At 33.2% G+C, this 72,089-nt stretch overlaps 3 protein-coding genes and 2 long non-coding RNA genes across 8 annotated transcripts; 3 read left to right on the top strand and 2 right to left on the bottom strand.

The window, feature by feature from the left end:
- Window positions 1-1,221: 1,221 nt before the first annotated feature.
- Window positions 1,222-2,298, bottom strand: LOC120077518 (mavicyanin-like). The gene is made up of 2 exons (XM_039031429.2): window positions 1,825-2,298; window positions 1,222-1,737 (listed from the first exon to the last, which is right to left on the bottom strand). Exons 1-2 carry the CDS (start codon window positions 1,985-1,987, stop codon window positions 1,361-1,363), a joined length of 540 nt encoding a protein of 179 aa, XP_038887357.1. The 5' UTR covers window positions 1,988-2,298; the 3' UTR covers window positions 1,222-1,360.
- A 20,615-nt stretch (window positions 2,299-22,913) lies between these two features.
- RRF (ribosome recycling factor, chloroplast precursor) lies at window positions 22,914-27,984 on the top strand. Of its 2 annotated transcripts, none has more exons than XM_039032295.2 (11): window positions 22,914-23,169; window positions 23,270-23,420; window positions 23,657-23,726; window positions 23,829-23,924; window positions 24,078-24,175; window positions 24,763-24,874; window positions 26,506-26,547; window positions 26,723-26,779; window positions 26,930-26,980; window positions 27,317-27,373; window positions 27,627-27,984. In XM_039032295.2, exons 1-11 carry the CDS (start codon window positions 23,076-23,078, stop codon window positions 27,642-27,644), a joined length of 846 nt encoding a protein of 281 aa, XP_038888223.1. In that variant the 5' UTR covers window positions 22,914-23,075; the 3' UTR covers window positions 27,645-27,984. The 2 variants fall into 2 exon arrangements, with proteins under 2 accessions (XP_038888223.1, XP_038888224.1); XM_039032296.2 differs by having other exon boundaries at window positions 22,915-23,169; window positions 23,660-23,726.
- Window positions 27,985-36,623: 8,639 nt separating this feature from the next.
- Window positions 36,624-43,458, top strand: GA1 (Terpenoid cyclases/Protein prenyltransferases superfamily protein). 2 transcript variants are annotated; one of them, XM_039031347.2, is made up of 14 exons: window positions 36,624-36,776; window positions 37,317-37,406; window positions 37,518-37,606; window positions 38,592-39,076; window positions 39,371-39,594; window positions 39,708-39,828; window positions 39,915-40,027; window positions 40,098-40,327; window positions 40,559-40,674; window positions 40,764-40,862; window positions 40,949-41,197; window positions 42,082-42,211; window positions 42,588-42,782; window positions 43,024-43,458. In XM_039031347.2, the coding sequence occupies exons 1-14, from the start codon at window positions 36,686-36,688 to the stop codon at window positions 43,261-43,263; spliced, it is 2,472 nt and encodes an 823-aa protein (XP_038887275.2). In that variant the 5' UTR covers window positions 36,624-36,685; the 3' UTR covers window positions 43,264-43,458. The 2 variants fall into 2 exon arrangements, with proteins under 2 accessions (XP_038887275.2, XP_038887276.2); XM_039031348.2 differs by having other exon boundaries at window positions 36,666-36,776; window positions 37,337-37,406.
- Window positions 41,381-46,024, bottom strand: LOC120077470 (uncharacterized). 2 transcript variants are annotated; one of them, XR_005481754.2, is made up of 3 exons: window positions 45,626-46,024; window positions 43,820-43,892; window positions 41,381-41,604 (listed from the first exon to the last, which is right to left on the bottom strand). It is a non-coding gene; the product is annotated as an uncharacterized LOC120077470 (long non-coding RNA). The 2 variants fall into 2 exon arrangements; XR_016529479.1 differs by lacking the exon at window positions 41,381-41,604 and having other exon boundaries at window positions 43,567-43,892; window positions 45,626-45,998.
- Window positions 46,025-46,961: 937 nt separating this feature from the next.
- On the top strand, window positions 46,962-49,797 carry LOC120077656 (uncharacterized). Its single transcript, XR_016529643.1, has 2 exons — window positions 46,962-48,954; window positions 49,638-49,797. It is a non-coding gene; the product is annotated as an uncharacterized LOC120077656 (long non-coding RNA).
- Window positions 49,798-72,089: the final 22,292 nt, after the last annotated feature.

Below are 72,089 nucleotides of genomic sequence, written 5' to 3'. Positions count from 1 at the left end.
GGATTATGTCATATATGTCTTTGAATATATTAGAAAACATTAATTTTTTACCAATAGATCTCTTACATATTGAATTTTGAGTTGGCTCGACCTAAGCCCAAATATTACTTTGCGCCTATTGGGCTTGAGTCTTTATTTTTTAGGGTTGGATTAACCCAACCCAATTTGATGATAAAGTAAATCAAAACTAAAATTTAAATCTTATTTTAGTTCCCAGACTTTTATATTTATTTCGTTTTAAAAACCTTTCAAAATGTTTATTCTGGCCATACATTTTTAACAAACTATTATGTTTCAATTTTCATAATGTATTTTTTAGTCCTTAAACCTTTTGGAAAAAGAAAAGAACATTTTAGTCCTTATTATATTGGTTATTGGTCAAATATATATATGTACATATGTATGTATATAATAGTTTTAACTATGTGGTGAATACATGGTCATACAAACATGTTAGAGTATATAATTTAAGCTAGGTTATTACTTTGTTGAACTAAAAATAAATGAAAGGTCCAAAATAGTTCGAAAAAGTTAGAAACTAAAATGAACATTAAAAGATTTATAGACCATAATAAAGTTGATTTAAAAATTGATGAACTAAAATCAACTTTTTGCAAATTTAAAAAAACTAGAATGAAACATTCTTGAAAATCTAGGCGAGATTTTAACCAACCAAAACATCACTTCCTCCCTTCTTTTCAATTCTCAATAATTTAGTATTCGTATTCATGCTTAATTAAATTCCAAACTTATAATAACGATGGTAAAACAAGTTTTTTTTCCCCTCGAGATATAGCTTTTAACCTTCAAATATAGCTTTAAAATTAACGTTAGTTTTCTAAAATACATATTTTATTCATAAAAACCAATGTTTTTTGAAATGGCAGGTGTAACCTAAAATACACATAATCTCATACATCTCATGTTCTTTATAGAAAAAGAAAGAAAATCAACCACATGCAAATTTTTATTGAGGTGTTGTGTCCAACCAAAAATGGGTGCACCCAAATCTTTTTCTTATTGAAAACCCCCTTTTAATTACTTAACATCATTGAACAAACTATGCTATTCTATAAGTATTTTCTTTTAAATACAATAGTGAGTGGAAGTATTCCAATCATAACACATACTATATCACTATATGTGGTGTAGGACAATTGATTTAGTGTAATAAGCAAACTTGTAGAAGTAATTCAAAAGACACAAATTAGGTGAGAAATATAAAGAAGAGAAAGGGGATGTTCATATGATTAGTACAAACAAAGAAACAACAACATCATTAGAACTAGGTCCAATATTCAGAGTACTAATACATAACTTAAGCCAGAACGCACAGCCCAAGTGGAAGAAGCATTGAAATTCAAACACACACACAGTACAACAAAGTAACCACAGGGACGCAAATCACAGAGAAGAAGAAGGAAATAGTGGAAGCAGCGCTTGGCGCTGGAGCAGAACCAGATGGGCCCATTGGGCTTGGGCTTGGGCTTGGGCCTGGGCCTGATGCAGGACCAATTAATGCAGAGGAGGAACCTGCAGTGACCTTAACTTCGACTTTCTGACCCACTTGACAGTGACCTGGGAAGCCACACAGGTAATAGAAGGTTCCAGGTCTCTTTAAAACGATGGAATCTGCGCCGGAGTTGTACGACGCCACCGGAGAAGATGAGTTACAGGACTTAAACTGCTCTTGAGTCACTTGCAGTACATTGTGAAACTCGGTGTTGTATTTAAACACTGGAGTACTCAAAATTTCGTAAACAAGACCAAATTATAGAGGAATGCAGTAAAAATTAAAGAAATTAGAAGAGGAAAGGAGCTTACGGAGAGAGTCGCCGACATGGAATTGCTTGGAAGAAGCCCATTTGGCATAATCGACGGGGATGAGAGTTGTCCAACCAGCAGAGTCGCCGACTTTGTGGACTGTAGCAGCCACCGACACTGTAAAGAGCGCCATTGTCGAGATCCACAGCAGCGCCGAACCCATCTTCTCAGAACCTATGAGAGAGATGAAGAAGAAATTGTGGCTGTGAACTGTGATAGAGAGTGAGAGTAGAAACCAAACAACAACTACACTCCCTTTCTATATTATTGAAGTTAGAAAGAAGGGGTCAAACAAAATTCGGAATCTACCCCATTTCGAGAATAAAGTTAGTTGTTGAGAATTGTTATGCCCTAATAATTATTGCCCATCTCTATTGTATTTTCTTTTTAAGCCCTATTTGAATTCTCCTCCTGTTAGTTTTATACGGATTTTGATTCGATCATATTGACATGGTTTTTTTTTTTTAAAAAAAATAATCTTCCATTTCATCCTTGTTGTGTTAAAAAAAAAAAATAATAAATCTTACTAACTCACTCATTATTTTATCTCTTCTTTTAACTTTTCTTATTAACCTCATTATCATTCCCTTAATTCTCCTTGGGCTGAATTGTAAAAAGTACCACCTGAGTCGCGGTTTAAAAAACATTTATATATTTTTGGAGGTTATTTTAGACGATGAATTGGTTATTATAATAGGTGAAAATTATAATTTGTATCTTATAATAGTGTAGATTATAATAGTATGTGTTTAGGATAAATATTAAAATAGTTTGAGTTATAATAATTTGTGTTTTCAGGTGTAGAATAGTCAAAGTTTTAATAGTCTATGTTTGGAGTACAAGTTATAAAAAGTACAAGCTTTGAAATTCAATGTCGAATGTGATCTTTGTTGGAATTGGCCACTAGAGGTGGTCGTTGAAGTTGGCTGCTGAAGGTACTTGTATAAGATAATCGCTAAAACTTCTCGTTAGAGGTAGTCTTCACTAGAGTTGGGCGCTAGAGTGATTGTCAAAGTTGGTCACCAGATGTGGTTGTTGGAGTTGGTTGCTAAAGGTGGTCCTCAGAGTTGATCGTCGGTGAATGGAGTTACTGGAAACATTAGAAGGAGGAAGAGTCGGTTATTATAACCAAGGTTCAAAATATCGATGTCGATGAAAGTATCACGGTTCTAGTTTTATGAAATATCGATGGAAATATCGATATTGATGGAAATTTTAGGAATATTATAGAAATTAATCAAAATTGTTATAATTGGTTAATTAAACTTTAATTATGACTTAATTAGACTATAATTGACCATTTTTAATCACAATTTCCATAAAGTAAGACAATATTTAAATGTCTATTATGAATGTTGATGCACGAGCAAAAATTCTAAAAATAAATGGAAAATATAAAGTTTAAGAATATTTTTAGGTGAAATGGTGTGGAAATTATAAAAGTTTTGGATGGTTAAAGAAAAAAAATTTACATCAATTCAATTTTGAGGTAAAAATTGATGTGCAAATTTAATGAAAAAAGTTTGAATAAGGTTACAAATGTTGGGGATGATGCCTAAACTCTCGTTAGGTCTTGTGGGTCGTAAACATAATTTTGAGCAAACGCTTATGATATAATAATATATGATATTTTCTTCACTATTGTCTATGGAACATTGGATGTTTTATTTACTTTACCACAAACTAATAAACTAAGATCCCTAGTTGTCGTTTGTAACTTAAGCATGTATGTGGAGACATACAGGTGGATCATGTCTTAAGTGATAACCAAAATGGTCTGTAGGATATGGATATATGAGGGATATCTTATCCCAGTAACGCTACGAATACGACCCGCTTTGTAGAATAGTTACAAATGTTGTGACTTGCTACAGATGGTTTGATCCTGATCATTCATGTGGAAACATGCGAGCGGGGGTGTCCTATACAAAGGAGTTTGTATAAGATCGGACCACGACGTGTTAGAGTCTCGTTATATAACGCCGTTCATGACAGAGACTTCACTTCACTAGGATGACCATAGGTAACATGACCTCAATCTTGAATGAGTTGAGAATTTCTACCTTTAAGGGCGGTCCTTTGATTTGCATTGGTGCGATTGATTTACATGGATGCAAGTGGCCAAATCGCCAACTCAAACCTCTATTGGATCGACACCAGCACGCAGCGGAAGAGTTCAGGATCCATAAGCACTCTAATAATTAATTTTGGCAGAAAAGAAACATGCTAAAATAGAGTTTAATAGGTTTCAAGAACATACCTTGGCCGAACCGTTGAAATCTCTATTTCTAGCTACTAAATCCTCCAAATCCTTGTGTAGACCACCACAAGATCTTCCCTACTATCCTCTTGATGCTCTAGATTGAGTTGTGGGACTCAAAATAAGCTGGAATAAAATGGGATATGGAGAAAGCTCACTGAATGAACCCATTCTTCTTCATCCAATTTTTTCAACAAAAATTCAATCGGTTCATCACCTTCAACTTTACTCCAACCTCTTCAATATATTGCTTACTATCAGGCAAAGAGATGTGTTGTATGAGATGCAGCTCATGCTTGAAGTTTAATGAAGGAAGAGGTGATGGGTTCCTAGTGAGCAACTATTGAAGATGAACATGGAAAAACACTTTTTGCTTTTTGTGTAAATTTTCTATTTCCAAAATCCAATTTTGATTTTAAAATCATATTTTATTTCTAAAATCAAAATTTATTAATTTTACAAATTAATTTCATAAATTAATTTTCTAATAAAATTAATAAATAATTATTTAAATAATTTAAATAATTCTAATTAGTTTAATATTCAATATTAAATAAATTCATCTGCATATATTTAAATCATTTTTAAATATATTTTCTCCAATTCTGTTTGATTCTAATTTGAACGTTTCAAATTAACTTATCACGCTACTTTAAAGCTAATCCATTTTCGAGCTAGTAAGGGAACCTCATGGACCTACAAATCATAGGCTCCAACGATCCGAGATTAATCAGCTAAACTCATTAGACCGATCTAACCCCCATTCGTTAACTAATGGATTACTCCACAAAATCCCATAGTTGAACTCCCCTCACTGTAGATATATTATGTCCACTCGATATAACCATGATTAGTAAGTTAACCCTTCACAGGTTGTTCGTAATAACGGCTGAGTCAAATCTCTGTTTTACCCCCGAAATTACCTCTTGTTCCTTAAGTCCCCACTAATCCCCTAATGAACAATTGTTTTATGATCCAATCACAAAACCAAGTCCCTCTCATGCCAAATGAGAGGGCGAGATTCCTTGTTCAAGACCCAGAATTAGCACTTAAGGGAACAACCTTTCTACTATCCCTAAAGCAGGTAGGAGTGAATTCCCTCTTGCACCCTATGTCCCCAGCTATCTATCCAGTCTTACCCCTGAAATTGGAGTCTTATTGAGCCGACGCTTTTGAGCCAACTCTCACCTATGCAAATCTAAGGGAATCCCGAATAAACAGGAGTTAATAGTTAGCTCAGGATTAAGGTCAAGTTACCTAGGTCATCGCTTTGAAATAGTCAGTCTTAAACAGTAAACAGTGTTATAAAGTAAGAGTGACTCATTTCGTGGTCCGATCTTGTACAAACTCTTTTGCACAAGGACACCCTCATTCCTCATGTCCAACATGAACGAATTAGGATCACTTCGTTTGTAGCACTTTACAACTCCTTGTAACAACTATAGAGTAGGCTGCATCTAATAGTGTTACCAGAATAAGGTACCCAACCTTATCCATATACTATAGATCATTTTGACTATTTACTCGAACCTGATCCACCTTTATGTCTCCACATAAAGTTCAAGTACTCATCCAATAGTCAAGGGACTTTTAGGTTTATTGAATTTCTATTCAAGCAATAGATCTATTCAATAACACCTTTATTGAATTATCAGAATAAGTTCTATTATTTACATACCACGAGTTTTAGGACATAAAACCCAACAAACTCCCACTTGGACTAAAACTCCAGTGGTAACTTATATATTCGATATATAAGACCGAGTTTCTGAGTTTTATAGAGAAATACAATAAACTAGGGCATCCCATACCCATCTTTTATCATTTGGTATCTCCATACCCGATATTTCTCACACTTGTCCTAGGTTATCTGGTATTTCTAGTCCTACTAGGTAATTCTCAAACACTTTAGCTGAGAGAATCATTGTAAACATTGTTAGGTATACAATAGGCTTTTGATAAAATTATATGGGGATTGCATCTTAATCTCAATTAATGGCCAGGAAGCACACTTTTCTCCCACTACTTTGAGGCACTCTCAACTCTTTGAGCAAGATGCATCTGACCTGTCTCAACAACTCTTTGTTAATAGTCAGATCTAGAAATATTTTTAACTTTCTATACTTTGATGTAGCCATTTAAAAATCTTAATATTTACAAATGGCTTTTAACAATTTGATTCCTAACAGAGGTTGCTAGAATAAACATAATTTTTTTTTAATATATACAATTTGTTTTCAACAAGATTTACAAAAGTAGTGACATCAAGCAGCAACTTCTCCCACTGGATGAGTTGAGCAAATGGTCCCAGGGTCAAGTTAGCCTGGCTACCTTCCTCTGCTCTCTTCTTAACAAGATACTGAGGGCAGTGTCTCCTTCAGTGCCCTTTTTCGTTGCAGTGGAAACACTTCCCTTTATCTATAGCGTTATCGTTGCCTTTCTTTCCAGCAGGTTTTTTTCTTCCCTTTTCCTTTGCCCTTCTTCACAAGAATACTCTTACTCTTTGAAGATGAGGCAACATCAGGCTTGGAGGACATTCCTCTCTTCTTGGCAATAGTAACATTTACTTCTGACACTAGACCCTTTGTTCCCAATAATGTCTGGTAAGCCTATAGCTCATTGAGTAGAATGGTCAAATTGTATTCATTAATGCATTCAGAATTGTAGAAAACTCTTCAGAAGAGATTCTAGAATAAAACCAACTTGACTTCTCTCGTCCATGATAACACCATTTACTACTGCCAGATTAAAGTGGACCATCATGTCCAAGACATATTCACGAATATTGGTCCCAACTTTCATGCGACTGTTGTAAATGTACTTAATGGCATCATGCCACAGGGTGAAGGATGGTTATCAAAACATCCCTCTGCCGAGATTCCATAATCTCTTTGGCAGTACTCATATCCTCATGCTTCTTTTGTCAATACATCAGATATTGGCTATATCATTAGCCCTGGCCCATCTATCATATACATCTCGAACATTTTGGTTTGTGTTAGAGCTAAGAATGGGAAGATAATCCTCCATTAAGAAAAACCGAAAATCGTCTATCATAAATATTGTGTTCAAATTTGATTTCAAATTCATATAATTATCCCCAATGAATTTATCTGATGCCAACACTTGTATTATTGAACTTATCATTCTAAAATTTAAATCCAATCAAGTTTTAGTAATTTTAATAATTTACCCAAGATTATTCTTTTGCAACGATACTACTTCAAGACATTCTTGACTAAATACTACCTCCAGAATAACTCATATTCCGATAGTCATTTAGGTACCGCTTTTGGTCAAACATTATTAACACTTAATAATTTTGAAAGTGTAGACCCTCAATTTTCGGATCTTATAGAACGGTATGAGTATGACTCTGAAATAGAAGACAATACCCAAGACGGAACTATAAAACCCTATTCATTTTACTAAAGTCTGGGTTGTTCTGAATCCTATGTTATAACCCTCCGTAGGGATTGCCGCGGTTAACGACTAGCTAATATTGACTGAAAAATGACAACAGACGCAACATAGAAATCTCACGGTTCAAACTAATGGAGGAGACCATAGGATATGTTGACATATTTCCTTCACCTACTTACTATGAACTACTTTCCCGGTTCACCTTGATATTGACTCATACATCCGCTTTTCGAAGGGAGGTCACTTCTAGGGTGACGCAAAGCGTCATATGAATCTCACGGTGTGAACTATGTGGAAACGTGGCAGTTGAAATCATACACTGGACTTCTGTTCGAACAACTTCCCCTTATTCACCAGAGTCTAAATTTAAGCTAAAAATACTTTCCAAATGCAGGTCACTCCCAAGGTGACACGAAGTTTCGCTTAAATCTAGACTGTGAACTCTTAGAGACGCAAGAGCTAAGAATAATATATCGAGTAGGTTATTAATCTCCTTGGGACGCCCTAAAGATTTGTACTTTAAAAAAAAGGTTAAAGAAAGAAATAAAAAAAAAAAAAGTTGATGGTTAATTTAGGAAAAAAGGAAGGGAATTAGGGTTATAAATGAATTTTGGGGACCTCGAGTTGCGTGCAAAAGGAAAAAAAGGAGAAAAAATCTTTTTTTTTTTTCTTTTTCTCTTCTTCTTCCTCCAGCCGCACGTTTCCCTTCACTGGGCAATCTCCGCTGCCGCTAGCGTTTTTTTCTTCTTCATTTTCTTCTTCTTCCTTTTCGTCGTCCTTCCCCGTGCTGCCTCCATTCGTCGACCGTGCATCGCCTAGCTGAAGCCATCGTCAATCGCACACCAGAAGACATACAGATCCGTTCGTCGACCACGCACCTCCTAGCCGAAGCCTTTATTCGCGCCACTGCAAAGCTCGACCACCGACGACACGTAGCTGCGTCTTCCCACTGTTCGTCCACCGCGCGTTAGACCTCTAGCCAACCACGTCGCACGTAGAGTTCGCCAGTCGTCGACCTAACCCAAGCGTTGTTCACCAGTTCTGACGCAGGCAGTGCTGGTTGTTGCCGAATCGTGTAAGTTTCGGTTCCCTTTTAGCAGCCCATTGTCTTTTGGGATTCTTGGGCCTAAGCTAACCTTCACCCATGGAATTTGTGGTTGGTTTCAGGAACGTGTGGCGGTGAAGGAAGTTTCCAAGCGTAGTAAGGGTTTGTTTTGGGGCAATTCGTTATCCCGACGTAAGTGGTTTACTGCCGGTTTTGCCCTAAGATCTTGATAAACTTGCTGAAAGATTCTTATGTCATGTATGAGTAAACTGTGATAAAATTTGATATGGATAATTGTGCTGAAGTTGACGTATGAGAATACTATGGTAAAGTTGGATGTATGAGTAGACTGTGATAAGCCTTGGTGTATGAGTAGACTGTGATAAAATTTGATGCTGATTCATGGCCTTGATCGCATGCTTATATCTGAGATGTTAATGATTGTTAGCTCCAGGATTCATGATTGTATGCTTATCTCCATATGAGATTTTAGTGGCTGTTAGTGTTACCATTGGGCTATGCACATCGCATGTGTGAGCCTTCGGGACTACACCCTATGCTTATGTACGGTGTCCTTTTTGGGATCACCACTTGTGTTTATGCCTGTGACCTTTGTGTCACTACTTATGAAAGTGTGCCTTCGGGTTCGTCCCTTATACCTATGCCCCCTTGTGCATTTTGGTCCAATGGAAAGACTAACAAATCACTGAATGGGCCCATTAGTGGGCCGCTTACTGAATATACTTTTATACTCACCCTTTTCTTTCCCTATTCAGGTAAGGGTAATGATAGACCGGCGCATGACAAGAGAGATCAGTGACCTGGCCATTAGGACGACTGACTGTTTCCGCACTTAATATCATGTTTTTTTTTTAGCCTGGTTTAGGAGTTAGGCGTTTTAAACTCTCATGCAAAATTTATTAATTTTACTATTTGACTATTTAATTGTTTTCATTTTAAAGTTGGGTTTAGGGGTACCCTGAACGGTAAATTTTTATTTTATTTTTGTTTTAGTTTATTTATTATTATTTAATTATGTTTTCTTATCTTTGCTCATTTGAGCACTATTAAATAAAATTCGGCTCTTTTATTTGGTGATTTAAAAGAAAATGTACGGTTAAGTCTATGCATGCATGAAGTAGTGTCCTAGAAATAAGTAGGAAAGTAGGGTCGTTACAGTTGGTATCAGAGCCTAAGTTTTAGGTTCTGTAGACTGACTTACATCGTGAGTCTAATCTGTTCCATATGTTGTTTAAATTCCTTTAGGGAAATATATATATATATATATATATATATGAAATCTTACCTGTTGTTCAGTCATTTGATGGTTTACCCTGCTAGTGTGTATTAAAGTATTGTGTGTGATCACCAAGAATGACGCCACGAACTAGAGGAAGGGGCAGTCGAGGCAAGAAAGTAGTTGGGGAGCAGGACCCTGATCGGCAAGAACCCGAGGTGTAGAGCCAAGAGGTGCGGGACCCGCCACCTCGTGACCCCTCTAGGTCAACTTGGCAGAAGGTTAAACCAAGAAGCGAGCCCCGAGCTTCGTTTGTGCCCCCGCCAGGACCGTCATCCTCAGAAATTCCAGTAGAATATACGACTATGGCTGCAGCTATTGGAAACGTCGTCACGCAGGTCATGGTAGGACAACTAAGAGGCATGATGGCCGAGCAGATAGCCCAGCACGCATAGTCACAACAGGCGCCATCCTCGTCAGTCCCGTTACCACCAGTTTAGAATCAAGAAAGGGCCACGAGTCGGACCATGGCAGGCTCTTCTTTAGAAGCTGAATACCTACGATGATCCCCCGACGTTTAACAGGTCCCTGAAAGACCCCACAAATGCAGAATTATAGTTGTCCACTGTTGAGGGGATCTTTCAGTACATGAGGTATCCAGAGGAGCAGAAGCTACAGTGTGTCACTTTCATTCTCATCGACAATGCCAAGCGCTAGTGGCACTTGGCTGAGAGAATGATAGAAGCCAGTGGAGGCCAAGCCACGTGGGACTAGGTTAGGGAGCGGTTTTATGAGAAGTACTTCTCTGCTCATGTGAGGTACAACAAGCAGGCTGAGTTCATGAACTTGAAGCAAGGGACCATGACAGTAGAAAAGTATAAGGAAGAGTTTGACAAATTGTCTTGCTTCGCCCCTAATCTAATGTCTACTGAAGCAAAGAGAGCTGAAAGGTTTGTGCAAGGACTCCGAGACGGGGTGCGAGGCATTGTGCAAACTATGAAGCCTTCCACCTATGCCGCAGCCTTCTGAACGGCACTACGTGTGGGTTTTCCTTCAGTGATAGAGTTCCTGAAGTATCTGTGAGGAACCGGCCCCCGGCCAGAAAAAAGTTGAACAGAAAGCTTGGGGACCTATGCAAAAGGTCCAGAGTACAAGCAGGTCAATAGGGCACGCTGTCTGATTGGCATAGAAGGAGTTTGAAGGGAAAGTCCGGTGTGCAAGTCATGCAGGAAGTGTCATTGGGGACGCTGTCTGATTGGCATAGAGACTTATTTCAGATGTAAACAGATAGGGCACACGGCAGACCAATGCCCTAGTAGTGGTTCCGGAAGTGCGGGGGGTCAACTCTTGAGTTCGCATTAGGGTAGTTCAAACCGACAACAGCAGCAGGGTCGGGTTTATGCCACCAGTTGTCGGGTAGCTGAGCATTCAGGAACAGTGGTGACAGGTACGCTCCCAATCTTGGGGCACTATGCCTTGACGTTGTTTGACTCTGGATCATCCCACTCTTTCATTTCTTTGTTGTTCGTAAAGCATGCCATGTTAGTTTTAGAACCTTTGGGTTATGTTTTATCAGTGTCTACCATCAGGAGAAATTATGATAGCAAGTGAAAAGATAAAAGCATGTCAGTTGGAAATAGCGAATCGCACCCTTGATGTGACTCTAATAGTGTTAGACATGCGTGATTTCGATGTAATTCTAGGCATAGATTGGTTGGCTGCCAACCATGCTAGTATAGACTGTTCTCATAAGGAGATGAATTTTAACCCTCCCTAGAGAAGCTAACTTTAAGTTCAAAGGGGCCAAGACGGTAGTTTTACCCAAAGTGATTTCAGCGATAAAGGCCAAGAGATTGATTAACCAAGGTGTCTAGAGTATCTTGGCTAGCGTAGGTGACACAAGAGAAACCGAGGTTGCATTAACCTTTGAGCCAGTTGTGAGAGATTATCCCGATGTATTTCTAGAAGAACTTCCAAGATTGCCTCACCAAGGGAGATTAATTTTACGATGGAACTGGAGCCAGGCACTATTCCTATATTCAAAGTGTCGTACAGAATGGCTCCGGCAGAATTGAAAGAACTAAAGGTTCAATTGCAGGAACTGCTTGATAAAGGGTTCATACGACCCAGTGTTTCTCTATGGGGCACACTAGTGTTGTTTGTGAAGAAAAAGGATGGGTCGTTACGTTTATGCATAGACTACAGGGAGTTGAATAAGGTGACCATCAAGAATAAGTACTCGTCTCCTAGAATTGATGACCTATTTGACTAACTACAGGGTGCTACCGTATTTTCCAAGATTGACCTAAGTCATGTTACCATTAGCTGAGGATCAGGGACACCAAAGACTGCATTCCGATCCAGATACGACCATTACAAGTTCATTGTAATGTCTTTTGGTCTAACAAATGTTCTAGTAGTATTCATGGATTTGATGAACCGGGTGTTCAGGGACATCCTGGATACCTTTGTAATCATTTTCATTGATGACATTTTGGTCTACTCCAAAACAGACGCGGAACATGAGGAACATCTTAGGAAGGTCCTAGGAACGCTGAGGGAAAACAAACCATATGCAAAGTTTTCTAAGTGCGAGTTTTGGCTACAAAAGGTGTCCTTCCTCGGGCACGTGGTGTTGAAGGACGATGTTTCAGTGGATCCAGCTAAGATTGAGGTTGTTACCAATTGGTCCCGCCCTACAACGGTCAGTGAGGTGCACAGCTTCCTGGGATTGGTTGGGTACTATCATAGGTTTGTAGAGAATTTCTCTAGCATGGCCACGCCGTTGACTCAACTAACCAGAAAGAAAGCTTCGTTTGTTTGGAGCAAAGCTTGTGAGGACAGTTTTCAGGACCTCAAGCAGAGGTTGGTTTCAGCCCCATTTCTCACTGTACCAGATGGCTCCGAGAACTTCGTGAACTACAGTGATGCTTCTAAGAAGGGTTTAGGTTACATGCTTATGCAACATGGTAGGGTGGTCGCCTATGCCTCCCGCCAGTTGAAAAACCATGAACGCAACTATCCTACCCACGACTTGGAATTGGCAGCAGTAGTGTTTGCCCTGAAGATCTATAGGCACTACTTGTATGGGGAAAAGATCCAAGTTTTCACCGACCACAAGAGTCTGAAATACTTCTTCACCTAGAAAGAGTTAAACATGAGGTAGCGCAGGTGGCTCAAGTTAGTAAAGGATTATGACTGCGAGGTCCTCTACCACCCAGGTAAGGTGAATGTGGTAGCCGATGCCCTCAGTCGAAAGGTAGCTCATTCGGCCGCCTTGACCACTAAGCAAGTTCAGTTGTGTAAAGATCTGGAACGTGCACCAACATGCAGCGGAAGAGTTTAGGATCCATAAGCACTCTAATTGATTAATTTTGGCAAAAATGCTAAAACAGAGTTTAATGGGTTTCAAAAACATACCTTAGCCGAACCATTGAAATCTCTATTTTCAGCAGTTAAATCCTCCAAATCCTTATGTAGACCACCACAAGATCTTCCCTACTATCCTTTTGGTACTCTAGATTGAGTTGTAGGACTCAAAATAAGTTGAAATCAAAGGGAATATGGAGAAAGCTCACTGAATGAACCCGTTGAAGAATACCTTCTTTATCCGATTTTTTCAACAAAAATTCAATTGGTTCATCACCTTCAACCTTACTCCAACCTCTTCAATTTATTGCAGATTATCATGCAAAGAGATGTGTTGCATGAGATACAGCTCATGCTTGAAGTTTAATGTAGGAAGAGGTGATGGGTTCTTAATGAGCAACTATTGAAGATGAACATGGAAAAACACTTTTTCCTTTTTGTGTAAATTTTCTATTTCCCAAATCCAATTTTGATTTTAAAATCATATTTTATTTCTAAATAAAAATTTATTAATTTTACAAATTAATTTCATAAATTAATTTTCTAATAAAATTATTAAATAATTATTTAAATAATTTAAATAATTCTAATTAATTTAATATCCAATATTAAATTAATTTTTACACAAATTCATCTTCATATATTTAAATCATTTTTAAATATATTTTCTCCAATTTTGTTTGATTCTAATTTGAACCTTTCAAATTCACTTATCACGCTACTCTAGAGCTAATCCATTTCCGAGCTAGTAGGGGGACCTCATGGACCTACAGATCATGGGCTCCAACGATCTAAGATTAATTGACTGAACTCATTAGACCCATCTAACCCCCATTCGTTAACTAATGGGTTACTCCACTAAAGCCCATAGTTGAACTCCCCTCACTATAGATATATTATGTCCACTCGATATAACTATGATTAGTAAGTTAACCCTTCATAGGTTGTTCGTAATAATGGCTGGGTCAAATCTCTGTTTTACCCTCGAAATTACCTCTTGTTCCTTAAGTCCCCACTAATTCCCTAATGAATAATTATTTTGTGATCCAATCACAAAACCAAGTCCCTCACATGCCAAATGAGAGGGTGGGATCCCTTGTTCAAGCCCCAGAATAAGCACTTAAGGGAACAATGTCTCCACTATCCCTAAAGTGGGTAGGAGTGAATTCCCTCTTGCACCCTATGTCCCCAGCTATCTATTCAGTCTTATTCCTGAAATAGGAGTCTTATTGAGCCGGCACTGTTGAGCCAACCCTCACTTATGCAAATCTAAGGGTAATCTCGAATAAACATGAGTTCATAGTTAGCTCAGGATTAAGGTCAAGTTACCTAGGTCATCGCTTTGAAAACCGTCTTAAACAGTAAACAACGTTATAAAGTAAGAGTGACTCATTTCATGGTCCAATCTTGTATAAACTCTTTTGCAAAAGGACACCCCCACTTCTCATGACCAACATGAACGAATTAGTATCACTTCATTTGTAGCACTTTACAACTCCTTGTAACAATTACAGAGTAGGCCGCATCCAATAGTGTTACCAGAATAAGGTACCCAACCTTATCCATATACTATAGATCATTTTGACTATTTATTCGAACATGATTCATCTTTATGTCTCCACATAAAGTTTAAGTACTCATCCAATAGTCAAGGGACTTTTAGGTTTATTGGATTTTTATTCAAGCAATAGATCTATTCAATAATACCTTTATTGAATTATCAGAATAAGTTCCATTGTTTACGTACCACAAGTTTTAGGGCATAAAACCCAACAACCTCCACTTTGGGGATTCGTCTGATTTGGGAGCTGGGAACTCAACTACACAAGATGGAATTCACTCCTTCGCTAAAGCAAGGGTAAGTAGATAGATTGCTCCCTTAAAGGTTGATTCCGGGGCTTGAACGATGTGGCGCCACATATCTTTTCGTGGCCTGAGAGGTGTCCACACATAGTAAGACTATGTTGTATTGTTCATTAGAGGGATGGTACTTAAGGAGTTAGATGTAACTACAAGGGCAAAATGGTAAATTGGCCCAACTATACTTACGAGCATCTGTGAAGGATTATCGTACTATTGATTGGTTATATCCGATGGACACAAAAATATATCTGTGGTGCGAAGAGTGCAGTTGTCGATCTTTAATGGAATGTCTGGCAGTTAATGGATGGTGCATCTCGTGGCTAAAGAGTTTAGTCAGCTATTCACGTACCGTTGGAGCTTCAAGCCATAGGTTCATAAGGTGCCCTTGGTAACTCAATGGATTCAAGTTGAGAATCAGTTTTTGGGTCAGTTTAAAGTGTTCAAATTGACAAGAAGAAGTTCAATTATATATGATATGATTGAACTGGTCAATTATATATGATATATTTGACATGATATATGAGATACATTAATTGGAGAAATGATATAAATATGATTTATATCTAGTGGAGGAAAAAAAAATATGGTTCTTATGTTGCATATGATGTAATATTAAACCATAGGATATAAATATAATAAGATTATATTTATTTTTTTAATTTAACAATTATGGGATAATTGTGCTGGTTTTTTCTCCGTAACTGAATGAGTTAGTAGAAGGTTGCATTCAGTTTTCGTAACTGAAGGATAAAATAAAAATTGTTTTCATTTTGCAAAAGATCAGACATTTCGCTCACCGATTGTGTATACTGCCTATCGCATTGCAAACCAAAGCATACACACAGCTCAAAGGTTCTAAACGATCGTATACACGTGTGTGGTTTACTAAACGATCACTTAGATTTTACTAAACGAGTGTCTAACTCTTTCTAAACGATCGCGCGCCTGAGCGTTTTACTAAACGATCGTCTATACGATCTTGCCCCTTTTACTACACAATCGTCTATCTTTACCTAAACGATCAAGCATCCGTCTATACGATAGACACTCGATATCTCCCACTTTCTTGGTCGTGGTAAACAGTCATCTCTTCCTTCTTCCCTCTACTAAATCTAGCAGAGCCCATACCTCCTAGATTCTCACTCCGAGAATATCGAGGGTTCCGAGTGGTGGTTTCTTCTTTGCTGTCGAGTTCGTGAGGAGTCCGTTCGTGGGTAGACGACAGCGATTTGTGGACGACTGGTTTGGATGATCTCAGCGAGAGTGAGATTGGCTTCCTGGACGAGAGCAAGATTTCTGTGAAGAAGAGTTCTTCATCTGGTATGTATCTTATTCTCTTGTTGTTGTTAAAGTTCAAAGCATTCTGTAATTTATTGTTAAATACATAACTAGTCTATTTGATTGTGAATGCGGTAATTCTGTCACAATGAGTTTGGAACGATCTTGCTTCCGCTTAGAGGTACTCTTTGATAATAGTTCCTTCAACAAATAAATATATGTTATTTTTTGGGGTTTTGTACGGATGACCCATTTTGGGGAGGCCTAACTGAAAAATGGCTTGTGTTAAAGAAATCACTGAAATTTGGTCTTTTTCTTACATCAGTCGTTTGTGAAATTACCCAAATGCCCCTGAAGATTCATTTGATTGGCCCCCAACGTCCTAGTCTTGATTCTTGATCTCGTTTCCCGTTCTCTTCTACCGATCCCCTATTCTGATCAGTGGTCCAACTCCACGCTTCCCAATTCCGTTCCCTATTTCTGATTCCCTTTCCCCAATCTTGATCCATGTCAGACTACATGTTAGTTCCTCTCGCTTCTCTCTCCTCGATTACTCTTTGTTCTTGATCTCAATCTTCTCTCTATCTCTATCTAGTTTCTCTCTCCATCTCGATCTCGTTTCTTTCCCCTCTCTTAAATCTCGCTTCTCTCTCTTCAATATACAATTTCTCTTTGTTCTTGATCTCGATCCTTTCTCCAACTCGATCTCGCTTCCCTCTTCCTCTACCAAAAAAAAAAAAAAAAAACACATGAACAAGAATAAAAGAAAACTAGAAAAAAAGAAGAAGAAGAAGAAGAAAAAGAAAGTTGTTCGGTCCCGAAGATCGATGTCGTCAACTCGATTCCAGCCCGAATCAAAAGAATATATTTATAAAAATCACCGAACTAATACTTATACTATTGGGTAGCACAAGCGACAAGCACAGGGTCGAACCACAGAGAGGCCGAGAATTAAGTCTCTCCTAAGCTAAATTTGACTGTGAAAAAAAAAGTAAAAACAGGGCTTTTGGTTTTTGTAAAATTGAAAACATGCAAGAAATTAAAATACAAGGGGTAAATGTAATCTAGGATTAGAGTCTATCTAATTTCTAGAGTAAGAGTGAGAATTCTATGCAATTTCTATCATAGAGCTCAATAATTAAACAAACATTCCATTATATGCGTGCACAACACTAAATCAATTCGATTTAACTAATCTCTACAAAGGTTGATAACTAATTAAAACCAAATCAATCAAGCATCCTAGGCATTAATTAAGATTAGAAAACCTACCTTAACTAAACTATATGTTCTTAATTCTACTGGGTTCTCAACGATCATATAGAATTAAAAATCACATGCATGAAGATTGAGGATTCCATTGTGTTGATTAATTAATAGATAGCCTAATTAACTAATCTAAGTGTTCTTTGAACCTAGGTTGAACATGCATTGTTAAGCTCCCAGTCTAGTCTATAAACCTAAGCATTCACACTCAATCCTATGCTACACGGGTGCTTTCAAGCATCAACGAACATTAGAGAAACGTGCAAGCTCGAAATTGACTAGCAAAGATATGCAAACTGTTGGGATTGATATCACAAATCTCGCAGGGCCTGTAGTTTGTAATGGTAACGTACAAACGATTTATTTATTTAATAAAATATGAAATTTTTTATTTGATATTTAGTAACCCATAAACAATAAACTAACATCCAAGGTTATCATCTGTACCTTAAACATGTATGTAGAGACATACAAGTGGATCATATTTAAGTGATAACCTAAATGGTCTATAGTAGATGGATAAGACTAGATAACTTATCCTGGTGACACTACAAATACGACCTGCTTTGTAGATACTATAATTGTTGTAAAGTGCTACAGATGATATGATCCTAATCATTCATGTAGAGACATGTGAGCGGAGGTATTCTAAACAAAAAGGGTTTTGTATAAGTCCGGACCACGAAATGACTAATCTCATTATATAACATACATGATGACTATAGGTGACATGACCTGAATCCTGAGTGAGTTGTGAACTCCTGACTATGAATGCAGTCCTTTGATTTGTATAGGTGAGAGTGGCTAGATCGCTGACTCAATAAGCCTAACATTTTGGGGGCTCATCTGATTGGGGAGTAAAATTCACTCCTTCCCCAATGTCGGGGTAAGTAAATAAATTGCTTTCTTAAGGACTGATTTCGGGGCTTGAATACTGTTGACTGGTTATATCCAATAGACATAAAAATATATTTATAGTACGAATAGTGCAACTGTCGATCTTTAGTGAAGTGTCAGATAATTAATGGATGTTGAATAATTTAATTAAAGAGTTTAATTAATTATTCAAGTACCACTGGAGCTTCAATCTACAAGTCCATGAGGTCCCCTCTATAGCTCAACAGGGATTTAATAAGAATCAAATTTGAATTAATTGAGGGAATTAATTATATTTGATATAATTAAATTTTACTTAATTATATATAATATAATTATTATAATGTATTTGACACATTATTTGAGAGGAAATGAATATTTGAATTTGATTCAAATGTTAATTGTGTGGATTGGATTCATATAATTAAGTATAATATAAATATGATTTAAATTAAATATTATGCATTATGGAGAGAATGAAATCTATAAGTTATATTGTATTTGATACAATATTAAACTATAGGTTATGTGTTATATTAGATATAACATATAGTTTAATCTATATTATATGATAAAGTAGTTATTTATATATATATATATATATATAATATATATATATATATTAAATGGTTTATTAAAATAAATTAAGAGAGTTGTAACTCCTTTCCCCCTATCTCTCTCCGTTTAGTGCATGTGTGGGAGTAGTGCTCGATAGAAGATCATTACAATCCAAAAGACAGAAGTTTTTCTCTGGGAAAACTGTTTTTCCTCTCAATCACTTCATCTCTTCCAAAAAATCTAAGAGCTCACAACTCCTTAGTGATTCTCATCCCATTAAAGAATACAAGAGGCTCTTTTCGTGGTGGTAATGATTTAGATCGAGTTTGTTCGTGACAGATCTGGAGAAGGGAAATTTGTGAAGAATATCTTCAAGGGTAAGTATTCTCTCACCCTAATTCTCTTGTCGTTTATGTTTTCATGTTGTAAATTTATGATTATGCACAACATTTGTCTGTAATTTTGATTATGTGAAAATAAATTTTGGACTGGTCTCCACGCTTCCGCTCAAGGACCTTCACTGGTTCCATCACAAACATGATAGGTTCGTCAATCTAAAATATCAATGCAAATCTAAATTAGATCAAGATTCAAATAAAGCATGGAATTTAAGAACGTTAAATCCAATAAAAAAATCTCAAGAAAATTAACATAGAACCTCTTACTCAAAGAAATTAGAAGAATTACCTCTTAATTCATAGATAAATAAAAAAAGATCATCCAATCTGTCAATTATAACCCAAAATAAAACATAAATCTAACCTATTGATACTGAAAATACAAAGAGAAAGGAAGAAAATCGGGCTTCTTCTTGGCCTCCATAAGTTTCAGTATAAAAATTTGACCTAAAACGAAGAAAGTATTTATAGAAACATTTATAGCGTCGCAACACTTAGGATAGCATTGTGACACTAATACATGGCTAGCCCTCAAGTGTTAGGGTAGAGGCGCAACGCTGCCTTTGACCATGGCATGCGCAAAGGCATGCGCACGATGGCTTGAGTCTCCGTGGAATGCCCGTAGAGTTGCAACATTGATGGTAGTGTTTCGACGTTGCCCTACTTCTTAGCCTACTGCCTTTCAACGTTGCACTAGCATTGGGCTTAGGCTTGTTCCAACATTGTGATGCTGCTAACAGAGGCAGGTTGGTCATTTTCACTTATTTGAAGTCCGGATGCTCAATATTGATTCCAAATTGCTTCAAATTAATCTCATTTGGCATCAAACGTTCAATTCTACCTTTTGATTTCTCAATATCTACAAAATAGGATAATTAACATTAAAAATCTACTAATGAGCTCAAGTTAAGCTAGGAAACGTGAAAAGCAAAGAGCTATCAAAAGGCAGAAGAAAGGAGACAGGTGGAAGAAGGAAGAAGAAGAAGCATGGGAGGAAAAAGAAGCCGACAGAAGAAACATGAAAAAAAATTTAAAAAAAAGTATGGAAAACGAGGAAGGAGAAGGAAGAAGGCTATAGGGGTTAAAGTGGTAATATCACGGATGGACGATGTAAGCAAAAGGACCCTTTTCATTTGTTTTTAAAGGTGTTCATTTGGCCCTCTTATTTTAGGCCCTCTATGCAATTTTCTCATCTTTTGTGGTTTTTTTGAAATTCAATTTCTTTATAAATGAAAGTTTTGGGTAAAAAAATAAAGGTAAAAATTGAGAAAAGTGAGAAAGTAAAAAAAGTAACACATAAAAAATAATTAATCCTTTGTTGAAAATGACATTGACTTGTGAAACTATAAAATTGTATGTAATCATGGCCATAAAATTGAAAAACTTGAACTCAGCTAACGTAGTTAATTAAAAAAATCAAAATTTTCTCAAAATTTCGGGTTTTCTAGAAATCTTGAAATTTCATCCAAATGGAGGAATCGAATTTTCTCGAAATTTCGTTGAAATTTGGGAAAAAAATGAAAATTTTCCCAATCAAAATTTCGAGGCCATCAAAATTTAAAATTATGATTATAACCATTGAGTTGTAAATAGTTTTACTTTAACAAAATTGAGATTAAAATAACTCTTATTATCTATTATTTTAAAACACACTCCAACATTTGGTGAGTTATAATAGCTCACACAACTCACTCCAAGTTGGAGTCCCAAACACATGAAAATTGACAATAATATTTTGAAGTGACATTTTAAAACTACCATTAGATTATAAATCCTTTGAATCTTCATATAAAAGTTTGAGTTGTGATGATGGGACAGTGACCTAAAACATAAATCTTGGTCACCGCATCACATCATCCTATGCCTAAATTTTCTTCCTTCGTCATAAAGCATTTCTACTCTAAGGTTAAGTTTGAAATACTTAGTAAATATCAAATATAATATTTCAATTTTTAAAAGAATAGAGATATATTTAAAAGAAATGACAATGCTTTAAATAAACCTTAGGTTAGTTTCAATTAACTCTCAATCTTTTAAAAATTTCCTAAGTTTCTTTAAAAAAATAACTTTGGTAGGATTTTGTCATGAAATTCATAGTCATAATAGTTCCTATACCTTTATGATGGTAAATCTAAACACATACTTAAAAAGAAAAACAAACAAATACACATGATACATTTGTGAACTATATTTGTTTATTTTCCTCTTTTCAATTCTATATTCTCAATTTATTATTCTTTCGTTTATGATTTTTCACTTAATCCTAAATCCTAAATTTGTTTTTCTATGTTATTTATTTAAGCGATACTTAAATGAACACAAACATTTTTGTCGGTGAATAGGTGAATTTAATGGTAAAAGTCTCCGAAAAAAAACTTTAGAACTTTTAAGGATCATGATGAAACTTTTAATCAACTTCATATCACGGTGCTGTTCTTTTAATAATTTAATCTTTTGCCTTTTCATTTTTTAATAATATTTTGTCTCTTCGTTTTTCAATTTTAACCTTCATAAATCTTTATCTACTGGCGTGATGTTAATTTTGAGGCGTAGGAGAGGCCTATCCACTCGCAAAATACTGTATTCTTCGCATCCAAACACCCCTCCTCGATGTCAAAATTTTAAACGGATTAAAATCCTATTTTGACAGGAATGTCTATTTTAATTTTTGAACTTTAAAAAAAGTGTTTATTTTGATTTTTTTTATTAATTCTTTAAGGATGAAATTTGTTACATCTAGCATGAGTTGAGCAATATAAACGTAAAGTAAAATGTTAACCACCAATACACCAAAATAATAAACGATCCAAATCTTGAATGAAAAATGACTTTTGATCTCATCTAGAAAATCATTTTACCACCTATTTTAAAATTTAAACCCTAATTTTTGTAGTGTTGACTAACTTTTTTGGCAGTTCAGTCATAAAAAAAATACTAGTCATCTCACATTATATTTAAGAGTTAACATAATCTCAATAGCAAGGAGCAAAATGAACATGTCTAAAGATTAGAATGAGCTTTTTTTTTAAAAGAAAAAAAATTAGAGACCAAAATAGAATAAGATTGAAAGTTTAAAACCTATTTGGTAGAAAATTTGAAAACAGAAATTTGAAAATAAAAATAGAGTTGAATTTCATAATATGTGTTTAGTAACAGATTTAGAACATGATTTTAATTTAAATAATTTTTTAAAATATTATCGATATTATATATTTATAAATCATAAAATTCGTTGATGTTACCTATAAATATTAGATTGATAATAAATTGTTATTAATTTATTTATGAACATGTTTTATGTTAAATTTTTTTGTATAATTATTATTGTATCTTATATAATACATATTTTATTTTTTAAAAAATGAATTGAATTTATAATATGACAAGTATTTTTTAATCTTTATTTAAGATTATTTACATTTGAAAATTCAAAATTCAGAATTCAGATTCAATTAAATCATAAAAATATTGTCTGTCGAACACATATTTACTTAAATTTCAATAAGACTGTCCGCTAGAGTATTTACTTAAACCTTTTAAAATTAATATCTTTCAATTCTTATCCACAACTGTGTAGGATTGAATTTGGGCAAGCAATGGCCTGCTTTTGAACTTCAAACTATTTCCTTCCTTCCTTCCTTCCCCCTTATCATCTTCAATTCATTCATTTCCGTTTTCATGGCGACGCCTTTCTCCTCCACCACCTCCGTCCGCCGTTCCGTCTTTCAACTTACACAGAACCCCCCTCCCAAAGCCCTTCTCTCACTGCGAGGTACGTCACTCTTCAACCCGCTATTCCTTTCTCTTTTCACCTTTCTGTTGGTTTGTTCATTCAGGATTTCTTCTCCTTCCCCCAATGGCTCGCCTTCTAGATTATAATGCAGGGTTAAATTGCGTCAAATGCGGCTCAAGTACGACTCATCTTTGTTCATGGAAGTCAGCTTCCAACTACGTCAGGCTCCACCGGCAAGCCCTAGTGCTCTCAACCCAACTCTCTGTTTCTGGGAATCTATTGAAAAACAGGCATGTCCTGCTCTTTTATTTCGTTTACTTTCTTACAAGCCTTGCGGCGGTGTATGTACCATGTGAATTGGTGAAAATTGAACACCCTCTGTAGTGAAGTTGTAACGTGGGGAAGCACTTTACAAACGTACGAGCATTTTGCATTTGCATTTGCCATTGCCTTATTGCTACGTGAAGTTGATTGTGGTAGTTTCTAAGTTGTGTCGCTTATTTTGGCTCTGAATTTTTGGTCTTAGAAGAGGAGTCGTGAGGGCTGCAACGATCGAAGAAATTGAAGCGGAGAAAACATTAATTGAGAAAGATGTAGTAAGTTCATATGTTCATTGATGCAGAGACTTTCTGTATCTTATAATTAAGCAATCTTACGTTAGGAATTATCGTCCGAATAACCGTCCAATTATTCTCCAGAAAGCGAGGATGGAAAAGACTATCGATACTGTTCGATCTAATTTCAATTCAATTAGGACTGGGAGATCAAACCCTGCCATGCTTGATAAGATTGAGGTATATGGCAATTCTTAGATTTATCTGGTTAGTGGATGGTTGTTTCATTATGTCTACTCGGAACATTTTTTTTCCCAAATCTCAGACGAGTAACATGCCAATAATATGTGTTCTATACACAAAACCATCTTTGTCGCTTTCATGAATTTTCAGGTAGAGTATTACGGCAGTCCAGTTAGCTTGAAGAGCATTGCCCAAATTAGTACACCTGATGCAAGCTCACTTTTGGTCCAGCCATATGATAAATCCAGGTATTCGATGTGCCAGGTGGCTGAGTTGAATATTTTTTAAACCTTTTTGGATATGTTGGATTGTGCACCCTCAGGCACTACACGGCTTCAGTTTTTCCAAATTCCCGTTATTTTAGAATCGTGAACGGCTATAAAACAATAGGAAAAGTTTTCTTCAATCATTTCTTAATTCCTGTTATTTTAGAATTGTGAACGGGTATAAAACAATAGGTGGTGAATGTTACGATGGCCTTTTACCGCGAATCCTTGAATATTGAGGATCTTCCATGGTCTTTATCCATATCAAATTTGCAGATTCTACTGTTGGTATCTTGCTTTTCTTTTAGGAACCCAGTCAAGGGCTTCAAAACTTTGTCATCACAATTCCTGTTTTTATGAATAAAAGGTTTCACATGTGCAGACATTTTCTTTGGAGCTTTTCAATCTCTCTAATCTTGAATCTTTGACTTACTGGTTGAGACTGCTATGGACATAAACGTCCTCTTATTATTAGCTATAGAATGATGTCATCCAGCTGAACAGTGTAATGCATTTCTATAATGTCTCTTGGCAATCAGCATTAACTCTTAACGAGTCATCATCTTCAGCTTAAAGTCAATAGAGAAGGCCATAGTCAACTCTGACTTGGGATTGACTCCAAACAATGATGGAGAAGTCATACGGTTGACTCTCCCTCAACTCACATCCGAAAGAAGGAAGGTACTTTCCTTTCTATTTGCTATCAATTTTCCATGTAGATGTACTGTAAAGCCTTTTCTATTTTTGCATTGTTCATTGCCAATTGTCATAAATTCATTAATATGTACGTAAAACCAGTAGAGAAGAATTATTTTTCTGCATTATCGTTTGCACGTTCATCTTAAGATGCGGTCCTACTGTTCCTTGTCTGGTCTACTGATATTATGGTGAAAGAAGCACTCTGCAATTACGGCTTGCAGAACATTTCTGTAAAACTCATGCCATTGCTTACCCATGCATGGACATACTCACTTCTATTCTTTAAAACATCCATCATCCACCTGGTTGAGATTAGAGTAGATGGTGAATGTTATATATATGTTTCACTTCACCTAGGAAGCACGGACACTTAATTTTTGTTTACTTGTCTATGTTGGACACGTAAATGGCACTTCTTAGCACATTAAATATATGTTAGATACTAGTTGTACAAAGTCATTATGAGTCCAACATTTGTTAAACACATATTGATCACTTGTTAAGCATACTAAATATACACGTCGTTTCTTATTAAAAAAAAAAAAAAAAGAAAAGAAAAGAAAAGAAAAGAAAAAAGCATACCAAATAACCACATAATGATATAGGAGTATAGGACAACAATAATAAATGTTGAGCATGAAATACGTCAAACCCATATTTACGCTTATAAACATCCACAAACTTGTAAATGTTTGTGGCTGTATCAATTACTAATAATTATATTAATTTGAATCCTAAACTTTCATAAGTGAATCAACTTAGATCCTTCATTCTCGTTTTCAAGGTGAATGCATAACTTTCGTACTTTATATAAAACTTCTTTAAATGTAAGGATTGATGTAAAATAGAGATAAATGCGAGATAGGTTTTTCACTAAATTTGAGTGGTTTTTCATCCGTTTGTCTTCCTCTATTTTTCTCTACTTATTTTGAGAGAATTACCTGATAATTTTTCTTGCTACTTTGGTGGGATTTTTTAAGAAGAGTAGCTTTTTATTTAGGTGATTTTGAGTTGATTATAAATAGAATCAAGTGAAAATAGTTGAAAAAAAAAGGTCTAAATTGATTCGCTCATGATAGTTAATGGTTTAAATTTGTACAATTATTAGTTTTTTTAATAAATAAATAATATATATATATATATATAAAAAAAGTTTAGGATATAAATCAATATTTGCCCAAAATATTGTAATAAACATGTCATTGCCATGCCTTTGTCCTGGATTTGTAAAAAAATGATTTGTCACTGTGTCCATGTTGTATTGGACCGTATCTATGCTTCTTAGATGACTCGTATATTTCTTATGAGATTTTAATTTCTAGATTCACTGCAAAATCTTAATGTTTAAGGCTTCAAGCTCAATATGTCAATATGACATGAATGGAAAATTATACATTATTAGCATTTGAATGTGGATGATGAGGGCAGTGCCTCAAAATTTCATTGGGAGAGGTAAAATTTTACATTCCAACTTTTAATACCGTCTTCAAATTTTGAAAATTTGGGGGCAAAATTAGGAAGAAAATTTTAAAATCTCTTTTTAGTCTAGATTATCCCTCCTTTTTGGCTCCACCCTTGTGGTCGGTGATATAATTGCATATTCAACATTGCAGGAGTTGTCAAAAGTTGTTGCAAAGCAGGCAGAGGAAGGGAAGGTATGGTTTCATTTTTTTGGCATTATGGGAAAGGGGATGGGGTGGGAAATAGTCTGAGATTTATGTCCTGATGTAGAATGCTATGAGTTTCTGCTTCAAGACTTTTTGGGATCTGTGCTTAAACAGCCACTGTTCATGAACTCTTGGATGATATCTTGGATCTGCCTGTTTACAGGTGGCAGTAAGGAATATAAGAAGAGATGCTTTGAAAGCGTATGAAAAATTGGAGAAGGTTGGCAACGCATACATCTTCATATCTTAATCTTATGGTTCTTCTGCTTCTACGTTTTATTGGATCTGCCTTCCCGAGAGCAAGTTCCTTTCTCTTTTGTATAGTTGCTCCTACTCTGGTTTCCTTAAATGTTTTTATCTTTTGTGTCAGGAAAAAAAACTTTCGGAAGATAATGTTAAGGACTTGTCAAGTGATTTGCAGGTTTGTTGTCGCTTCTGTTAACTCTATTATTTAGAGCTTTTGATCCTACATCAGTTATTTCCAATTAAAAGTCTAGTAATTTCACACAACGGGCCAGAAAGGAACGGAGGATGTAATTCCCTGCTGAAGGCATCAAACCTTGGAAAAGTTGTACTAAATTCAAAGTCACAACTTGTGAAACCTGATGTATTCATTGCATACAATGGATTTCAAGTCATTCAGCATATTACCAGGCTTATATTGCAAGATTGTCAAGATTGCCAATGTTGAATTTATATGTTAGGGCCTTTGCCCCTTATTTTGAGCATCCCAATTTAAGATGATTTCCTTGTGCAGAAACTTACTGACGACTATATGAAGAAGATTGATGTCATATACAAGCAAAAAGAAAAGGTGTGGTTCATCTTGACTGAACTCTCTTTGGGTTTCAGAACTATTATTAAAGCACTCAACACTCTTTTCCACTCCACTGATTTAATCATGAATCCGAACGCCCAAGCATTGGTAGGATTTGATTTAGGATCTTCATTTCACAAGTATCTGCAAGACCACTCACTGATCCTATTTTGTTAGCCACAATAGTTTTCCACTCGTTTCTTGGCTAGTAACATCATGACAACCAACATCTATTTGTATTGTATTTCAGGAGTTGTTGAAGGTGTGACCAAAAGCAAATGGTAGAGCTTTCCCTTTTGGTTCCTGTGAAATATGAAATCATTGTTCTTTTTTCCTCTGAATAGAGATTTGTTTGATGTCGATTGTTAGAATCAAACCTCGTTCCTTCTTTCTTTCTTTCTTTTTTTTCTTGGTTGAAATGAGATTCAGCGCCTTGTGCGAAAAGATGAGCTAGCAATAGCATTTATGGCCTTGGTTTTGCTGTTGTAAAATTGGCACATCTCAAACTTCTTACTCTGTACATTGGAACTGACATTATCATTTACTCATATTTGGACTCGACCTTTGATTGATGAACTTTTAATTCAAACACCTATTGAATTACCCAATCGTTACCCTTTTTTTTTGTCTAGTAATATGTATTTTCTTTTCCATTACAAAATAGTATCGAAAATTTAGTTTATCTTTTAGTTCTTGAAATTTGATTATAATCACATTAAAGAAAGTTTTTGTCTCTTTTTTCTTTTAATTAAGAAAGTTTCGTTTCTTTTTTCTTTTAATTAAAAAGGCTAAATAATACCAACTGTCCTTAAACTTAAATTTGATCTTTTAAATGTTTCATTAATACCTTTGAATTTAACAAAACATTTTTTTTTTTAAAAAAAAAAAATGCTCTTACCCATTTTTTCAGAAGGAAAAAAAAAAAGGTACTCTTACCTTAGTTCAATTCATTTTGGTTGTTTTCAAAATAGTTAAATGAATCAAAATATTTATGAATATAGTTAAATATCAGTCTATTAGTGATAGACATTGATAGATTATCATCATCTATCACTAATAGACAATAATATTTTGGTCAATGTCTATCAGTGTCTATTATTGATAGACTGGTATTTTGCTATATATATAGATATTTTCAGCATTTTTATCATTTAAAATAATTATTCATTCATTTATTCTTTTTTTCATTGATAGATCATTTTTACTTCTATGATAGATGCCTATTATTGATGCATATTTATCGCTCATATATATTTGAAAAATGGTATATTAGCAATACATTACTTTTAGCAATTTATCATTCTTTGTTATCTATAGAATTGTTATTAAAATTAAGTTCACAAATTGACTATTTCTAGTCTTTTCTAATTTATTGACATGATAAATCAATGATAGACTCTATAACACATGAGCATGCATATAATCATGGATTGGAAACAATTTCAAATATCACTGATATATCATTTTTAATTCTATTGATACTGATATACCAGTGGTAGACTTAATAATAAAGAAGTATCCAAACAATCAAATATAAAAAAATGTCAAATATCATTGATATAATATTTTAATTTTTATCGATAATGTACATCTATATTAAACTTTGAAGAAAAGGAATAAGCAAGAAAACACCTAATAATAAATGAAGAAAAATGATATCTCCTTTCATATACCGTATTTATAATCAATCGATATGATGTACTAGTAAAAAAATACATTAAAGTTGGAGTATACAATCAATAATTATAGACAATTGATAAACTTCAACTATTAGATAGTCTATCAACGATATACTATAGTTAATAATACGTATGGATAGAAGTTAAGATTTCATCATATTTGCAAATATTTTTAGATTGTGCCATATGTCCTTAAGTCCTTAGGTTCCCTTCGTGGCTTCATTATTTTTCTTTTCTTCTTGTTATAGGTCTATATTATTAGGAATATCTTAAAACTCGCAGTTTGTGTTAAACATTTTATTTATCAATAAAATATTATTGAGTAATTTATTCAATAAAATTGTTGATTTTGCATTCTATTATGAAAATCCAATAAACATATCCATGACTATAGTGTGAATACTTTAACTTTATGTGGTGACATAAACAAAATCAAGTTAATAGTATATAGTCTAAATGGTCTAATAAGTATATGGATGAAATTGGGTATCTCATCTTGGTAACACTATTGGATGCAACCCATTTTATAGGTAATACAAATGATGTGATCCACAGACCATTCATGTAGAGACATGTGAGTGGGGGCATCCTATGCAATGAGTTTACATATAGACTGGACCACAAAATAGTCACTTTTCTTTATAACGACCGTTCAAAACTGACTATTTCATTTTAATTAATGTAGATTAACTTGATCTTAATCCTGAGCTAGCTATGAACTCCTGTTTGTTTGGGATTATCCTTTGATCTGCATGGGTGAGAGTAGTCCAACAGGATGAATAGCTAGGGACATAGCCCTGTAAGATGGAATTCACTCCTACCCGATTTAGGGTTAGCATATAGGTTAGTTCTCTTAAGTACTGATTCTAGGTCTTGAACAATCGAGGCCTGCCTTCTCTTGATAGAGAAAGGACTTGATTCATAAGTATTATGAAGGATCGACTTACTGATCATGGTTATATCAAGTGGACATAATATATCTATAGTGAGAGGAATTCAACTATGGACCTTAGTTGAGTGACCCATTAGTTAACGAATGAGGGTTAATTCGGTATAATGAGTTTAGCTAATTAATCTCAGATTGTTGGAGTCCATGATCTGTTGGTCCGCGAGGTCCCATACTAGCTCGTAAATGGATTAGCTTTAGAGTAGCATGATAAGTTAATTTGAAACGTTCAAGTTAGAATTAAACGGAATAGGAGAATTTATATTTAAATATGATTTAAATATATGAAAGTGGATTTGTATAAAAATTAATTGAATTATTTAAATAATTACTTAAATAATTATTTATTAATTTTATTATAAAATTAATTTATGACAAAATTAATAATATTTTCAATGTTTAAAATCAAATTGATTTTTTAAATCATTTGATGAAAAATTGAAAAATTAGAAAATTTACACAAAATGGAAAAATGAGTTTTTCCATTATCATCTTCAACTAGCTCCCACAAAACCCATTCATATTAGTTTCAATAACTCTAAGCATGAGTTGCATCTCATGCAGCCATCTTTTTTGCATGATAGCTTGCAATAAATAAAGAAGATTGGAGTGGACTTGAGGCATGCATTCAAAGAGTTTTTTTTTCAAAAAATTCGGGCTGAAGAAATAGTTCTTCAAGTGGGTGTAATAGTGAGCTTCTTTCCAAGTTTCCTTTTGTTCAAGTTGTTCTTGAGTCCCACAACTCATTCTAAACTCCAAGAGTATAGTGGGGAAGATCTTGAGGTGGTTCACAACAAGTTTCGGAGAAGACAACGATTGAGAATCAAGATCTTGAAGAGAAAGATATGATTTCAAACCCTCTTGTAATCGATGAGCATGCTTTAGTTTCTGTCAAAATTAATGAAATAGAGTACTTATTGATCCTTATTACTTCCACTGCATACTGATATACTCTTTCATATATACCTTGAATGAAAGGGCATCTAAGAGATTGAGAAATGTGAAGAAGAGAGAGAGAGAGAAAAAAAGGAAAATAGAGAAGTGGTAGACCCATATAATGAAGCAAAGTAGAGAGGCATATTCTAATAGTAATAGACTTATTTTAAGTTAAGTGTATCAATGTAACTTTTAAAAGTTTGAATGGCTTTGAAATAAGGCACTATCAATTTCAATTAATAATTTTAAATTTTGAAAATCAAAAGTTAACGTATTTTTTAAACAAAATACAATAATTTATCCTAAAACAAATGTAGCTAATGCAAAAACCAAGACCCCTCTTCATTTTGTAATTAGGGGATGAAGGATTTAAGGAATGGTAAAAGTATAAAAGAAAAGGGTGTAGAAGGCATAGATTTTGAGTAAAACAAAAGAATCAGATATGATGAATATTGCTGTGTTTTAAAATCTAATCTACTGCTCACATTTGGCTTATTTACATTGTCCTTTTAACCTTAAACTCTAGTGATACATCACTATTGTCCTTTCGACATGTTCTGTTGGAGCAGGAAATGTGCGGTTTTTTCTTTATTTTAACTATCATAAATTATATTCATAAACTTCTCCACGAAAATTCCAAACATTCTTTTGCCTAGAATCTTTAGTGTTCCAAATATGCATCGTATTTGTGTCCTTTCACACTAATCTAATATATACTATTTTACTTACTATGACCACTTACCTGGTGCTTATATTATATCATATTACTTACTATGACCACTTACCTGGTGCTTATATTATATCATATTACTGATTAGAATTAATATAATGTGATATGTAAGAGGATTTCACACCAAAAAGATGAAGACAGGATGAATTACTCTTTCCATTGTGTCAATTAGTTTTAAGATAAAACTTCATATTTATCTAATATGCTATCAATGTCCATGAAGTCCAAACGGGTATTTCATTAAAAAAAAGAAAAAATTAACTCAAATCCAAAGAGCTAAACACCATTATGAGGGAGAATTTTGAAGATGTCGGAAAGATATACATAATTTAAAGTTTAAGAATTAACTAGCATTGGCAATTCAATTCATGCATAGTTGTGGATCGTGAATAATATGTAATTTCTTATATAATAATATTTAAGAATTAACTAGCATTGACTTGATCAATGTTACTTGAATGATCAAACTAGCATGCAAATCTAGACGCAGTATATAGAAAGAAACAAGCTCATGACATAAAAAGAAAAATATATTCAACTTTATTTCAATGAAAGTTCATTGAAAACCAAATTTGAATTGTGTTATAACAAAGATGATTTCATATAGCCTTCAAAATATAACCCTAGATCCAGTCACAAAGGTGTTTTAAAGTGTGCAACTCCTACAATTCAATGTCTTAATGCCCCACTAGCAAAATTAACCTAAAAAAACATTGAAAAAACTTAAAATAAAATAGAAAAATTGCATTGTGGATGGCCATATATTTGAAAATTAACATATTGAAACGTCTTCGAGATGTTTATAATCCTTCCTGAATAAATGAAGTTTCTCTAGTTTCCTTAATTGATGCTTGACTTGTCATAAATGGAAGCTTAAAATGCATTTAATGCAACTTTGTCTTGAATTTCTTATGATGTGGTATGATTAAAATGTTGTCTCTTCCTTATAAATCGCGCCAATTATCGATCTCAAAATTCAGATGAAATAAACAGTATGATCTTTTCGTAACAACAATGATAAGTTTATTTAGAGGAAGAATAATATGACCTACAAAAAAAAAGAAACAACTATAATCGATGTAGTGCTTGTCACATACACTCTCATACTAAAGTCAGAGAGTGAAATAGTGTGGAAACCTTAGAATTTGAAAGTGAGAAACATCTTTTTCTAGGCCTACTTTAGTCCTAAGGTAATGCTTTGGATCGAGGCATGCATGAGTCATCCCCCATTAGATTCTCTGTTAAGCTTAGCCTCAGGCTTTGTTGAGGTCGAGCACGTTGGATTGGGTCAAAGTCTCAAGTTATCTCTCTCTCCTAAGTCCAATTTGGTTCTAGGGTGCTATCTTCAACTCAAAATTTACTATTTTCTCGACTCTGTTACTTCTTTTTTTGTTCGATGTTGATAATACCATATAGTCCAAAAATCACCTATATAAGATATATTCGAAGTAAAATAAACAATACTAGCCTACAACATCAATAATTATATAACAATTGTTTACGTACTTTAAGAATAAAAAAACCGTTCTTTTAATTATTTTTTTTTTAAAAAAAACAAAAAATAATGTAATGAGAAAATAGCATATAATAAATAAAATTGAATCATATGTAAGATATTATTCTATTAGATCATGTTCTACATATCCTTAATGTAACATGAGCAAAAACTGAAATAAAGTAATTAGATGATGTGCCAGGTGGCAGATTGCAATTGGGCCAAAATTTGCTTCTCCTAGGACCTTACAACACACAGTCACTCCAACTCTGAAATTTTGCTAGGTTCTCCTTCATCCATAGCATGACCAAAAAGGATAATGAAATCCACTATCTACTCTTGTGGGTCTATTTTTCTGAAAATAATCAAATCCTAATGTTAATGAAAATAACTCTCTTTGGACAATAGTTGTTCAATCACACCTAATGTGGACAAAGCTTATTTCTTGATTAATATATGTCAATGTTAAAAAAGAAAAAAAAAAAAGAAAGTGAACTTTTTCTTTTCTTATCAAAATTTCAATATCTACTGACTATTGATTAAAATAAGAGCATTATAATGATTCATTTTTGAAGATTTATAATGTGACAGGTTATAAAAACTTATATCAAATTGAGTTTAGATTGATTGATGATGTGAAACAACATAAAATATGAAAATCATATATACCACAAAATGAAAAAGCAATGAAGGCTAAAAAGAACATAATGCAATGTATAAATTAAAAATTGGTTAGATTCACTCTTTCATCCTTAGCATGGCCAAAAAGGATATTATGATCCACTATTTAGTGGGTCTAGTTTATGTACATATATATATAAACCCATATGCTTTTAAAACTAATCAAATCCTAAAATTTGGGACAAAAAATTGCTCAATCACACCTAGAGGGGACAACACTTTTTCAATAATAACTAATAATATTTGTTTCTTAATGTCATATTATAAGATAACACATTAGATGAACTATTGTATATATGTAATTTGATAAGTTCAAGGAGTGAATGATAATATCGAATCTTTCCTCTCTACATATTACTAAATTAAAAGGAAACTTATAATTTGAATTAAGATATCATTCATTTTCTAATTCGTAGAGATTTGGTCTAAGAAATCTATCGTTTTTTTTTTTTAATTAAAAAAAGGTAGAGGATTGAACATTGATAGCCAATGTTTTTTTGAGAATTGGTAAAAAGAAATATATACAAATTTGTATTTAAATTGATGAAACCAACTTGAATTTGAAAAAACATATACTAGAAATGGAAAAGAGTGATAAATGCTAAAAAGAACATAAATGCAATGTACATTAAGATGGTAATGTTGGGATTGATTGACATCCATGAACCTTGCCATGAGTGAGGAAAGGAAATTAATTAAGTTGTACAGAATGCAATGAATTTATGGCAAAATAAGGAAAAGGGAAATTAAGATGGGGGAGGGATTTTGCAATATAATTAATTAATTGGACTAAATGAAAAAAAAAATTACATTTTGATCCATAGATTTTAGGTCGAGTTTCTATTTAATCTCTAGATTTCAAAATATTACATATTTAGTAAGTTTTGAGGTTGGTTTCAATTTAGTTTATAAGTCTTAAAATGTTATAATTTTAATATTGAGATTTGAGTTTTATTTTAACGTGATGCCTAGGTTTAAAGGTTTTACATTTTTAATCTCAATTTTTTATTAAATACTCACTTTCACTCACTGACGTCAAAATGTCTCAACTTGTTTAGAATAATTAGGAGTGAAAATTTAGATTTAATTTCAAAAGTGACGAAAAATAGTGAAAATTAAGTATTTATAATTATATCAATCTTTTTTAATTTATTAATATACATAAATGCTAAAAATGGAGAATTAGTATTTAGTGAAAATTTGAGGTTAAAAGTGTAAATCTTGAAATCTAAGAACCAAATAGAAATAAAACTCAAATGTCAACCTAAGAACTAAATTGAAACTAATAAACTCAAAACTTAAAAACTAAATTTGAAACTTGTGGACTAAATAGAAATTAGACCCAAAATCTAAGGACAAAAAAGTATTTTTTTTCCAAAAAGAAAAAAAAACATTTTTGGTCATTAGATTTTGGGTTTAGTTTTATTTTAATCTATATATTTCAAAATGTTATATTTAGTCCTCATTTTTTTTTTTTAATTTTACCTTGAGATTTAAATTTTGTTTCACTTTGATCTATAGACTTTAAGATTTATATTTTTCACTTTGATTTGTTACTATATACCCACTACAGTCTTCAGCGTTAATGTCTATTAATTTTAATAGTAACGAATATTTAGTGAAACTTAATATTACTTCTAATTATTAAATTATTTAAAATTAATTAATATATATTAACATCAATGACTAAAAGTAATCCTTTAACAAAAAGTTGAAGGTTAAAAGTATAAATTCTTGAAATTTAAGAACCAAATTTAAACAAAATTCGAGGGCAGTAAATTGCAATATTTTAAAACCCTAAAAACTTAATTGAAATCCAACTCTAAACTTAAAAAACTAAAAATGTAATCGTTAAACTGCATCCATCTTACAAAAAAAAGATTCATGAGTTAAGTATGGTATGAACTACACTTAATCATGACTACATAGAATTGAGACTAGGAGTGTTTATAAGTTGGGTTGGGTTGTGTTCAAAGACTTTTTAGACCCAACCCGAATGACCCTTATTAAAAAATGAACCCAACCCAACCCAACCATGAAATATTTGGGTTGGGTTGGTTCGGGTTAATCAGGTCATTTATTTAAAATTTTCTTCTAAAAAAAAGAAAACCTTAAATATATAAAAATCTAATTTAATTGTTTTCATATACTGAATTAAGATTAACAACTCAATTTCAATTTATATAGTGAAAATTTTATTTTTAAAGTACAAATAAACTACTTTTAAGAATTGTTGAAACATAAATTATTAAAAAAAAATATTAGAATTAAATAAAATTAAAATCAATGTATGTATAATTAATTGTGTTATAAGTAATAAAAAAATATATTTTAAAGTTAATAATAGATTCGGATTGGTTTTGGTTATATTAGGAAAACTCATGAACTAACCTAACCTATAAAATTTTCATTTATTTGAACTCAACCCAATCCAAATGAGTTGATAACTCAATCTAAATGGTACGAATTGGATTGGGTTGATCAGTTTTTTGAATACCCCTAATCGAGACCCAAAATTGAAGGGGGAAAATATATATATATATATATATATATATGGTAAGAAAAAGGGAGAGGGTGGAAAAGGACAGGTGTGCCCTCAATTCCATGGTTTTGGATGATGCTGTATTCCTAAGAGCGGGAATCTCATGGGAAGTTGTTTCTGTCCTCTTCCCTTCCTTTTTACCTTTTTTTTTAAAAAAAATAAATGTCCAAACAACAAACACACACAATATTACTATAACGCCCAATTTATATATTTATATATGTATATATATTTAAAACATTTCATTCACACACACAAAAAAAATAAAAAAATAAAAACCATAACATCACAACCCAAACCATGTCCTCTCTCTCTCTTTCTTCTTCCCCTTTTCTTTCTTCTTCTTCTTCTTCTTCTTCTTCTTCCCAATATGTTTCATTCCCTCCACCTGGTATGTTCCTCTTCTTCTTATTATTTTTCTCTTTTTTCTTCACTTCCCATTTTATCAGCTTTTTTCATATGGGTTTTTTTTTTTTATGTTTTATTTTTTTTTACTCACTGCCCCTTTTTCTTATTTCTCAAAAAGAAAAAAAATGAAGACAATCTTTTTTTTACACAAATAATGAGATTATGTATCCTATGGTCCTTATGGTCCTCGAAAGAATATAAGGAATAATCAAAGGGAGTTTACTTCAACAATAGTTGGTATGATGTTTGATATTTCCATAAAAGAAATATCAGGAATACTTTTCTTTTTTTTTTTTAAGAAAAAGAAAAAAAATGCAGGGACACTAAAAAAAAAGACATATGTTAATGATATATTTAATTTTCCAAGTACTAAAGTGTGGCCACCGAGGGAAAATAAGCCAATTTTAATTATTAATTATAGACAAAATCTAACACATTTAAATGGTACATATAATATACATACATACATATATATATATATATATATATATATATATATATATATATATATATGTATATGTAGGTGGGTGTTCATTATTCAAGGTTAAAGACAAATCAAGCAGAAGATTCAATATCATCAAATACAATGCCATTTCTAAGCCTCCCACTCAAGGTAATACACCATTTTTTCCCTCTTCCTTCCCATTTTTTTCATTTAATTATTAAGAAAATTACATATATATATATATATATATATATATATATTGTTGTCACCAACCCGCAGAGTACAGCGATGTGCTTCAAAGTGGTGTGCCAGTTATAAAGTGGCATCAATTTGTGGAGGATGACATACAATCAGAAACTACTCCTCAAGTACATTTCTTTAATTTCCCTTTTTTTTAAGCTAAATTAATTCTCTTACGCATTAAGGAAAAGAAAATTACCATTTTACCTGGGATTAAAATTAGTTTGGTAATTTTTGTTGTTGGCATGGCATGGCATGCATGTAAAAATGGAAGTAATATAATAATGTCAGAGTTATCTGGAATTTATGTTTTTGGCGTATTGTTACGTATAAAGCATATAACCGAAACTCCCTAATTAACGTTGGCTTACTTGTCCATCATGCACCGCATTTTATACTCTCCATACATATTTTCAACTCTCCTTGCATGTCATCGGATTGGCTCAACTCATAAAACTTTTTTTCTTTTTCCATTTTCCTTTTCAATGAATACAATAATTATTATTATTTTTTTTTTTTTTGTCTCACTACGTCTCGAGTCTAGTATTCATTTAGTCTCCAAATTTTAAAATCTTACCCATTTAGTTTTCTAAGTGATTTCAACTTCATTCCTAAGTTTCAAAATGTTACAAATTTATCTCCGAGTTTTGAGTTTGTTTCAATTTCGTCGAGATGAAAAACAATTATTTTAAAAATTAATGGACAAATATCAACACTAGAGACGAAAAATGAATATTTAGTAAAAAATCGGAGAAACCAAATTGAAACTAAACGCAAAACTTAAGAACTAAGGTCTCGTTTATCAACTCATAATGAAAATTAGTGTTCATCGATTGTTTTTTATTATGTTTATTTAGAATTATAAATCTCCCACGTACCATTTAGCTCTAAATGATAATAATTACAATAAATGTGGCAACTTCATACTTCTTATACTGTAGCAGTATATTAACAAAAACATAAATCAATTGGTCGTCCTTCGCTTGTCGATGAGTTTGAAGTGGAGTCACTTTTTCAATTAACCACTTTCACTTGAATAAACATGGCGTAAATGTATGCATTAAAATTTGCAATATATAACACTAATAGTAAATAAGAATACTAAAATGACAGGTGTTGATTTCAAAAGAGATAGAAGAAAGAGTGAAGTGGATAAAGTCAATGCTGAGTTCAATGGACGATGGTGACATAAGCATCTCAGCTTATGACACAGCTTGGGTAGCTCTAATACCAACCAGCAAACAAAATGCTCCTCAGTTCCCATCTTCGCTTGAATGGATTGCCAACAATCAGCTCCCAGATGGGTCTTGGGGTGACGGCCAAATTTTCTCAGCTCATGATCGTATTCTCAACACATTGGCTTGTGTTGTAGCTTTGAAGTATTGGAATCTCCATCCCCAAAAGTCTCTCAAAGGAATGGATTTCCTTAACCAAAACATCTCCAAACTTCAACATGAAAATGCCGAGCACATGCCTATTGGCTTTGAGATTGCTTTCCCTTCATTGCTTCAATTTGCTCAAAAACTTAACCTCCAAATACCCACTCACTCCCCCATCTTGCAAGAGATCAACCATCGAAGGAACATCAAATTGACCAGGTATTACAATTACTACTAATGATAATTCCAAATAATATACATTTGTAGTATAGTCATACTTCAATGCATTTTGAGTTACACCCATATTTTTTACTACTCATTTCAATCATATAGCAATTATATAGAAAGGTTAGTGTAGGAAATTTTTTTAGAAAGACATTGATGTGTAGTAATAATTAGAATTGAAAAAAAAAAAAAAAAGGGATTTGAAGGGGATGGGGTGGGGTTGGGTGTGGATGGTAAATAATAAGAAAATGGGATGGGAAGGCACTAAGAAATGTTTGTCCAAAACAGGATACCAAAAGAAATAATGCATAAAGTGCGAACAACACTATTACACAGCTTAGAAGGAATGGAAGGTATGGAGGGTTTGGATTGGGAAAAGCTTCTCAAATTGCAATGTCAAGATGGCTCTTTCTTGAGTTCTCCTGCCTCCACTGCCTTTGCACTCATGCAAACCGACCACCCTAATTGCTTCAAATATTTGCAATCCATTGTCAACCACTTTAATGGTGGAGGTAAATTTAATTTTAAATCAAATATTTTCTTTCTTTTTTTAATTTAATTAATGTCTTGAATCTATTATCTTATCTTTAACATTTAACACGTACGGGTCCCGCTTGCTTTTCAGTTCCAAATGTGTACCCTGTGGACTTGTTCGAACATATTTGGGCTGTGGACAGACTGCAACGACTTGGAATTTCTAGATACTTTCACCCACAAATTGTTGAGTGTGTTAATTATGTGCGGAGGTATTAATCATTCTATTCTATTCAATTCAATTAAAATACTCTAATCAGTTGATTTATGAGATTAATTATCGTCTATTTTTTGCAAGACATTGGAGTGATAAAGGAATATGTTGGGCAAGAAATACGCAATTTCACGATATAGACGACACAGCCATGGGATTCAGACTCCTCAGATTGTACGGCCACGATGTTTCTGCGGGTAAAATTATAAAATATATGGTAATTAATGATTTGGAATAATTAAGGAATTAATTAATTACAATTTACAGATGTGTTTAAGCATTTCGAGAAAGATGGAGAGTTCGTGTGCATCGCGGGGCAGTCAACGCAGGCGGTGACCGGAATGTTCAACCTGTACCGGGCTTCCGATCAGGTAATGTTCCCCGGAGAGAAAATTCTTGAGGACGCAAAACAATTTTCCTCCAAATTCCTCAGACAGAAACAGGCCGCTAATGAGCTTTTGGACAAGTGGATCATCACTAAGGACTTACCCGGCGAGGTCATACTCTTTTAACTCACTTCATTATTTTTTATTTATATTACATACACATGATAACTGTAGTGTTGATGACTACCACTTTTACTATTAATAATTAGGTATATAACTACAATTTTTAACAATTATAAATATATAAAAAAAAAAAAAAAAAAAAAAAAATCTTAATAGGAGAAATATTTTATTAAATCTTAATACTGATGTCAAAATGGATATTTTAAACCTTTATTGCAGGTTGGTTACGCTCTCGAAGTTCCATGGTTTGCGAGCTTGCCTCGGGTCGAGACTCGTCTTTACATAGAACAGTATGGTGGCAAAAATGATGTTTGGATTGGCAAAACTCTATACAGGTCTCTACCCACTTTATGAATCCAATTTTAATAATTTACATATAAAAAGGTGAGCTTCTTAATGAATCGATGTATCGTTATAATTTTAGGATGTTTAAGGTAAACAATGACACATACTTGGAGCTTGCAAAATTGGACTACAACAACTGCCAACTATTGCATCAGATTGAGTGGGTTGATATTCAAAAGTAAGTTAACATTACTAATATTATCATCAATTTCATCATGATTAAGAAATTGATTGATTAATAGTTAATTACGGTTTGTTGAATAGATGGTACACAGAGAACAAGCTTCGAGATTATGGAATGAGAAGAACGAGCCTTTTGTTCTCATATTTTGGTGCAGTGTGTAGCATTTTCGAGCCAGAACGGGCTAATGAGAGGCTTGCATGGACCAAAACGGCTGCATTGGTCGACACCATCGAGGCCCATTTCAAGGACGCCGATGCCGACCAACGACGAGCCTTTGTCCAACAATTTACAACCTTGGATGCCTCTCAATCTTACGATAACAATGCATGGTACATCTTTTTTTCTTTAACAATAACAAATTATTATTTTTCAAATGATTTTTTTTTTAATTATTATTGATTATTATTATTTCGACTTTGGGATTTATTTTGCTGTCTTTTTCCACAAATCTTATACTTTATATATTTCTTGCTTACCATTATGTGGGAAAGTTTGTAGCATCCTATGTCTCTATTTGTGTCAATATCTTTGTGGATGCTTGTGTATCAATCTATATTCTTGTACAACAATAGTGGGGATTTTGTTTTATGCTTTGTCACACTGTAAAATAACACACTACAACACATTAATATACTATCTTGAACAGTTCTAAAACAAATGCCTAATTCCTTGCCTTGAAATTACCAAAGAAAAAAAAACACACACACACACATCTGGATCCAAGTATAGCTCCAATCTGACATAAAAAAGAAAACAGGCATATAAATTAGCAATAAAAACGTCTAGCCTTTATCATATCTACCAACTCCTTTAATTATAGTATTACTAGACCTTATTCCATAACATTCCTACATGTTTGTCTTCTATTGCTTTAATTTTTCTATTTTCTAAACCTTGCAAAAAGTAAAAAGAAAGAAAAATCTCATTGGTCTTGGTTAGTAATCATTAACTGGTTAGTTGAGAGACTGGGAATCTAGTTTGGAAAGAGAGTAAGAAGCAAAAGGAAGATGGGTTATTATTGATAATGAATGAACATGATTGAAGAAAATCTCAATTGTTGTTTGTAAGAATGAATGGGGAGAAGAAGAAGAAGTTGGGTGTGGGTTTGTGTGGGACAATTATTGGTGGAAAAAAGAAGTCAAGTGATGTGTTAGAGAAAGAATAAAGATATGGGTGTTTGAAAAGTCGTTGATTTTGGGATTTGTTTTAACAGGAGATCAAGCAATGTGCAGCAAAAGGGAGGACAAGGACTAGTTGGGATTTTGCTTCGAACCCTAACCAATATCTCTTTGGATATACTGGTGTCACACGGTCTCGACATCACGCACCATTTGCATCAAGCTGTGAGATTTCGTTTTGCTTTTGTTTTGTTTTGTTTACATCACCATCTAACTCCATAATGCCATTCAACACTTTACTTACATTCAAGTCTCTCAACAACTTTTTTGAATAGTAGTCAATTCCTTCATATCTCTTTTCTATTTTCGAAATTGAAAAATACATATCACATCATACCCTATCACAAACTACACATACTGAGTAGACATGAAGTAGATACAAAAGCAAAGGGGAGAAATTCCCATCACAATCATCAACAGAGAGAAATTCTGTCCATTGGCATAGGGCCAAGAGAATGCAGATAGTTAACTTCGAGTATTTTAATTTTGTATTTGGTACTTGATAAATTAATTATTAATGTTTTCATTGATTAAAATATAGTGGAAAAAATGGCTGTTTAAGTGGCAAGAGGATGGAGATGTGCACAAGGAAGAGGCAGAGTTATTGGTCCAAACAATAATTCTCAACTCGGGCTGTTCAACTTTGGAGGATCTGTTGTCCAATCCTCAATATCAGAAACTTTCCTACCTTACAAACAAAGTGTGCCATCAACTTGGTCACTTTAAAAAGCACAAGGTGAGTGTTTTATACAGAGGCACAACCCATTGCAACCCCACATAATAAAAGATTATATTCCCCATCCCTTTTTCCCCCTTAATTCATTCATCACATTGCCACACATTGACCTTCCTTTTTTCGCCCAGCTTAATCCTTGGCCTCGTATAACACTGAAACTTAGGTTCTTTTACGGTAGGCCAAAGCACAACCAAAAAAAAGAAAATAATAATAATAATTGAGCTTTGTTTTATTCCATCAGGTAACCAACGGTGGTATCTATAAGGAGAAAACAGACAACAAAATGCCCCCAGAGATAGAAGAAGACATGAGGAAACTTGTGCAGCTGGTGATCCAAAACTCCTTAGATGGCAATGACATTGACTCGCAAATCAAGCACATATTTCTAACGGTAGCAAAAAGTTTGTACTATGCAGCCTATTTCGATCCTTGGACTATCAACTACCACATTGCCAAGGTCCTATTTGAAAGAGTCTTCTAATCCTAGCTAGCCTAGCCACACAGCACAGCCACAGCCATGTTGTATTGTCAATTTTTGTATATCCTTTCACCTCATGGAACACAAAAACTTTGGTCAATGTTTCGTCTGTCAATAAAAGAAAACATCATCTTTAAAATCCAAATCATTGCTGCTTTGACAGCGATTTAATGTGAGACAACTCGATCAATCGATATCGATTTGAATTGCTTCTAAACAATTGGTCTAGTAGTTAATGGGATAAGGTAGATTGTAGGTTGCAGTAATATAAGATAGTGGAGATGTATTTTGCAAACCACATAGAAATGTTTGGAAGGGAAGTTGTTTCGAATTTTTCTGTTGTAATAGTTTTTCCTGTTTACAGGCTGCCTTATGAAACAATGGCAGACAATGTGTCACATACAAACACGTGAAGTGTTTGGGATAAGTGGAATTTCTCAAAACCTATAAATACATATAAACATTTACATATATTCCCTAAGATTAGGCTTCCGGATGTGGAAAAGAGCATCAACAAATACTTGGTATTCCCTCCTATTAAGTACAATGGAATTGGTACCTCGCAATACACAGTTAGGTTGACTAGGTTTGTGGTTGAGCTTCGATGTGCCTTTTCTGATTTGGAGTTTCTCCTGCAAAATGGAGAGGAGAAAGTCGAAGAATGCACCAATGGAGAGAGTGGTGCTAACAATAGTAAAACTTAAACTAAGACCTCGTTTGGTAACTACAACTTCTATAATTTGATTTTAATGTTTTTGTTGTCTACCTTTTGGGAGTGTTTTAAAATCTAAACCAAAACTTAAAAATTAAAAAAATAGTTTTTAAAAACTCTTTTTTAAAAAAAAAAAAAAAAAAAAAATTAGCTAAAAATTCAAATGTTTGTAGGAAAAAAAATAAAAACATATAATTAAAAAATGGTGTGAAACAAGTATAATTTTAAAAAACCAAATAGTTACCAAATGAGACATAAAAGTTTGACAAAATTTTAGTCAGCTCAAAAGTATACCACAACTCTCCACTCTAGAACCAACATTTTCTATACTGTTCTGAGCGAAAGACTATGGATCCCTATCTCAAAGTGTGATTATACAATTTAATATGGATCCCTATCTTAAAGTGTGATTATACAATTTAAGGCCTCTTAAATAATCACTGAATTCAAGAGTTAAAAGACATGTTTGATAAGCCCTGTTTAGAAACGATTTGGTTTTTGAGTTTTTGTCTTCAAAAATTAAGTCTATACTAAATTTCTTCTTTTGTTATCTACTTTTTGCCAATGATTTAAAAAATCAAGCCGAAATTTGAAAATTAAGATGCAAATCATTGTAAGAAATAGAAAGAAATAGGCTAATTTTCAAAAACAAAAACCAAATGAAAAATGGTTACGAAAAAGACCTTAATTTTTTGTTTTTGAAAATTAAGCTTGCAAGCATTTCATCATCTATGAGTTTTTGTGTTTTGTCATCTTCGTTTTAAATTTATTTTCAAAACCCAAGCAAATTTTGGAAAGCTAGAAAAAGTATTTTTAAAAAATTTATTTTTGTTTTTAAAATTTAACTAAAAATTCTAATATTATGAAAATCATGGTAAGAAGACAAGTATGATTTTGGAAAAAAAAAAAAAAAAAACAAAACACAAAATCAGTATTAAACAGGATCTAAATTGTCAGACTTAAAAAAGATTTATCAATACATTTTCAATACTCTTGGTTCAAATCAAATAAAGAAGGAAAATGATAGTTTAGGAATCTGAACTTCTCATTTCTTTTCATCCCACAACCCAAAAGTTTCAGATGTTTAAGTCTAATTCATTTAATATATTCTTAATACATCTATGGAGTAACTGTGGGATTTGGTGCACTTTTATTCTCAGCTTCCCTATCGAATCTGTTCTCCCCATAGTGCTGATTAGCACATTGATCGAGACACATGAATTGTAATCAACTAAAGACCAATTACCCAAAATATCTAGTTCAGACATTGCAAATCTGGAGGTTGATATGATTGATTTCATTTTCAAACAAAGATGATGTAATCACGAAGCCCATATAGTGCTAATGCCACTTCATATAAGAATGTTACTTGGATATATTTTTTGGGTAGTCAAGGGTGAGTGAAGACAACAAAATCTAGTTATGGGCTTGTCTAGATATCATTAGATGTTATTGTACACAATATAATTTCAGCATAAATCTTACATTCAAAGAATAAAGAGGTATCCATCTATTAGATTAACAATCAAGATGGCAAATCAGAAATTGTATACGGAACTCTTAAACCACAAAATGCTTAAGGAAACGACAGAAAGAATGAAAGGATGCAATGTGTCGGCAAGAACAAAATCAGTGGATTCGATAAGCACTGACCAGTGATATGGCATTGGGAGGCATGTGAAGCGCACCCTGAGCGTTCCATCTGAGATGGGCTGGCATTGTTGGCTCTCTCTGTGTGGCAGTTTCATTTGATACGGTTAAGTGTTCGAAAATCTGGGGTTTTGGGATATGGGAACAAAATATTTTTATGATTTAAGAAACAGAGAGAGAGAACTGGGAGTCCGGGATTGGGAAGAAGACAAACAAAAATGGGTTGCATTTTTTAGTGCATCTTGTCTTGTTTCCTTCTTGGTTCTTGCGAATGCGACATCCATAAAATCCTCAAAGCATAACAATGGATGACATTGCTACGATTCTTCACCACATTTGCTTGTTTTCTTTTTCTGGAACGGGAAGGAGTGGACAGTGAATTAAGGCTTCGAGCCCAGCAATGTCCTTGGGTTCAACCCTTATGATGAAGAAGCTCGTTGACGCTTGTCCTTCAATATGGGCCACCAGAAAGATAACAATGAATCGAGAAGGAAAAATGGAGCCCAATATGTTAAATTGCCTAGGCCTACTTTCACCAATTGTAAAATAACCCAAAAGATAACAAATCTACGCCAAATTTAAAACAAGACATTTTTAGGTAAGACATCCTCTTTACTCCACCTATTTCAAAAAAGTTTTTAAATTAATTTTTTTTTAATAAATATTTTTAATATTATTTTTGGATAAATTTATCTTTTATTATTATTATTTTTATTTCCAATTTTTATATATATTCTTATATTTTTGAAATTTTCTTAACGATGGATAGAGAAACTGGATTTCTTATGGAGACAGAAGTTGTATTTAATATGATTTTTTTCATATTTTCAAACGGAGAGAAAATATATATTTATTTGTTGAGATTTTTTCTTTATTTAATTTAATTGGAGAGAAACAAATGCATTTATTTGTTGAGATTTTTTCCTCTATTTAATTTAATTGGAGAAAGAAAATATATTTAATGAAATTTTATTTTTTTATTTTCGTTGGTTTCATTATTTTTATTTTTTTTTTTGGATTCATGGCTATTTAAAATACATCTCATATAATTTTTTTAGGTATTTGAAAATATTCTAACCAATATATGAAATATACCACACCATATAAATTAAAGATGATTCAATGCTTGACATAAATCATATTCGAAATATACCACGATATATAAATAATATTGGCTTAATGTTCGACTTAAGTCACAATATATATCATAAATTTCATTCACAGTATATATATCCATTTAAGTAATCAAAATCCCAACACATCAAAATTTGTATATATCACAATATACATGAAATCTAAATAAAAAAAAACTCTCATTTAATTTTTATATTCTAAGAAGCGGGCCTCGAGCTTTGACTGTGCCCCTGCCAAGACCGTCGTCCTTAGAAATTCCAGTAGAATATACGGCTATGGTTGCAGCTATTGGGAACGTCGTCACGCATGCCGTGGTGGGACAACTAAGGGGCATGGTGGACGAGCAGATAGCCCAGCACATACAATCACAACATGCGCCATCCTCGTCAGTCCCGTTACCACCAGTTCAGAATCAAAGATAGAGCCACGAGTCGGACCGTGGCGGGCCCTTCTTTGGAAGCTAGATACCTGCGAGATTTCAAGAAGTATGATCCCCCGATGTTTAACGGGTCCTTGAAAAACCCTACAAATGCAAAATTATGGTTGTCCACTGTTGAAGGGATCTTCCAGTACATGAGGTGTCCAGAGAAGCAAAAGCTGCAGTGTGCCGCTTTCGTTCTCATCGACAATGCCAAGCGCTGGTGGCGCTCGGCTGAGAGAATGATAGAAGCAGTGGAGGGCAAGCCACGTGGGATCAGTTCAAGGAGCAGTTTTACGAGAAGTACTTCTCTGCTCATATAAGGTATAACAAGCAGACTGAGTTCATGAACTTGAAGTAGGGAACCATGACAGTAGAAGATTATGAAGAGGAGTTTGACAAATTGTCTTGCTTTTCCCCTGACCTAGTGTTTACCGAAGCAAAGAGTGTTGAAAGGTTTGGGTAAGGACTCCGAGACGGGGTGCGAGGTATTGTACAGGCTATGGAGCCTCCCACTTTTGCTGCAGCCTTCCGAGCGGCAACACGCGTGGGTTATCCTTCAGGAATAGAATTCCTAAAGTCCCTGACGGAGGAACCGACCCCTGACCAGAAAAGGAAAGTTAAGCAAAAAGCTCCGAGACCTCCGCAGAAGGTCTAGAGTACAAGCAGGTCAGTAGGGCCTAACGACAGGCAACGAATTCAGGAGGAATTTGGAGGGAACGACCGGTGTGCAAGTCATGTGGGAAGTGTCATTAGGGACGCTGGCCGATTGGCACAGGGACTTGTTTCAGATGTAAGCAAATAGGGCATACGGCAGACCAATGCCCTAGCAGTGGTTCTGAAAGTGTAGGAGATTAACCCCCGAGTTCGCATTAGGGTAGTTCAAACTGACAGCAGCAGAAGGGTTGGGTTTTTGCCACCAGTCATCGGGAAGCAGAGCACTCGGGAACAGTGGTGACAGGTACGCTCCCAATCTTGGAACACTATGCCTTAACGTTGTTTGACTCTTGCTCATCCCACTCTTTCATTTCTTCGTTGTTCGTAAAGTATGCCATGTTAGTTTTGAAACCTTTGGGTTATGTTTTGTCAGTGTCTACACCGTTAGGAGAAATTATGATAGCAAGTGAAAAGATAAAAGCATGTCCGTTAGTTAATTTGGGAAAAGGAAGAGGGAATTAGGATTCTAAAGGGTGGGGACCTCAGGTTGCATGTAAAGAAAAAAAGGGATTTTTTTTTTATTCTTCCTCCTCCAGCCGTACGCCCCCCTTCATTGTGCATCTCTACTCCGCCGCTCGACCGTGGGTCCCTAGCCGCGTAAGTTTTCGCCATTCTAGTCGTGCCTCGTCGATCATTGCCTTTTTTTCTTCCCTGTCTGTTGACCTGACGCAAACGAAGCCACTAAAGCCTGGGTTCGCGAGGCCCTCGTCTTCGCCGTCGATCGACTCCGAAACCGCCAAACACTGATGTCGCGAGCCTTCACCGTCGACCCAAAACGTCGATCGGACAACTGAAGATGCAACTCAGAGCTGTGTCATTTCCAGTCGGACGTCCTCTCCGTCCACTTGTCACTGGTTCGGGTCGCCGTGGATCGTGGTGATTCCGACCGTTCTGTCTAGTAGGGTAAGTTCAGTTCCTTGTTTGGCAACCCATTGTCTCTTGAGATGTTGGGACCTTAGCTAACCTTCACCATGGAATTTGTGATTGGTTTCAAGAACGTGTGGTGGTGAAGGAAGTTGTTGAGCGGAGCAAGGGTTTGTTTTGGGCTAGTTCATATCCTAAGGTAAGTGGTTTACTGTCGATTGCCCTAAGATTTTGATAAGCCTTCTGAGAAATTTTTATGTCATATGTGAGTAAACTGTGATGAAATTTGTTATTAGTAATTATGCTAAAGTTGACGTATGAGAATACTATGATGCGTACTGTGATGAAGTTGGATGTAAGGGTTAAGGGGATACTGTGATTAGGTGCATGAGTAGGCTAGGGGTAGTGTGCTAATGTTGATATATGAATAGACTGTGATAAGGCTTGATGTATGAGTAGACTGTGGTACAGTTGATGTTTGGGTAACGATGTTAAAGTTTGATGCTGATTCATGGCCTTGATTGATGTCTGGGATTGTACTGACTGTTTGTATGCTTATGTCCATATGAGATTTTAATGGTTGTTAGTGTTACCATTGGGCTATGCACATCGCATGTGTGAACCTTCGAGCCCATACTCTATGCTTATGTACGGTGTCCTTTTTGGGATGACCACTTGTGTTTATGTCTGTGACCTTTGTATCACTACTTATGAAAGCGTGTCTTTGGGTTCGCCCCTTATGCCTATGCTTATGCCTATGTCTATGATGTCCTTGTGCATCTTGGTCCAATGGAAAGACTAACAGATCACTAAGTAGGCCCAGTAGTGGGCTACTTACTGAGTATTATTTTATACTCACCCCTTCTTTTCCCTATTTTTCAGGTAAGGGTAATGACAGACTGGCGTATGACAAGAGAGATCCGTGACCTGGCCATTAGGATGATTTGTTACTTCCGCACTTAGTATCTTGTCTTAAAGTTTGGTTTAAGAGTTAGATGTTTTACACTTTCATGCAAAATATATAAATTTTATTATTTGACTATTTAATTGCCTTCATTTTAAAGTAGGGTTTAGGGGTACCCTGAATGGTAAATTTTTTATTTTATTTTACTTTTTTTTTTGTTTAGTTTATTTATTATTATTTAATTATGTTTTCTTATCTTTGCTCATTTGAGCATTATTAAATAAAATTTGACTCTTTTATTTGATGGTTTAAAAGAAATTGTATGGTTAAACCTATGCATGCATGAAGTAGCGTTATAGAATGTGGTAGGGAAACTAGAGTCGTTACAATAACCCTCAATCTTTATCTCTTATTCTTCTTTAGCCATGGTCGCCACGGATTTATATAGGCGGTTAGATCTTGGTGTGTGGCACAAATGAAGGGAGCAAACAGCGAATGGGAGATAAAATCAACGAGAAGACAACTAGCGACTTACCTCGGCGAGCCACGATTGACGACCAAAAGTCAATGATGATGGAAAACGATTGATGAACGAGGATGAACGATCGATTCCGACAGGCGAATGATCGATGAATGAGGACGAATGGCGCGCCGCGGACTAGCGAACGGCGATCTTGGTCGAATTCGACGGGCGAACGACAGACTAATGAAAGACGAAGGCGGTGATCGGCCGAATCCGATGGGCGAACGACGGTAGCAGAGGGGTGTGAAATCGCTGGAAGAAGAAAAGTTGTGTGTGGGACCAATATATATATGTATGTGTGTAGGGAGGGGGAGGGGGAGGGGGGACCAAGGGCTAAATTGTAAATAGCCACTGAAATTAGTGAAAAAACAAAATTCAATAAGCCTTTTTTTTTGTTAAAAAAAAAAGAATATTCAAAACATTAATGTTATATAACCCCTATTTTAAGGTTTTTTTATGTCGAAACCCCTTAAAATAATTGGCAAAACATAGCAAAGTCCATTTTCAAACATTTTAAAATTACTAAATTGCCTTCACTTTTAATTCGACCTATGCTAGTAATAGACTCACTTTTAATTACTAATCGTGCTTTTAAAAAATCAATTGTAAAAAAAAGTAAAATAGTATTAGCTAAATTTTAACTTAAACATGAAAAGTTAAGTTAGAGTGTTTGGTAAATTAAAAAAAAAAATCATATTATAGGTATAATAACTAAAAAAGACTTATAATCAATTTTTTTTTTTTTTTTGTAATTTAAAATTTCAAATAATTGTTTAGTATAAAAAAATTTGTTTGTTATAGATTAGTTTTTAAATATTAAAGAAAATATCTCTATTTAAAAAATAAATATAGTATACTTTAAAAAAACAATACATTTAATTCATGAAAAATAGAAAATTGATTTGATTAGGTGAGAAATAGATAAATATATAAAATAAATATTCATTTTAAAGTAGAAAAATTAAAACTAAATATTATTTAAAAATTCTACCTAATTTTAGGAGAATTTAAAAGAAGTATCCTAAAATTCTACCTAATTTTAGGAGAATTTAAAAATTAGAAGGATACTTCTTTTAAATTCAACCTGAAATTAACATGTTTTTAAAAGTGATTTTAAATAGATTTAATTTAAATTTATTTTACCAAACACAAAAAACCGTCAAGATTTTTTCCAAATGTTTTTTTCACACAGTTAACACAATGACAAACGTAACCTAACACTGATAGATTCTATTAGTTATAAGAGTCTATCACTAGTCATAAATTTGAATCATGCACAATTTTTTATATTATATTATATTTATCTTTTATATATATTTAGTCATCTAGGAAAAACAAGAAATGGACAACTCTTTGAATAGGTAGAATGATTATCTGATAGGCTGAAAATGTGATAATTTAATACTAATAAGATTTTTTTTTTTATTATGAGATTTATAATGGGTAACACTGATGACTTTTATAAGTGCTAGACCACTGTAATTAATAAAACTTTAAACTTTATGGGGGGCGTTTGGCTCATGATAAAAGTAGAGAATTGAGTTGAGTTAAGTTGGTAATTATTATTTAGAGAGTTAAATTATCTGGATAGTTAAATTTTCTGTGTTTGTTGTGCAGAGTTGAGTTGAGTTGGTAATTATTGTCTATTTCTAATGTGTAGAGTTGAGCTGAATTGAGTTTGAAAGTCTATGTTTGGGTACTAAGTTGAGTTGAGTTGGGGTATGTTTTTGTAAATGAGATTGGTTTTCTTTATTTTTTGTTTTGTTTTGTTTTGTTTTGTTTTTTTACTTTTTTTTTTCTTTGCTATTGTTGATTAATTTTCAACTATACACCTATTTTCTCAACCTTTTATGACATAAACTGAAAAAACTCTAGTTTTTTTTTCAATTTATAAAACATAACAGATTCTTTTCAATGTATTCTTTTCAAAAACTATAAAAACTCTAATCCTCTTTAATCTGTAAAACATACCATCAAAATACATGTCATATTGCAGCTCAATTACTTTGAGTTGGTATATTATATGTATGTATATTGCATCTTGCTAACTTAAGATTATTATAAAAAAATTAACATGTTGTACACATAAACATTGAATAACTGGATAACTTAATAGTTTATGTTTATATAATACGGATCGTATATGTCGAACTGAAATTGTACATAGAATAATTACCTTTCATTTCATAATGATGGTGAAAATGTGATAGCATAGTACAGTTACATTCTTCTTAATATCACAAAAATTATATCAAACGACCTAACATGTGGCCGTTCCAAAAAACAAATTGACAAAATATATGTTTTTGGGTTGAAATATTAGGTAGTCAGTCTAGTAGGTCCGAGCAAGTAGGCGTGTGTAGATCTTGAAATGATGAATTATGTTTAGAATTAATGAACTTAGGTTAATTACAAAATGACAAGTCTTGACAAATGAGCACATCACTCATGTCCTACTATCTCAAGCCATGTATACATTACGATCAACCCACAAATGAAGTCTACTACAGTTGCAATAGTTTTACTACATTGCCCTACACACTATTTATTAACTGGTCCATTAGGGACAACCATAATTGGTCTAGCACGCGTTGTACAATAAGACCTATATGCATGCTCTGCTTCATCAAATGTTTTATATGACTTGTGTAATGCCCCTTTGTACTCACTAACTTGACTATGACATTTGTGTCAGGATATGTAGATCTCTGTGTTACGGCCAATGAATATCACATGGAATTTGTGTTTTTTCATCTACCTATATTTTCAAAATAAGTGTAGTCAATATCGTGATAAGCGTTGAGGTGAAGAGTTTTTTGAGGATTTAGGATTCAGGAGTTCTAATGCTTATAGTTTAAAGGTTCTCATGCAACCCTTTACTACTTATATGTGTCATAAATTATGCAACTAGATATTCTAGTTGACAAATTATACGTATATTTATGTAAAATCGAAACAAGTCTAGATAAGTATTATAATAATTGAGATTATTGGATTTTTCTAAGATATATTACAATAGTTGAGAACGAATTAGCCTACAATTTAAGCATACTCTAAAGTTTCAATAAATGCTTAAATTGTGTAATTAATAAAATAATATAATCTAAAAATATCATACATAAAGAGTTTGAAGAAAATTATATTAAAATAATACATAAAAGAGTTTATGTAATTAATAAAATAAATATCATCTAAAATTGTCATACATAATGAGTTTGAAAAAAATTATATTAAAAAAAAGATAATACTTTTATATTATAAAATAAATTAGTTAAAAAGTCAAAATTTGAGGATTAAAAATTTGAAAAAAAAAATATATGAAAATTTAGATCTAGCCAAAATAAATTATAGAGTTGCTTACAAATATAAAACTTTGCCCAACTTTTATTACATACATAGCAAAAATCCAAGAAAATTGCAACTATGAGAAAACTTGATTCCAACCCATAGTAAAGGACTAAAAAGGCCATCTATTACCATCGCACCATCGATCCAATTTCAAATTTGTTCCAATTTTGCTTTCGTAAATCCTAACATCAGACAACCCAGCTTCAGACGACAACGATCAACGATTTGTTTTCAAAAACCCTACCACTGACCTTGCGAATCAGAAGCGAGAGAGGGCAGCGACGACGAGCGGCTGGGGGCTAAGACAGTCTTTGTCTGAGGAAAAGGCTCTTCCGATTGCGATTGAAAAAGATGGATGAAGGATTTGAGCTCAAGCTTTAGATATTTGAAACAATTTAGGTAGATAAGTTGGAGAGCTTCTAATTTGGGATTTGCTCATTCTTCGATCATCCTCTTCCTTGTTTTCTTCCATTCCAAGCATGAGATTCTTTTTGTGTATGTCTCATTCTCTCTAGACTACTGCCATGGAAAAAGTGTAGTTTCATGTTTTTTTTTTTTAAAAAAAAAAATCACTGAGAACCTATCATTGAATTTGTTTTTATTGGAATACAAGTAAATACATAGTTTTACTATTGTCATATATATATATTAAAGTCTATCGGTGATAGATTTTTATCACTAATTGATTTGAATGATGTTAAGTTTATTTTTATAGAAGGTAAGTAAAAACATGGTTTTAATGTTTCTACATGGTTTTAATGTTTCTTCTTCTTATCATTATCATTATCATTATCATCAAAGTCAGCCAATGATAAAAATGATCGACTCAAATATTGAATTATTTAAGGTTTATCAGTGATAGGTTTCTATCACCTATAGACTTGAAGAACATTGAATTTATTTATCATGAAAAGTAAGAAAAAGTATAATTTCACTGTGTTTTTTTTTGTTGTTGTTTAGTTGATTGATTATTGTTATCATGTATTAAACTTCAGTGTTTTTTTTATTGAAATTTATTGGTTTATATCACTGATAAACTTAAAGAACATCAAAATTATTTTGCATGAAAATTAAGAAAACATGTAAATTCAAGGCTTTTTTTTAGTTGATTGATTATTGTTAGTGTGCATTAAACATCAAATGTGTTTTTTATTGGAGTCTATCAGTGATAGGTTTCTATCAACTATCGCCGATAGATTTGAAAATGTTGAATTTGTTTTTCATAAAAAGTAAGAAAAAGTGTAGTCTCATTGTTGTTTAGTTGATAGACTATTGCTATTGTGCTTTTAGACTTCAAATATGTTATTGATTGGAGTTTATCTGTTAGACTTGAAGTGGTGAAACCAAATCGTGATAGGGTCTATCACCGATAGACTTCACCACTTCGATGGAAGTGTTTATCACTATTTTAACAGATGGGTAAGGGAAAGACAACTATGGAATGTGAACCAATAAAAAAGGGGCAACAATAACCTTTAAACTTGAAGAATCATCAAGCAAAAGACCAAAAGATTGCAAGATGCCAAAAGAATGCAAAAGTCCATAAGAAAGCTTTCTCAAAACAAACAAGAGATATTCTTCTAGAATCAAGGATTGTGCCCCTAGTTTTGACTTAAGAATCTCCCAAATGTTTATATAGTACTTTAGTTTTTATAGTACCTTAGCTTTATGGATATTATAGTACCTTAATTTTGTAGATATTGTAGTATCAGTGTAGAAAAGATAAGTGATAGACTGTACAGTGAAATAATCTTCATATGTCTTGATTTTCGTCATATTAATATAAAAAATGTTAGATTACAGGTTGAATCATTGCAATTTATATGCATTTGTGATGGACTAGAAAAGATAAGTGATAGACTGTAAAAAATATAAATTTCTATTATAATTTTACTATTATAATTATAACATTGATAGACTAATATCCTATAATTATGTATAAAAATGAATAAAAGACAGAGTTGATCAGTGATAGACTAAAATCAAAGATAAACTTAAAAACAAGTCTATAAGTGATAGCTATTATCACTAGTAGACTTGGGCCTATCAATGATAGACTCGAGATATGAGTCAAAGTAAACTAGTCTATCGACTCGTATTGAAAAGGCCATCACTACCTTGCAAAAGAAAAAAAACTTATGGCATAAAAATGAATGAACTAACTGAGGAAGACTCCAAAAGAAAAATCACACAGTACCATTAAATTAAGCTATGAATCCTACAAAATCACAAATGAATTCAAATGATTCCAGTTGTATGAAGAAATTGAGAAAAAGAGAACAAAATCGACAAAAACATACAAAACACAAAAGAATCGATAGTAAAGAATCTAGAAGCATATCGCCATGGCCGAGAAAATAGAAGAAATCATGGTGAAGAATCACCGAAAATCACAGTGAAGAATAGGGAAAAAATCAAGGAAATCGAATATAATCTAGAAGCATATCGACATGGACGAAAACACAGAAGAAACCATGATGAAGAATCGCCAAAAAATCGAAGCAATCATGGTGAAGAATCGACAAAAAATTGAAGAATTACAGTCGAGAATTGGCCAAAAACCAAAGAAATCACGGTGAAGAATCAAGAAAAAGGGAGAATACCAACAATACGCATGCGAGGCTACGAAAATTGATAAAAATGGAGAATAACATAAAATTGCGTACAAATCTTTTTTCCATTTAAATCAAGGGCATTTTAGGAACATACATCAAGCAAATCACGGTATTAACAAAATAATAAAATAATATTAATAATAATAAATCTATATTTGCAATTTTTTTAAAAATTTCCTATAACCTTAATTAATATACACTAAAATGTTACTCATTACAATTAGGGATAATGGTAAATATAGACATTAGACCCAAAGTATTAGCAAATATAACCAATGTAAAAAAAATTACAAATATGACCAAATTTAAATAGTCTACGAGTGATAGACTATATTATTGGTAAGAGTTTATTAGTGAGAGACCATATCTAATAGACTTAAAGTCTATCAATGATAGAAATCTATTGTTGATAGACTTATCTATATTTGCAAATTTTTTTTAAATGATGTTATACACTTATTATTATTCCTAAAAATGCTACCAATTGCAATTACCCTTACAATTATCCTATATTCTAAAAAGATGACCCTTTTTATCTTATACTTAAAACTTTAATTTACAATGTGGTAACATATTAGAAAATAATTACTGAAAATTTGATTATTGTTAAAAGTAATTTTAAGACTTGTTAAAAGCAATTTTAAGACATTTTTCATTTTATTCATATGCTTATGATGTTCAAAAGGTACCAACTTTCGTTCCTATGCTTATGATGTTGAAAAGGTATTAACTTTTGTTTTTTATGTTTATTCTTATACTTATATTTTCTTTGCCGGAGATTTTATGCTATATTAGAAAATATTACATGGAACTTTTGTTCAGAATTGATCTTGGTTACAATATTCTTACAATATTAAACGTAACTTCGTTCTAAGGCATTACAATAAAGATTTACTACATTGAAAAAGTTAAAAAAAAAACAGAGGGAATATATATATTTTTTTCCAGTATTTACCGTACAACTATTTTGAAAAAGATTAATTTTATGTATTTATAGTTATTCTTTATATAAATAAAAAAACATATCTTTTTTTTTTCTATTCTATTCCCATTTGCAATTTTGTTTTTAATTTTACAGAAATTATAAGACAAAATAAAATGAACTAAAAATTAAACCAATTTAAATTTATAGATGGAATTCTAAAATAAAATTTATAAATTAAAATTTAAAACGAATGTTAAACTATTTGCAATGAATCAAAGTCCATAACAATGTCAATATACATGTGAAAAATGCAAAACCACAGTGCATTACAAATGTTCACCAAGTCAAGCAATAAATAGTAGACTATAACAAATATTACTCCGAATGTAAAACTTACGAACTTCAACCTAGTTACGAATGTATGTTCGATTAGTTTGGGTCATACACGGAAGTAAAATATGTATGGTTAGACCAAAGGGTAGGTCAATACTGTAGGATTGTATCAACAGCAGCGGAAGCACAAGGATCATCTAAGCACTCAAATTCACTAATTTTGGCAAAATATAAAGCATACTTTTGCAGAAAAAAGTGAGTTTCAAGACATACCTCTTGTAGAACTTCTTCAAAGCTCCTTCACCAGCTGCAGTCTTCTCCAAATCTTGTTGTAGACCACCTCAAGATCTTCCCCACTATTCTCTTGGCGCTCTAGATTGAGTTGTGGGACTCAAAACAAGCTTGAATCAAGGGTAGAAAGAGAAAAGCTCACTGCAGTAACCTTGTTGAAGAACCATTTCTTCAACTCGAATTTTCTCTAAAATTCTCTATAGATTGCATGCCCGATTTTCACTTCAATCTCTTCATTATATTACAGATCAACATGTAAAGAGAAGAGTTGCATGAATGTAGCTCATGCTTGGAGAATACAAGGCCAAGATATTGCTTCATGTGTGAGCTACTTAGGTGATGGATAATGGAAAAACCCTTTTTTCCATTTTGTCTGTTTTTGGTTTTTACTTTTCCAATTTTATCTAAAATCAAAATTTTGATTTTATAAAGTCTATTTTAATTTTTAAAAAATGAAAAAAATTAATTAATTTCATAAATTAATTATTAAATAAAACTTAATTAATTTAATATCAAATATTAAATTAATTTTAACACATATCCATCTTTATATATTTAAATCATATTTAAATATATAAATTCTCCTATTCCGTTTAATTCTAAAATTAAACATATAATTATATCTCATATAATTACTAATTCCCTTAATTCTAATTTGAACGTTTCAAATTAACTTATCACGCTATTCTAGAGCTAGTCCATTACGAGTTAGTAGGGGACCTCGTAGACTTACAGATCATGGGCTCTAACGATCCGAAATTAATTGGCCAAACTCAATAGACCAAATTAATCTTCATTCGTTAACTAATGGGTCACTCCACTAAAGCCCATAGTTGCACATCCCTCATTGTAGATATATTATGTCCACGTGATTTAACCATAATCAGCAAGTCGACCATTCACAAGTTATTCGTAATTACAACTAGGTCAAATATCTGTTTTACCTCCGAGATTACATCTTATTCCTCAAGTCCTTACTGATCCTCTAATGAACAACTGGTTTGTGATCCAATCACTAAACCAAACTCTCTCAGCTAGTGAGAGGGTGGGGCCCCTTGTTCAAGACATGGATTCATTACTTGAGAGAACAACCTTTCTCCTATCTCTAAATTGGATAGGTGTGAACTCTGTCTTGCACCCTATGTTCCCAACTATCTATCCAGTCTTACCCCTGAAATGGGAGTCTTATTGAGCTGCCGCTGTTGAGTCAACCCTCAACTATACAAATCTAAAAGCAATCCTGAATAAACAGGATTCATAGTTAGCTCAGAATTAAGATCGAGTTACGTAGGTCATCTAGGTGAAATAGTCAGTCTTAAACAGTAAACAACGTTATAAAGTAAGAGTGACTTATTTCTTAGTCTTGGTCTTATGCAAACTAATTGCATAGGACGCCCACATTTTTCATGTCATAACATGTACAAATTAGGATCATCATATGTAGCACTTTGTAACAACTACAGAGTAGGTCCCATCCAACGGTGTTACCAGAATAAGGTACCCAATCTCATTCATATACCATAGATCATTTTGACTATTTACTCGAACCCGATCCACTCTTATGTCTCCACATAAAGTTCAAATACTCATACAATAGTCATGGGTCTTAGTTTATTGGATTTAGACTTTCATACAATTTATGATATCAATAACAAGTATATTGATAACAAAAAATGTTTATTATTTTACAAACTGTGAGTTTTTAGGACATAAAACCCAACAAATACGACTAAAGTAAAAATAAAATATATTAGAATATACCTTGTGATTATGTTGGGAGTGAATCGTACTTGAGATAGTCCACATGTAGGGGGTAGAAAATAGATGTTGCCTAACAAAAACATGAAAATATTAATGATTAGATCTTACTTAGAATATAAGGAAGGAATGAAGCATACCTTGTGTAAGGCAATCTTTCATTTGTTAGCTACCTTATATGAATGGAATAAGGTTGAAGTTAGAGGCAGAAGAAGGAAACAAAACATTACAACAACTAAACCACACATATGAGAATGTAAAAATGGTTTAAGGAAAACTTGAAAAAAAAATTAGAGTAGGGACGTACCAACACAGTGTATCAGAGGAGGTTGTGGAGAATTCTAAAAAAATTATGAGGAGGAATTCATGTATAAATAGACGATACAATAAGGATGGTTGGTGAGGAGAGTTAAGTGCACCTAACCTCAATAAGCTCAAACAGTAAATTCATTAAACCCATAATAAAGATAGTCAAATATTAATTTTAGGTGGTTGACCATAAAATAAATCAGCTGAAAATGGACATAATTACAACATAGTATCTCACACATAAATGGGCATGAGGGCCTCAGGATTTGTTATAAATCTTTCATTGGAACAAATCCAACTCTAAACAAACAAAATAAATAGTTGCAACAGCTGTAAAATTGAAGTTCAATTTAAATGTACAAAAACTGAATTTAGTTGAATACTGAAAACATTTTCAATGGATAAAAAAAATTCATTGATCAGACAAAAAATACCAAAAAAGTTGACTATGTATGGAGGGAGAAATTACAAAGCAGTCCACAAAACATAAGAAAAATAGTGATGCAGAATTTTTTAATCTAATTATCGCAATGAAATGAAATCAAATAAGAAATCATACTAAAAAATTAGAGTACAGAATTCTATAACAAATCATCATCGACCTTAGGGGAAAAAACAAATAGAAAACAAACTATTGTGGGGTGGATTGGACACCCACCAAGCTCCAATAACATATTCGGTATCCCCTACCAAGAATTTACTCGTCGTCCAAGTTTGATGGAAAAGCAGAAAAAAATGGTAAGGGATGGACACATGGTTTATTATTGAAGCGACAAAAGGCAATATGGAAAAAAAAAAGGGAAGACAAAGACAAACAGAACATATATAAGTAGGAGAAGAAAGAATAGAGATGAAGAAATTAATACAATATAAATGGAAAAAAAAATAACAGGGACTTGGTTGTAATAACATACCAAAAGTGGAAAAAAATCATAAGAGATGAAGAACAAATTATAAGAGTAAACCCTAGTCATAAACATGCAAGCCAAAAAATGCCCAAAATGACAAAAAGCTAAGACAGAACAAAAACGAACCCGATAAAGTACAAAGCCAACACCAATTGGAAAATCAAGCATGCAAGGACGAATAAAATATGAGAGAATCTAGACGAGAACTACAAATCCTCAACCAAAAACCAAGTATTCGAAATAATTTTAGATCTAAAAAAAAAAAAAGTTAGATTTACTGGCCAAAAAGATACTCAAAATTTCATGAAGCTAAATCAGAACAAAAACGAATATGATGAAGTACAAAGCCAACAACAATCGGAAAATCAAACATGCAAGAATGAATAAAATATGAGGGCATCTAGACGATAATGTACAAATCCTAAGCCAGAAACCAAGTATTCAAAAAGATTTCATATCTAAATAAAAAAAAAAACTAGATCTACCAAGAAAAAGTTCATATATACTACAAAAAAAATATTTAGATCTACCAAAAAAAATAGTTAGATATACCAAAAAGTCGTTCATATCTATAAGACCTAAACAAATAGTTATACAAAGAAAACCAAGGAAGAGAAACACATCGTTCAACAAGAAAATGCAAATATAGAATGAAATCTGAGAAGAATACAACCCATATGAGCTAGAGGGAGGAAGAAGAGACGAGATGGAGAAAGATAAATTGAACGGTGAAAGAAGAGAGAAGATGAGAAGATCGAGGTGATAATCGAGAAATCATGTAGCTATGTGACGCCTAAAGCATGTTTTACTTAATGAAGTATTTCTAAAGTGATATTAATTTCTCATGCCATTCAACGTTAGGTTTTCTACGGAATGCTTAAATATTTAAATGCCTTACAAGTTTAGTATGAGCTTGATTTTAGTACTTTGATGATGAAACCTGATACTAAAGGAGATGAAGGTATCTGAGTCCCTTGATACTGCAGGAGATGAAGGTATCTAGGGCATACATTATGTTTATGTTTACATTAGCCTTTGGGGCATATCTACATGCACGTATAGTTATTATTGACACTGTTTGTATTGGGTTCACCTACAACAGCTAAGGTTATTACTATCGACACTGATTGTATTGAGACTTTTCTACATCAACTAAAGTCATCGACGTTGAGCGAATGAGAAAAAAGGCCTTTTCCTCAACTACGGCAAAAGAGTACAAATAAAATATAAAGGTACTATGTAATATATTTCAGGGTTTTTTGTAAAATGAAATGTCTAAAATACTAGTATCCATATTTAATCTGTTTTCCTAACCCTGAAATAAAGAAGTATATTTATATATTTGAAGTTTATGATTTATCCAATATATTCTTATTCATGTAAACAAGTTTTAAAAGTTAGTCACTCACTAGGCAATTTAAAGTTCACTCTTTTCAAATGTTTTACTTTCCAGGTAGTGGCCGATTTCTCGGAGCCTAGCTTATGACTGCCAGTCTATCACAAGTTTGTAAATCCTGATAAACTAGAAGTTGCTTAGGTGGTTATCATGTTTTGTTCAGACTTGAAAACTCATGTACATATAATAGGAGGGATAGAACCCTAATTCTATATAAGTGGATGTACGTAAGTGTGAATTCGGTTGAAAGTAAATCTACATAAGTTGTTTTTGTACCATTTACTGTTATTGAGTTCTGAGTGCCTACAAGGCTATATCTGAGAATATATGTTGATATGATATTATATTTGTGTTGGGATTGGTGTCCTAATTCTCCCGAAGTCTCGTTGTTTTGTAAAGATACACATTGTTCAATAAATAAAATAAGTGTTATTTAATTCTAGCATTTACTCATATCCAATAAACAAAGCTCCTTGGTTATCTTATGTGAATTTAAGCATGTATATGTGATATACAAGTGAATCATGTCTTAAGTGATAACCTAAGTAGGTCTGTAGTATAAGGATTAAGGTGGGATACCTGATCCTGGTGACACTACGGATACGGCCCGCCTTGTAGAAGTTTACAAGTGTTGTAAACTACTACAGATGGTAGATCCTGACCATTCATGTGGAAATGTGGAGTTGGGGTGTCCTATACAAAGAGTTTGTATAAGATCTGGACCACGAGATAACTAAACTCTGTACATAACGTCATTGATACTAGAGACTTGCATCTCATCTAAACGACCATAGGTGATACGACCTCAATCCTAAGTATTTTGGGAACTCCTGCCTTTGAGAGAGGCCCTTTGATTAGTATGGGTGAGAGTGGTCAAATTGTCAACTTAACATGCCTACCTTTTTGGGGACTTAACTGATCTGGGAGCTGGAAACTCAATCCACAAGATGGGATTCACTCCTTTCCCGAAGCAGGGATAAGTAGAGAGATTGCTCTCTTAAGGGCTGATTCTGAAGCTTGAACATAGTGGCCACAACTTCTCTTTAGAAGAGAAGACTCAGTCATAGTAGGACTATGACTTATGTTCATTAGAGGGATCAGTGGTACTTAAGAAGATAGATGTAACTACAGAAGCATAACAGTTATTGGCCCAGATATACTTATGAGCAATATGTGAAGGGTTGTCGAACTACTGATTTGTTAAGATGGACACATAATATATCTGTGGTAAGGAGAGTTCAACTATCGGTCTTTAGTGGAGTGTGTGGCAGTTAGCGGATGGTAGATCCTGTGATTAAAGATTTTAGTCAATTATTCACGTACCGTTTATAATAATATTAATTATTAGATAATTAATTCCTTTTATTTTAATAACCATATGAGTGGATGGTTATTGGATCATGGTAACCGTGAGTTTAAAAGGAAAGTGGTTTCCTATATTCAAAAAGAAGTTTTTTTTTTAACAAACGCTAAAAAGTTTTGAGTTTTCTTTCTCGCGCAAAAGAAACTCACGAAGTCGTCAAGTAAATTCGGATTTACTAAACGACGGCTGGGCGAGCTAAACGATCATGCAGTATTTACTAAACGATCGCATAGTATTACTAGACGATCGTTAGCCCAAGGTAAACGATCGTGTAGAGTGTGTAGGTGACAAACCGAGCTAAACGATTGCATAGCTTTTGTTAGACGATCACTTAGCTTTATCTAAACAATTGGGCATCCACCTATATGATAGGTCTCCCCCATCTCTCACTTGCCCAGTTGTATATGCGATTGGTGTTTCCTCTTTCATCTGCCTCATACTAAGTCTGAACAGAGCCCATCCTCTGGATTCTCACACCGAGAATACCAAGGTCACTTTGTTGGTGGTGTTAGAGTCAACTCGACACCGTCGAGATTTTCTGGAGGCTGTTCGTGGTGCTGTGGAGGTTGTTTGTATTGCGAAGGAGTTCATGACCGAGGAGATCGTTGAGTACGAGTGCGAAGTGTTCGTGCGGTGTTGTGGTCGTGTAGATCGGGCATTCGAGGTCGCTGTTATTCGAGCGGTCGCATAACGGAGCGTGGAGACACATCCTCATATGTGCGTAGAGTTTGATCTCTTTATGCATTTGTATTTATTCATGCTGTAATTTTTGTATGAATTGCATAACCGTTTGTTTAAAGTCGACTGTAAATATATGTTCATTCATGATTGTAATTTGGAATAATCTTGTTCCGTTGCTCATGAAAATCTCAGATCCGATTTCCTTCAATTTTTAAACTGTCTATCAAGTCAAACAGGTGCGAGGAAATAGGTTATAGGTATTAGTTGGACAGTAGGTGTTATAAGAGGGTCGACATCTGCTGTCTTCACATCCCTTCTTAGGTTGAGAAGGTAGCCTGGGAGGGGTTTTAACAAGGAGTTAGATGTAACTACAAAGGTAAAATGGTGATTTTGATCCAACAATATGATACGTTACTAACATGCGATGGATTGATAAGACTATTGTGGTTTAACGCTTAGTTTTATCTGGCTGAACCCAAGTGCAAATTCAACCAGAGTCCTGGTGAGTCTAGGGTCGAATGCAGGGATTGCTCAAATGTGTAGTGAAACTAAAAATATGATTGTAGTGCAAATTGAAATGTTCGGAATGGTTGAGTGAATGAGCTATTTTGAATCTAAGTACTATGCGATGAAAATTATGTCTAAATGAAACTGTGTGAATTTAATGAAAAATATATGATGAAAGGGTTGAAAAGAATTATCACTAACACTTTCTAAACAACTAAGTGGAATATGCGATAAAGCGATGCACTCAATGTTACGTCTAACACTTCTCAGTGTATCTAGTCACATTATCTTATTTCTAAGATGCATGCGATGAGTGTAATGTGTAGAGGATATTCTTATATCTAAGAAATATCTTTTCTTGTTTTATGAGATCCAAATCTAAGGACTTCAATAGATTAAATTTACTTAGAACAATCGCTCAATTGATTCAAGCAAGTCATATAAGCATGCATAAGACAAGTTGATCGTTTGATTCTCTTATTGTTTAGTAGTGTCAGCTGCACATTTCTTAACCCATTTAACAAATTAGTTACGCATGATATTGATGGAAAAAATGGACAGAAGATAAGATGAACATGTATTCATATTGCAAAGTCTGAATTTGTCAATAAAGAAAGTACAATGCAAATACACAAAGGAAAAGAAAAAAGTATAGAATCAAGTCGTGGTCTGCAATTCCTTGCTTCCTATAGCTCCTTTGGTGACTGCTTCACTTAGAACATTAAACAATGGTATCCTTCTTCCTCTTTCACACAAGAATCCTAAGCTCTTTAGGAAATTTCTATGGAAATAAAGGCAGGTTTTTTAGCAGAGTTTCCTCTCAGAATTTTCTCGTCTCCCACTATTGTTATCTTTGCATGAAAATTGCATGAGTATTTTTAGGCGTTCGAGGATGCTTTTATTCTTTATTTTATCTTACTTTTCTCATGATTGCATTGATGGGGCGCATTAAATCCTATATCCTATCGTGCCATCTACAACGTGTCAGGGATTCATTGAATCTTCACAAAGTTCTCTTACTGGCTACCAACGCAGTCTGTGATTTGACTCCCACCGTCCATGTCATTTCAAGCTTCATCGTTTATAGCAATGCGATCATCCGCTTCCTTCAGTTCTTGCTTGTTCGTGTCAGTGGGTACTTAGCTTATGCAATCGTGCGTTCATCTGGTTATGCTGAAGGGTATTCTGCACAAAGATAGCAAGATCAGTCCGAAATTTAGATGTGTTAGATATTGAGAGTGTGTGATCACATACTCTGCTTTTTTTTGTATAAATTATTTCGTAAAAAATGTCGAAACTTCATGCCTTTCTCTTATTTTTTTTTATATAGAAGAGATACAATAACTTGTATTTCTTACAAGTTATCACAATACTTATGAGCAATTTGTGAAGGGCAATGCATCGTTGATTGGTTATATCCAATGGATACATAAATATGTCTATAATGTGAAGAGTGCAGTTATTAGTCTTTAGTGGAGTGACCAGCTTTTAATAAATGTTGATTAGTTTAATTAATTAATCTCATATCATTGGAGCTTTTAATCTATAAGTCTATAAGGTCCCATTGTTAGCTCAATAAGGAAGTAATGAGAATCTATTAATTTTTTGATTAATTTGAATTGTTCAAATTAATTAAAGAAAATTAATTATATGAGATACAATTAATATAAGAACTTTAAGTTAAATTAATGTGAATTAGATTCATATTAAAACTATAGGTTATATGAGAGGATATAAACTATAGGTTATATTATATGTGTATAAACTATAGATTATATATTATATGATATAATATATGGTTGTATTTAATTATATTAATGTAATATTATTAATTAAGTTTAAAATTTGAAAAACAACTCCTTAGAAGTTATTTCTCATTGTTATAATTCCCACATATCTCTCATATTGGCAGATGGCAGAGAAGATTGTAGGAGATCAATGTGTGATGTTTGAGTTTTTTTCCAAAAAAAATTACACTTCTCTCTACACATTATCTCCCTTCCTCTGTAACTTCTCTCAAGAACAATTTCTTCACCAAAATCTAAGGTAAGCCCACCACTTTGCCTGGATTCTCACCTTGAAGATAGAGATGAAGACTTCATTGGTGGTGTTCAAGAAGTTTTGAGTTGCTGAGTTTGTGGTAGTTTTGTTGTTTGTGGAGTTCAATTTTTCACAGAGGAGTTCATGATCTTACCAAAGAGGAAAACAAGAATTTTCAAGGCTAAGTTGTATCTTTTTCCCTTTCCTCTCTTTATTAAGTAGAAAAGCATGCTTAGCTGTTGAATGTTTATTCTCTTGTTCTTTGTATTTCTCTGTTTTAACAAGTACCAGAACGAATTCATTGACATAAGTGTTCGTTCCTTTCCGCTATGAGGATTCAATTCCCTTCACCATTTAGGTTATTATTTAAACATGATCTACCTGTATGTCAACTACATACATGTTTAAGTTACATAAAATAACCTTAGATCTTTCTATAATGGATTATTGCATATATTAAATAATCAACCATTATTTCAAATACGTATAACTATGAGGCTTTGGGGCATACATCCCAACACTACATTCACGTACTATCTTTAGCAATTGAGTATATCTATTTAAATCAATCCCTCAATTGGATTCAAGCAATGTACTACGCATGCATCAAATAAGTGACTTTGGCTTCTGCAAGACGTAAGGAAAATGTCAGTTTAGCTTTCTCAATCCATGTAGAATTTAGTTGTAGATAATTAAAAATAAAGAAGACATAAATGGATGAAATGTGAGAGGCATCATATTTATATTAAGGGTATGAGTTTTTCAATCTTAATTACTTAATACAAACGTAAATGTAAAGAAAAATGTGGTAAATAATTGATAATGAAAATGTCAAGCCGCTAGTCGTAATCTCTTGTTTCCTTTGGCTTGTGTGGTGGCTGCTTCATGATAGTTGTAATGAAGGCTGGCGGTGCTCTCTCTCTTTTCAGAAAAGAAAACTGAGTTGTACTTAGAGTACTTCAAAGATAAGGTCAAGAGTTTGAAGATGATGGTGGAAAGATGGAAATTTCTGGGTAGAGTTTCTGCCAATTTTTGGGAAGAAAATCATACACTTAACTTCGATTTTAATGGGCTATTTATAGGCGTCAAAAGGGAAGCTTCTTTGCCTCTTTCCAATGACGCACTGACACATTTACATTTAATTTCATGCCTTACTACACTGATTATTTGTGTCACAAATTCATTGGTTTGTCGCGAATGTCTCAAATCAGCTACCAACTTATGCCTGGATTTGACTTCACTGCCTATGCGTGTTGTCGTTTTCTTTCATGTTGTTTGCTCAATGTATAGTCCTCCGCACGCAAGATTGGGCATTGGTTTGATCACTTTCCATGTGTCCATAATTGCAGCTTTTGTTTTCTTGGTTGATTTTTGCTTCATATCATTCAAATCCTGCGTTCAAAGATGTTAGATTTTATAATTTTCAAGATTTATGATTTTTGTAACACATGAATGCAAGGTGTGATTATCTACATGAATTTCATGTCAAGTTAATGCCATTTTCACTAATTTTTCCTAATTATTCCTAAATAGAAAGATATAATAACTTGTATTCTATGAGTTATCAATTTGTATGGATGAGAATGACCCGAGTCGCCGACTCAATAGGCCTACCATTTAGGAACGAGACCGAGTGGGGAGTTGGGAACATAACTAAACAAGATGGAATTCACTCCTTCTCATGTAGATGAGCTGTTCTCTTAAGTGCTGACTCCGAGTCTTGAACAATGAGGTCTCACACTCTCACTGGCCCGAGGGGGAGTTGGTTTATGGTTGGACCATAAACAAATTGTTCATTAGAGAATTAGTGGTACTTAAAGAGAAATAGGTAATTACAGGGGTAAAACGATAATTATAAGGGTAAAACGATAATTTGACTCAGTTGTAATTATGAACAACTTGTGAATGATCGACTTATTTGTAATTGTTATATCAATGAACACAAGATATTCTACAGTTCATATGAATGTAATTATTGGTATTTAGTGGAGTACCCTATAGTTAATGAATGTTGATTAATTTAATTAAAGAGTTTAATTAATTAATCTCATATCATTTTAACTTATAATTGTAGGTTCATTAAGTCTCATTGCTAGCTCACAATAAGTAGAACAAGGATCAAGAGTTTTGAAAGAATTTGAAATGTTCAAATTGATTAAGGAAATTTATGTTAATTGTATATGATGTAATTAATATAATTTATATAGATATATTATAATATAAAGTTTAATTTTGAATAAGATTCAAAATTAAGCTATATAATATGAGAGTACTAATTTGTTTGAATAAAATTTAAATGTTAATTAATGTGAATTAAATTCATATTAAAATTGTCGATTATAATTAATGGGAATGAAATTCATATTAAAACTATAGCTTACTAAAGAAAAACATATTTGAATATGATTCAATATAAACCTATTTAATTAAATATGATATATTTAATTATAATTAATTAATTAATTAATTAGATTAATTAATTAATTATTTGATTTGATTTAATGAAATTAATTTAAAATCAAATTAAATGAGATTAACTCCCTACAGATGTAGGGAGTGGTGAATGGATGAAGGGACTTAACTCTCTTCACATATCTTATTTACAAAAGCTCCGCATTTGTGATCGTTTTTTTTTCTTTTTTTTTTTTTTTATGTAAAAAAAAGGAAAAAAAATAATCACTCTCCGTCTCAATTTCTCCCTTGAGTTTACAGAGAAATTCTTTCGAAAAAAAAGATCAATTCCCTTCTCACTTTTAAAGGGGTTAGAATAACGGAGAAGACTCTTTCGATAGTGTCTTGTACATAAAGAAGAGTTTGTGCTATTATTGAAGAATTTGAGAAGATTTGAAGAAAGGTCTTCAAAAGTAACTTTTTTTCCCTTGTTTTTACATGTTTAATCTACTATATTTTTACTTTATGTGTTTTAATTCTTGAAACAAAATTGATGCAAAGCAATCACATCTTTCCATTCGAGATTCGATCTCTTCAAACTATTTATTTATTACTCGATATGTATGATTAGGGATTAATATTTTTAACCTTATAGCCATTCGATTTAAATTATAATTCTCTAATCAATAGACACATAAAAGTTATAACGAAAATGACACCTACATAAAAGGAGAATTTACAACTTTCAAAATGACAAAAATTTGTCCATGCTGCCCCTTATAAAAATGACCAAACATGGGCAAGTACAAAATCCTTTTGGATTTTGTTTGGACTGAAAACATGTCTATATTCGTCAAACTTGTACACCAGTGAAACTGAGAGATATTTTGACTATAACTCAATTTTTTCAAGGGGATTTTTGATATTTAGGAAGCTTTTAGGTTTTAGGTTTAGAACATTCTCTGCAAAAAAAACTTTTGTAACTTGTTTTTTTACTAAAAATATGATTTTTATATTCGTCAAACTTGAACATCCTCCTTAGTGAAACTCAGGTGATTCTAACCATAACTAAATTTAATTCACCACGTGGGGTTTCTTATTTTTATTAGTTGTTACGACACTTATATATAGGAACTAAGGTTTTAAACTAAAGGGATTTTAGGTTTAGAACATTCTCTTACATATAAGGATTAAGGTTTTAAACCTTTGGGCTTTCAGATCGGCATCGGCTTCGACTGTCCTCATTCTTCCTGGTTACCACTCATATTTCATACTTATCCCCTCGGTTCAATTAACAACTATCTTTGTTGGTTTGTACCAGCTTTTCGATTCTTTTGGTTTAGGGTCATGGGGATATGTGATCGACCAAATGTGTATAAGTGATAAATATATAAGTAGATGTGGTCTAAGTGCAAGCATACACGGTCACAAGTAATAACTTGGAAGTATTCCAAGTATCGTATCACACGAGACTAGAATTAAATTAAATCTTGTTAAATATGATATAATCAATGGAACAAAGGATAACCAATATAAATGAAAGATGAGTAGCTTGATTGATGAAAATAAAAGCAGTAAATAAGTGTTGATAGTTAGGGATTATAGTCTAGTGTCAACCAAAAAGGTATCATGCCTTTTAAGCTATGTGACCACGTCAATTTGACAGTGACTTAGTATGGAAATAAAACATCTCCTATTTGGTTTTGTATCAAGCTTTTTTAGGAGTCTAAATAGTTAGACCTATATATTTGTGGTTAGCTTAATCTTAGATTAGTTTCATGCAATTTCTTTATCCTACGGTGTACTTTATCTCTATGCATATGTGACGATCCTATCTCTAGGCTCTTAGTCCCATATTCTTTTGTGAAATCAATTTATATCCTAACCTTCTCATCATTAAGACTCAACTATTATGTTAAACTAAGTGGCCAATTCATATATACACATTTGTCATTAAGATCAACTAAGAAAGTGTTCAACTCAAAGTAGAAAAAGATACATTAGCAATTGCTCAAACCATAATAGTTTAGGTTATCCACATGACTGAAACCTTAGAGATTTAACTCATAACGAAGAAATAATAAATGTACTTCATTCTATGATTACAATATCAACTGTTCAAAGTAAAGAAAATAAGAAATGAAAAAGTGTAAAAATAGAAGTAAATAAATTAAATTGGAAAGCATAGAAATGAACTCTCTCGAATCAATCTCACACTTTCTACTACTTCCCATGTCAGATTCACCTTTCTCAAGGTTGAATCCTCTCCTTTAAACATTTTCTCGCGAGGTAGGGATGATTTAAACCTAGGATTCTTTAGAATTCTCGTTCCTAAAGAATATCTGGATAGAGTAAAGTTATATGTCTTAATTAATTAGATTATATTGTTACTGTTCATCTCTAAGGTATAAAAAGTCTACCTTACGAGTGTATTATAAAACCATTATCATATGGATTTTAAAGTCTCATGGATAATAATATCATAGATTTTTTTTTAAAGAAATAATATCATAGATTTTAAGAAGTGAAATATTGTGAAACAAACATGCCATAAAGGAATCCAACATGTAAGCTCAAAAATAGCAAACTTGTTTTTTTATACATCTTGCAAGTATTAAGCCAATAATTGAAAACCGGATGCATAACCCTCTAGGTGTGGATGGTTAAACACAAATTTGGTTCCAAAATTTGAAGAAAGTTAGGGTTGAATCAATGTATCTTTAAAAGTTAGAATTTATTTCTTCTGGTTTGATAAAATTCTCATAAATAGTATTTACTTTAGGGATTAGTTATAAAGATTTAATCAAATTATATTAACTAAATTCTAATTATAATCCATAGGACTAAATTTTAACTTTCTCCTAACCAAATTCACAATTCGATATTTCTTTAAATGTACAAATTAATTTAATACTACTAAAGTTTGTTTAATTTTTTTTCTTTATGTTTACCTCACTTTCTTTAGAAAAATATTTTCTTCACTTAGAAGAATTACTACTACTAATTATTATTATTTTGATAGGATCTCGAGAGAAAATAATT

This window comes from Benincasa hispida, chromosome 5 (genome assembly GCF_027475165.1).
Source record: "Benincasa hispida cultivar pf3 chromosome 5, pf3_genome.v1.1, whole genome shotgun sequence".
NCBI classification, from domain to species: Eukaryota; Viridiplantae; Streptophyta; class Magnoliopsida; order Cucurbitales; family Cucurbitaceae; genus Benincasa; species Benincasa hispida.
Note: the sequence above shows the minus strand (reverse complement) of the source record. Positions and strands in the feature narration are given on the sequence as shown.

Excerpts from the sequence above, each read along its gene's own strand:
- LOC120077518 (XM_039031429.2), bottom strand. The coding sequence starts at position 1,987 with ATGGGTTCGGCGCTGCTGTGGATCTCGACAATGGCGCTCTTTACAGTG. Across the intron at positions 1,738-1,824 it reads CCATGTCGGCGACTCTCTCC|TGTTTAAATACAACACCGAG; the intron begins GTAAGCTCCTTT and ends TGAGTACTCCAG.
- GA1 (XM_039031347.2), top strand. The coding sequence starts at position 36,686 with ATGTCCTCTCTCTCTCTTTCTTCTTCCCCTTTTCTTTCTTCTTCTTCT. Across the intron at positions 37,607-38,591 it reads AATCAGAAACTACTCCTCAA|GTGTTGATTTCAAAAGAGAT; the intron begins GTACATTTCTTT and ends CTAAAATGACAG. Across the intron at positions 39,077-39,370 it reads AGGAACATCAAATTGACCAG|GATACCAAAAGAAATAATGC; the intron begins GTATTACAATTA and ends TGTCCAAAACAG.
- RRF (XM_039032295.2), top strand. The coding sequence starts at position 23,076 with ATGGCGACGCCTTTCTCCTCCACCACCTCCGTCCGCCGTTCCGTCTTT. Across the intron at positions 23,421-23,656 it reads GGGAATCTATTGAAAAACAG|AAGAGGAGTCGTGAGGGCTG; the intron begins GCATGTCCTGCT and ends TTTTGGTCTTAG. Across the intron at positions 26,780-26,929 it reads CGTATGAAAAATTGGAGAAG|GAAAAAAAACTTTCGGAAGA; the intron begins GTTGGCAACGCA and ends CTTTTGTGTCAG.